This window comes from Rhinopithecus roxellana, chromosome 11, assembly GCF_007565055.1.
Source record: "Rhinopithecus roxellana isolate Shanxi Qingling chromosome 11, ASM756505v1, whole genome shotgun sequence".
NCBI lineage: Eukaryota > Metazoa > Chordata > Mammalia > Primates > Cercopithecidae > Rhinopithecus > Rhinopithecus roxellana.
The window spans coordinates 1,847,946-1,920,034 of NC_044559.1; the positions used below are offsets into that span (position 1 = coordinate 1,847,946).

Sequence of the window (72,089 nt, forward strand, 5' to 3'; positions counted from 1 at the left end):
ATGGAGGCGAAACAGAGAAACAGAGAATTCCAGCTCACTCTGTGGGATGTCTGGGTCTGATAGAAACATGACAGCAGCTTTATTATTATTATTATTACGATTATTTTGAGAGATGCTCTTGTTGCCCAGGCTGAAGTGCAGTAGCACGATCTCAGCTCACTGCCAACTTCTGCCTCCCGGGTTCAAGAGATCCTCCTGCCTCAGCCTCCCAAGTGGCTGGGATTACAGGCACATGGCACCATGCCTTGCTAATTTTTGTATTTTTGGTAGAGAACGGGTTTCACCATGTTGGCCAGGCTGGTCTTGAACTCCTGACCTCAGGTGATGCGCCCGCCTTGGCCTCCCAAAGGGCTGGGATTACAGGCGTGAGCCACTGTGCCTGGCCTGCAGCAGATTAATTTTACAGTGTCCTTTTTTTCCTTCTGGAAACTATATGGAGCAACAACAAGACTGAGGAGGAGGAGGAGGAAGAAAAAGCCTATTATCAACACACACAGCAAACAACTTCAGAAAAATTAGGAAGCTGGGAAGCCACATAAACCCAAAAGCAGGTGACACCAGCAGAACCAACCCAGGAAGCCAGGGAAGTGCAGAAAAACAGGGCATGGGGGGTGACCCTGGGGGGGATCTTCATTGCTGCCAGCAACACACACTCCCAGGAGGAGAGGACCCTCAGAGTGAGAACGGAGACCTGCGGAAGTGAAGAATGAAGGAGCAGGTGCTGCCCGGGGAAGTCCAGGGGTGTGGAATCTGATAGCATCCCTTCCCAAGAGAGGCAGGAACACTTGGGAAGGCAGGGCTGAGTCCCTGGAGGCTGTATCCAGGAAAGGAGGCTGGCAGTAGAAACTTCCTGAAGCCAAGTGGGTTCTGAGAGGCAGAGGGGCAGTGCTACAGAGGTGAGGCTGACGCTTCTGTGCAGGAAGGGCAGGCTCCTGAGGAAGGGAGCCCCGAATGCTCTCCACTAGATTCCCAGGGAGCTCCACTCCCTCCACAGGGACCTCGAACTGACATCTGGGAAATGCCATTCATATTGGAACCTCCGACACACTGCCGTGAATGTGAGGGTTTTGTGACTGATGGGGTAGGTTTCTCTTCCAACTCAATAGTATAATTTCCATTTATTCCTCCCCCAGCCTCCCTGAACGTTCACCTCTTAGATAACCACAGTACGGCGGTCAGAACAAGGAAATCCACATTCTCATATTTAACTAGATTAAAATTATTTCATAAAATAACTGATTCATTTAAATACATTTCAATAATGTTTAAACATATGTAAATTATTTAATTTAAAATGAACATACTAGCTAAATTAAAGACCTTATTGGAGTTTCACCACGTTTTCCACTAATGTCCTTTTTCTGTTCCAAATTCCACCCAGGATCACGGGGTATTTAGTTATTTCTTAGTCTCTTGCCATTTTGTAGGACTGCAGTGACAGTCCCTCAGTCTTTCCTTATCTTTCCTAACCGTGACACTTTGAACCAGTACTGATCAGTATTTGTCAAATGTTCCTCGATTTGGGTTTGTCTGATGTATTTCCATGACTGGACTGAAGTTATGCACTTTTGGCCATTACAGTACAAAAATGATGTGGAATCCTTCCCCGTGCATTCCATCAGAGTTATGGCACTGATAGTTCTTCTTACTGATGATGTTGAACTTGTTCATTTGGTTCAGGTTTCTGCTTGAACAGGGACCTGGGAGGCAGAGCCTGCAGGGAGCCGAGATCACATGACTGCACTCCAGCCTGGGCTACAGAGAGAGACTCCACCTCAAAAAAAAAGATACATTTTCTGTTATTTGGGTAGTATATTTACTCATACTAGCTCACTAACTAAACAGAGCTGCAGATCCATTCTTATTCCAGCACATTCTTTTTACAACACTTAAGATGACTAAATGTAACATGAAATGGGGAAGATTTAAAAAAAGATGCCTTTGACTTCAGCATGAAACAGATATAAGGGTATGATGAAAATACAACCTCAATAAAAGTGCCACTTACCGTAAATGAGTATAACTGTTCACCAAATATGCTCAAAGATCCATCTGCATCTCTATAAAATAAGAGTGTGCATTACTTCAAAAACTGTTAATATCTTAGTATAATACCTGTTCAGTAAAATAATGCCTCCTGTGTGCTTTGGTGTTTACCAAAGCAGTTTTTACGAAATCTTCTCCTGGATCCTGACTTGCAGAGGGTTTCCCTGACTTCTTCTTTCTCAGCATTTCATGTCCTGTGCTGTGAAGTCTTTTATATGATAACCAGTGAGAAGTGCCCATAAGTATTGACTCTCCCTAACAGGCGATGGTAATAAACCAAATATATTTTCAGTCTTCTAACCACACACTGAAACACAAGAATGTTTTACAAAGCAGTAGTGATGACTTTAATAAACGTAAACGTGATTCAGATTTCCTAGCTTCCTTTCTCTTTAGTTCTCTGTAGTATACTCTCGTGATGTATTTATGTATTTTCTGTTGTTTGAATTAAAAACTCATCTGCATTTTTAAGAGGCCAGTCTTTGATGAACTTTAAACTTTGTAAAAACTAACGCATTGTGCCTGTGTGATAAACCAGTGGTTCTCCAAATGTGCTCTGTGGACCTCTCGGGATCCCCAAGACCCTTTCCAGAAGGCCTAAGAGGCCAACTGTTCTTTTTTTTTGAGACCGAGTTTCACTCTTGTTGCCCATGCCGGATTGCAATTGCGCGATCTTGGCTCATAGCAATCTTTGCCTCCCGGGTTCAAGTGATCCTCCTACCTCAGCCTCCCGAGTAGCTGGAATTACAGGTGCCCACCACCACACCTGGCTAAATTTTGTAGTTTTAGTAGAGATATGGTTTCACCATGTTGGCCAGGCTGGTATTGAACTCCTGACCTCAGGTGATCCACTCACCTCGGCCTCCCAAAGTGCTGAGATTACAGGACTGAGCCACTGTGCCTGGCCAACACTGTTCTGATTCATACGAATTAAACCTGAGAAAGCTGATTAAAAATTTTAAAAATTTGTAAAAGTAATACAACGTCATTGCCTGCTTTTTCGTTGACACTTGCCATGATTGTATAAAAGTAAAAATGGGTAAAACTGCTGGTTTCTCAGCATAAATCAAGGCAGTGGTACCAATTACATTATTCACTCTATTCTTCACTATCCCCTGCAGTTTAAAAAGGTAGCCTGAATTACTTAAGAATGTCTTTGATGAAGCAGTAAAAATTAATGTTATTAAATCTTGACATGTCTCCTTAATATTCTGAATAAGTGAAAAGTTAACAAGAAGCGCTTCTGCTGACTGCAGTATGGTTGTTGTTGTTTTTTAGTTTTTCTTTTTTTTTTAAATAATTCGTGATTTAATTGTGAACTGAACAACCAATTTTTTCACAGAACATCGTTTTTATTTAAAAGTACACTGGGCCAGCGCAGTGGCTCATGCCTGTAAATCTCAGCACTTTGGGAGGCCAAAGCTGGCAGATGGCTTGAGCTCCTTCAGCAGTTCAAGACCAGCCTAGGCAACGTAACGAAACCCTGTCTCTACCAAAAATACAAGAAAATTAGCCTGGCGTGGTGCCACACATCTGTGGTCCCAGCTACACAGGAGCCTGAGGTGAGAGGATTGCTTGAGCTGAGATGATGCCAAAGCACTCCAGCCAAGTGACACAGTGAGACTCAGTCTAAAAAAAGAAGTACAACTTTCATTCCCAAAAACAAATGAAGTGAGAGGTTGTCCCTTCAAGGAAAATAAGTATTTCTTCCCAACGATAAAATGTAAGCTTTCCTGAGGACTTTGAAAAACTTCTTCCTGCTACTGTAGGCTTGACAGCTTTTCAATACTTAAAGGTGTTTTAAAGTAAGATTGGTGGTTAAACTAAAAGTGATTTTTGACATAATAAAACATAAACCAATATATTCCAAGTAACTAATGCATAACATTATAAATGCAAGTATGGGAGGAAAGATCCATTTACTGTGCAACAAAGATCAATGAGTACTGATGGAATACATTTATTAATATGTAAAATGCCACTGTAACTAATTTAAGAAACTAGCACTTGTGAAGTTTTGATTTAGTATTAAAGAATACCCACAACTGTCTGAAAACTTTAAAAATACACCTTTTACCAACTACATATTTGTATGAGGTTAGGTCATCTTACTGATTCTTTTTTTCTTTTTTTGAGACGGAGTCCCTCTGTCACTCAGCCTGGAGTGCAATGGGGAGATCTCGGCTCATTGCAACCTCTGCCTCCCAGGTTCAAGTGATTCTCCGGTCTCAGCCTCCCAAGTAGCTGGGACTACAGGCATGCACCACCACGCCCAGTCATTTTTTGTACTTTCAGTAGAGGCGGGTTTCACCATGTTAGTGGGGGTGCTCTCAAACTCCTGACCTCAAGTGATCCACCCACCTCGGCCTCCCAAAGTGCTGGGATTACAGGTGTGAACCACTGCGCCCGGCCATCTTATTGCTTTTTTTTTTTTTTTTATTTGAGACGGAGTCTTGCTCTGTCACCCAGGCTGGAGTGCAGTGATGCAATCTCAGCTCACTGCAAACTCCGCCTCCCAGGTTCAAGCTGTTCTCCTGCCTCTGCCTCCAGAATAGCTGGGACTACAGGTACATGCCACCACGCTTGGCTAAGTTTTTGTATTTTTAGTAGAGACGGGGTTTCACCATGTTACCCAGGATGGTCTCCATCTCCTGACCTTGTGATCTGCCCAAAGTGCTGGGATTACAGGCATGAGCCACTGTGCCCAGCCTCTTATTGCTTTTTAAAAGCAAATTGCAAAGAAAGATCTAGAGAATCCAGTTGTCTCCTATTAAGCTCAATATGAGAGACTTCAAATACTATAAATACATGACACACTTTTTACTCAACTTTTTATTGTAGAAAAGTTATTTTTCAGTGAAAAATTCTGTTAAAAATACTGTTCTCAAGGAATATTTTCTGGTATTACAACCTGGGTCATGGGTTACTACTGACATCTAGTTGTAGCGGCCATGAAAGCTGCTAAACTCTCTGCAATGCACAGGACAGTCCTCACAACAAAGCGTTATCTAGCTCATAATATCAGCAGTGGTAAGGCTGTGAAATCTAAACTAAAAATAGAGTTTGAAAAAAAATCTCAATTTTCTATTTCTACCACAGTCAATATCAATATAATCAACATAAACACATACTCTTTGAGATGCTCAATCATTTAAGAATTAAGAGTCTTAAGGAACAAAGAAAACACAAATAATTTGCTTCGATATTTTAGCAGGCACAATACAGCTTATGATGTCTACAGCTGTGACCTAACACTGAGCTTGACATCTTGCAAAGTAATTAGCTAGAATAACAAGACAGGTTTCTAAAAAGCTCACCTTTGCATGATATCATGATGTATCTCCAAGGTCACTCTGTGGAAGGAAAAACAATTCATAACAATAGATGCTATCATTTGTGAGGCCTGAAGACATTTTTTAAAAGGGGGGCTCTCTCCTAGCAGCCCTGAAATTCAAATCTTCTAGTTCGAACAGTACCATAAGGGCACTTTGTTTTCATTTCTTGGTTTTTCACAAAAATATGAGAACCAAAATGCGAGGCAATATGCTAAGAAGACGTGTTTCTGTTGATGATTATAATATATAAATAATAACAGATTTCCCTGTTATATGCTCTTCTACCCACAACACCTTTCGTCTCATGTGATTTATTTTATGTGTTTATTTATTTTTTGGTCCAGAGTCTCACTCTGTTGCTCAGACTGGAGTGCAGTAGTGTAATCTTGGCTCACCACAACCTCCATCTCCCAGGTTCAAGCGATTCTCATGCCTCAGCCTCTCAAGTAGCTGGGACTACAGCTTTGCACCACTATGCCCAGGTAACTTTTTTGTTTTGTTTTGTTTTTGGGATGGAGTTTCACTCTTGTTGCCCAAGCTTGAGTGCAATGGTGCGATCTTGGCTCACCACAACCTCTGCCTCCCAGATTCAAGCCATTCTCCTGCCTCAGCCTCCCGAGTAGCTGGGATTACAGGCATGAGCCACCACACCCAGCTAATTTTGTAGAATGAGGCTCAAAACAGCTGAGAGAAGGCAAATCTCAATTTTAGTTACTAGGTCTACACAATATTAGCACTTTTTAAAAAGCCTGTAACATTAGCATGTAAGATGGATATGTCTATAGTGCTTCAAGTAGTTTTCATTTCTGAAATAATTTTTAAAATCACGGAATTTAAAGTTACATGCTGGAAAGGAACAATGACCTTACATGACATTTAATTCAACACTCATTTTACAGATCAGGGAAACAAACCTTAAAACTGACTTGCCCAAGGTCCCACCAAGTAGGAGCAGTTTCTCGTCCTAAACTCTAAACCGTGGCTCTCAAACTTTGCTGCACATTAAAATCACGAGAAGCTTTAATAATGGCCTCATTTTCAACACGAGACATTTTAATGTAATGAGTGTTGGGTATGACTCTGGGCATCAAGGTCGTTGGTAAAAGTTTCCCAGGTGATTTCAATGTGCAGCAAAGTTTGGAATGATTGAGCTGGGCTGAAAATCGGAATCTTCTGGGATACCTTTCTTCACATAAAGATGCCTCACATCCATCCCTATTTTCCTAAAAGGCTTCTCAGTGCCTAGAGATAGAGGGAAAGTGGAGATGGGAAGATACATGTGTTTGCAGACCTGTATTTTAAAAAAAACCTTGCATAAGTGATCTCAGTGAGTTCTACCTATCCCACTGACAACACTGCACTACTGACTCATGATAAACATTTTTCAGAATCTTTTCTTGAAGCCAATTTGTCCTATTAATTTGCTCAATAAACCTTTATTTCACCAATAGTTAATATACCAAATAATTATTTCTCAAACTTGCTGATGGCAAATTAAAACTTACTTTACTTTCAAAAGTAGACTTCCAAAAAGTAGAATAAGGAGGAAAAAAGCATGAAATTTGTTTGAGCAAGATTAATCTTCAAAGCTACTTTTGAATTGTATGCTAACACATGAAAATCTTTTGAACTCAAAGAAGCCAGGGACTCTAGTCGGAGTAGTTTTGGTGTATGTGTGCTCGAAGATTTGAGAGATTTTGCTGACTACAGACATTTAGTGATTACTCAATAGGTCCCAAAGCTCAGGACTTGAGACAGAGTTTGAGTCCAGTTTTTGCTGAAACACAATTTCATCACGACTATTTTTAAAAGGGAGAGAGGAAAGTGATATTATTATGAGTGTAAACTTGCCATTTTTAATTGAAGTAAAAGTTACTGACAATTGAATTAGCTAAAAAGGCTAGTGCATCTGAAACAAAATTGTTTATAAGCTAGTTATGTTATGTTTACAGAATGAAAAGTAAAATTAAAGACATTAATATTCTAAATTAGCACTTTCCAAACTGTGTTCTAAAAATCAACACTCATAACCCAAGGAGGTGATAATGATGTACACTGGACAAACCCAGTGGAGCTGGTGGTGGTGTTGGTTGTTGTTCCTTTTAAAATAAACTTCATCTCAGGGTGCTCTCAAAGCGCATCTTTGTGGCCCACGAGGTGCTCATGCACAATGGGAGAAATTCAAATGCAGATACACTGTGGTGTCAGAAGAGGAAAAGCTGTTCCTTCTTCCAAGGCTACTGTCCAAAGTAGTACACACTGATTTAGGCCTATAATGCACTGAACAACTAAGTTTTCATGAAAAACATTCAATAAAGGGAACCTATCCTTCTCACTGCATTCAACATTGTCGTAAGGCATAAAGGCATCAAAAAAATACACTTTTTCTGGGACTGTTTCTTTGCTAACTGATTTTTCCTTCCACCATGACATGTAAGATTAAAAGAGAAATTGATACTTAATATATACTTAATATATAGAATGTGGATGTCAATATATAGTTGACTCCAATTTCTCAAACTGATTGCTGAAGAGGATAACCAAACGGCTGAAATAATTTTAGAATAAAGGGATCTATCCCTTGGCAGTATAGTTGTACTCACGATATTATTGTCATTGTAAGATAAGGCTGGCTGGCTGTGTTGTCATCAAGGAGTATTGTTGAACATGAGCTGTATTGTTGACTGAAACGCACAGTAGATACCTGAAGGGGAAGGGAAGTGTAAGTTAAACTTATCAAAGTGTATTTTTTCTTGTTTAAAATGTCAAATGACAAAGCACTAAGATATTTCTTACACTCCATGAACTGCCTGAGTGCGGTATCATGTGCACTCTACGGAAAACACATTGGAGGCTCTTAACTTCCAGAGACGATGTTTAAGATACGGGTCATAAAATGCTGCCCTTAATATGGTATCTGTCATCAAACCTAACAAGGATTTTATGAATTCCCTTTAAAAATCATGAGAAAAGTTTAAAATAAGATTTCACTGTTTTTTTCTACAGCAATATAAAGCACCCAAGAATTTCTATTTCTATGATTAATTTACTATGATAAAATGCAACGTATTAAATAATACTGGTACAAGAGCATTTTACTGCAGTGACTACAAGACTAATGCATTTACTAAATTACTCATCCTAAATGTATTATTTCAGGCGATATTGTGACAAAACAAGTGTTTCAGATTCAGAGGCTCTGTGTGCCAGGGCTGCTAGGCCACCAACAAGCGAGGAAGCCATAGGTTTCTCTAGTCCTATTTTCTTATGTGGAGGATAAAAACAGTATCACTTCAATATTCTCTCACACCCTGAAAACAGATGACAACTTAAAACATCTTTTGCTTCATGTTTAAATAAGATTGCCATGACATGCCTCAAATGAGACTGAGAATACTTTCTGTTCATTTCAAAACTTGATCAATTTCATTCTATAAATCATCTGACCTGCACCTAGCCATTTTCCTGCTCTACTCCTGCTCTCTGCCTAGAATACTCCTTTTCTCTTTCCTTGCTTCAGCAAGCTTGACTCCACCTACCCTCTTGGATCTCTTTTTCGGCAGCCACTCAAAAAATGTTTTTTCTACCCTAATTAGACGAATTCACAAGATACGAATTCTTGCAGAGTATTCCCCTCATGAGAAAGTATGCCTCTCCATAAGAGTAAGGGAAGGCCCTTCTCTTCCTACCTCCAGCTGCTGAGCACAGAATTTTGAGTAAATCCAAAACTTCGACAAGTGTTTGACAATTCAGTTATAATTTAGAAGATAAGTCTTACTACATTTAATTACAGCAAAAACATTACTAACAGTTTACTGTTTATAGGTATTATTTAAGGTAGTCACAAAATAGAAATGAATAATCTAATGACAGTCAGCATAAATCAAGTATGAAATTTTATGATCTTTAACAAGAAATGGAAGGGGTTACTTAGTAGTTTTAAGGGTTAATAACAAAAACTAGAAAATAATTGTACCTAGTAATTTAGTAAGTCAAAACCAAAGCCTTACCATCAAAGGTCCAGTACCCGTTGGACACTGATGCCCACCCACTGACTTCTTCTGCTGTGCTGCCTCTCATTTTAACCCATTAAAAATATTAAAGTTGTTTTCCTTGTAGAGGTCTTCATCTCCTTGGTTAGGTCTATTCCTAAGTATTTTATTTTATTTTATTTTATTTATTTTATTTTATTATTTTATTTTATTTTATTTTATTTTTGCAGCTATCATAAAAGGCGTTGAGTTCTTGGTTTGATTCTAAGGTTGGTCACTGTTGGAGTATAACTGAGTTACTGATTTGTGTACATTAATTTTGTCTCCTGAATTCATTTATCAGTTCTAGGAGCTTTTTGGAGGAGTCTTTAGGGTTTCCTAGGCATACAATCATGTCATCAGCAAACACAACAGTTTGACTTCCTCTTTACTGATCCGGATGCCTTTTATTGCTTTCTCTTGTGTGATTGCTCTGGCCAGGCCTTCCAGTACTATGCTGAATAGAAGTGGTGAGAGTGGGCATCCTTGTCTTGTTCCAGTTCTCAGGGGGAATGCTTTCAACTTTTCCCCATTCAGTATTATGTTGGCTGTGGGTTATTACATTGAGGTATGATCCATGTACACCGATTTTGCTGAGGGTTTTAATCATAAAAGGATGCTGCATTCTGTCAGATGCTTTTTCTGTGTCTACTGAGATGATCATGTGATTTTTTTGTTTTTAATTCTGTTTATGTGGTGTATCACATTTATTGACTTGTGTATGTTAATCCATCCCTGCATCCCTGGTATGAAACCCATGTGATCATGGTGGATTATCTTTTCTTCGAGATGGAGTCTTGCTCTGTCACCCAGGCTGGAGTGCAGTGGGGTGATCTTGGCTTACTGCAACCTCCGCCTCCCAGGTTCAAGTAATTATCCTGCCTCAGCCTCCTGAGTAGCTGGGACTATAGGCATGCGTCACCACACCCAGCCAATTTTTGTATTTTTAGTAGAGACAGGGTTTCACCTTGTTGGCCAGGCTGGTCTTGAACTCCTGACCTGGTGATCAGCCTGCTTTGGCCTCCCAAAGTGCTGGGATCATAGGCGTGAGCCACTGTGCCCAGCTGAATTATCTTTTTGATACGCCATTGGGAACTACAAAACATTGCTGAATGAAATCATGGACACAAACAAATGGAAAAGACATCCCATGCTCATGAATGGGTAGAATTAATATTGTGAAAATGACCATACTGCCAAAAGCAATCTACAAATTCAATGTAATTTCCATCAAAATACCACCATCCTTCTTCACAGAACTAGAAAAAACAATCCTAAAATTCATATGGGACCAAACAAGAACCCGCATAGCCAAAACAAAACTAAGCATAAACAAATCTGGAGGCATCACATTACTTATTTCACACTATACTAGAAGGCCATAGTCACCAAAATAGCATGGTAGTGGTACAAAAATAGGCACATACACCAATCAACAGAATAGAGAACCCAGAAATAAACTCAAATACCTATAGCCAACTGATTTTCAACAAAGCCAAGTAAAACACAAGGTGAAGAAAGTAAACCCTATTCAACAAGTGGTGCTAGGATAATTGGCAAGCCACACGCAGGAGAATGAAACTGGATCCTCAATTCTCACCTTACACAAAAATCAACTCAAGATGGATCAAGGACATACATCTATGACCTGAAATCATAAAAATTCTAGAAGATAACATTGGAAAAACCCATCTAGACACTGGCTTAGGCAAAGACTTCATGACCAAGAACACAAAAGCAAATGCAACAAAAACAAACAGGTGAGACTTAACTAAAGAGCTTCTGCATAGAAAAAGGAGTAAACGGACAACCCACAGAGTGGGAGGAAATCTTCACAGTCTACATATCTGACAAAGGGCTATTATCCAGAATCTATGAGGAACTCAAACAAATTACAACTACAAAAACATGGAACCAGCCCAAATACCCATCAATCAATGAGTGGATAAAGAAACTGTGATATATATACACATATATTTTTGAGGAATACCACTCAGCCATAATAGGGAATAAATTAATGGCATTCCCAGCAACGTGGATGGAAGTAAAGACTATTATTCCAAGTGAAGTAACTCAGCATGGAAAACCAAACATCGTATGTTCTCATCCATATGTGGGAGCTAAGCTATGAGGATGCAAAGCCATAAGAATGATACGATGGACTTTGAGGACTCAAGGGAAAGGCTGGGAGGAGGGTGAGGTAAAAAAGACTACAAACTGGGTTCAGTGGATACCGCTCAGATGATGGGTGCACCAAAATCTCACAAATCATCACTAAAGAACTTAGTCATGTAACCAAATACCACCTGTTCCCCCAAAACCCTATGGAATAAATAAATAAAGTACAGCATTTTTCTCAGCAAACATAAATAAAATAAAACAAAGCTAAAGTTCACATTTTTTGCTCTCCTTTTGGGCAGGACAAATTTTAGATATGTTTTTAAAGAATTAATAACTTTTTTCCTTTTTCTGAGACAGGGTCTCCCTTTGTTGCCCAGGCTGGAGTGCAGTGGTACAATTACAGTTAACTGCAGCCTCAAACTCCTGAGCTTAAGTGATCCTCTGCCTCAGCCTCCTGAGTAGGTAAAACGAAAGGCACATGCCACCAGGCCTGGCTAATTTGTTATTTAACCTTTGTGTAGACGTGAGGTCTTGTTATGTTGACCAGGCTAAAAATGAACAAATCTTAATTAACTTAAATATTTCTAACACTTTGGGCCTTCACAAAAACAGCTCCCTCTCTATTGTGAAGTGAAGGGAAGTATATGGCAGTGGATAAAGTTTGAATGAAAATATTAAACAAGGCCTTAGGAGAAAAATGTAATATGCTTATTATACATACATTAATTTAAAAAATTCTCTGGATTAATATCATTAATTATACTCAAATTAGACTTTGATTTAAGCATAGGTCCTAAATTTGGATTAAATATAATAGATTGACCACAAATTTATTTCCCCTCCCACCGCAAGTCTCATTAGTCATAAAATAAAGGTTACACACATGACCAGGAGAGGAGGTTGACAGATAATTTTTAATAAATGCTGAGACATAAAAAGTAGATAAAGGAGTGGTAAATAACACGGAAGTGCAACTTTGGTGCCTACAGAAAGAGACTGGAACGAAGTGAGCCAGTTTGTCTTGCAGAACTAAAGGCAGGCTGTGAACTTACAGGCAAATGGCACTTTGGAAAGTAGGGTAAGATGTAAAACAAAAGCCAGTAAGGTCAGTTGAAAATCTCTAACCAGAGTCCCAAGTCCACCTGTCCTTCCATCTGACAAGAAACTTAGATGTGTGTTCTCTGGATATATCAAACTCGAGAATTTCTGTCTCAGAGATACCATGGCTTAAACCTGAGATATAAAGAAAACTGTACACCAAAAATGGAACTCCAACTTCCTTCGCTAACTCTGCTTTTGGAAAGCAAGTGGCCATGCTTTTACTTCCCAGGCAGAAAACTGGGAGATCCTTCTCAGAAGAAACTGAAATGTCTCCAATAAAGATCCCCAGACAATACACTGAGGTCCCCCAAATGAAAAGCTAGTTTGGCTTCCAAAACCTCACAGTGAGCGCTACCAGTTAACAGAAGTCCTGCTTCCAAATAAAGCAGGCCAGGGACCACCACACATTGGAGGGAAGCCTCCAACAACAGAAATCAAAGCAACAGAAAAAAGGAATTCATGGGAGCAGTCAAAACCAGGAGCAAAACTAAAAAAAAAAAAAAAAATCTTAAAACACTCTCAAAAATATAAAATTCAATAGAAACAGTAGAGGATAAAGTCACAGAATATCCCAGAACTAGAATAAAAGGACAAACTGAAAAAAATAGAAGGGGAAAAATTAAAAACCAATGCAGGTGTACTGGTCTAAGCAGCCTAGCATCTGAATAACGAGACTATCAGTAAAAAAGTAACAGAGAAAATTAAAAAAAAAAAAATTCTCAAGAAGAGATAGTCTCAGGTTTAGTAGCCTCAATAAAATGAAAAGATCCCCACCAAGCTGTTATTATAAAATTTCAGAACCTCAGAGAGAGACAAGATGCTAAAAAGCTTCCACAGCTACCTAAAACCTGGGTGTAAATAGTGTATCACACACTGGCAATAGATTCAAGAACAACACTGTAATGACAGCAAAACTGCAAAATGTCTTCAGAACCATAAAATTTAGATTCAACCTAGACGTGGTCCTTTCTATCAAAGAGGAGGGATTTTAAGAATGGCCAGCTCTCTAAATATCTCCACCCAGGAAAATGTGTTCAAGTACAACTAGAGAGGATTACCGGACAGAAGGAAACACAGAATCTAGGACTCAGGTGATCCCACACAAGACAGCAGTTATGTGAGATCCCAAAAGACTTTAAGGAGATAGCACAGAAAAGCAGACATCGAGCATATCTAGGGAAAGCCACTCCATACTGAACTAGGATGACAAAAGGCCAAAGAAAGTTGCTCCTCCAACACACACACAAAAGGAACAGATGTGTTTTCGCAGACAGAAAGTATCTTTGAAAGACATGTGATAAATGCTACAACACTTGGGGGAAAACAGCTATTAGAAAATAAGCAAAGGAATATAGTCAGAAAATTAGCTTCATGCTAAAAAATAATGGATGTGAAAGCAAACAGACCACCCAGAGGCTCCTTACTATATTTGGATGGATAAAGTAACATCGGCTAGGAAAAAAGAGAAGACCCAGGAGAATTGCAGAAGTGCTCAGATTTCAGAACTGTTTCAGAGACAGGATGAAGGATACGTAATGCGGAGGCACAGTGAAAACACCACATGACTTAGCAGTGAATAATGTTTGCAGAGTCACAATCATGTAAATATTACTGATTTAATGAAAAAGTGTGCTACTATTGGAAGAAACAGAAGGAGGAACATAAGACCATGGTGTAGCGAGGAAGGTATGCTTTCACCTGCTGTGATAGAAAGTCAGTAGACTGCACTAGCAATTAACTTAGCTCTTCTATTTTTGTTATTGCATTAAAAATAAGATTAAATATTTCAGGCAGATTTTTTTTTGTTTTGTTTTGAAACAGAGTTTCACTCTCTCACCCAGGCTGGAGTGCAGTGGTGTGATCTCAGCTCACTGCAACCTCCACCTCCTGGGTTCAAGTGATTTTCCTGCCTCAGCCTCCTGAGTAGCTGAGATTCCAGGCATGAGCCACCACGCCCGGCTAATCTCGTATTTTTAGTAGAGATAGAATTTCACCATGTTGGTCAGGGCTGTTTCCAACTCCTGACCTCAGATGATCCACTCGCCTCGGCCTCCTAAAGTGCTGGGATTACAGGCATGAGCCAGGATGCCCAGCCTTAAGGCAGATGTTTTTACCACAACCAGACTATTGAAATTCAACTTAAATATCAGAAATCCTTAAAAGGACACACTAAGCTAAAGACTTTTCTGGATACCTTTAATACTTAGGAAAATAGAAGAGTTTTAGAAAATCCACAGAAAGGGGTCCATGCTATCGCCACTGGGTCCACATTGTAATTTAAAGAAATCAAGAGAGACACACTTTTATGTCAAACTATCAATTTCTTAACTATTTGACTGTTTACTTACGTGGTTTGTACAGTTGCTTCTTCTTATTTCTATAACTAAGAATAAAAAAGAACAACTGGTCACTTCTGATACAAATGCCATAAAATAAAAGTAGTTCTTAACATCTTACTGATTACTCCTATGTAAAATGAGACAAAATTCCATTTAAAAAATTATTTTCAATAATTTATAACTTAACTTATCTGGCACGATTAATTTCATAAAGTTTCTATTATATACAAATGAAAGTTTCTATTTCATAAAGTTTATATTACATAAAAATGAAAAAATCCTCATGTACAAAAGAAAAGGGCAAAAAAATTAGGCCAGATGAAAAATTTAGCTAATAAAAAAGTTTAACTGTTGCATATATGAGCCATGATCCATTAGTATTCTCTTACTCTGCATTTACACATAGCTTACTTTAATTATCAGAAGCTAAGAGCTAACAGCTCTAAGAACTGCTTCCTGACCAGGCATCTATCTCTAGATGCAACAGAATCCCTGTAAGCATCTTGAACCACACTTAGTGGTTACCTACTAATATGTCACTAAGAGCAAAACAAAACATGGGTCTTTACACAACTGGAAAGTAATCTCATGTTAACATGTGACCCTTAATGTTGAAGAGAGAGCCTAGTGGGAGGTGTTTGGGTAATGGCGGTGGATTCCCTATAAATGGATTGGTCCCATTCCCACGGTAATAAGCAAATTCTCATTATGGTAGTTTAAAAGAGTGTGGTACCAGCCAGGTGCGGTTGCTCAAGCCTGTAATTCCAGCACTTTGGGAGGCTGAAGCGGGTAGACCACCTGAGGTCAGGAGTTTGAGACCAGCCTGGTCAACATGGTAAAACCCCGTCGCTACCAAAAATACAAAAACTAGCCAGGTGTTGTGGCACCCGCCTATAGTCCCACCTACTCAGGAGGCTAAGGCAGGAGAATTACTTGAACCTGGGAGGCGGAGGTTGTAGTGAGCCGAGATCACGCCATTGCACTCCAGCCTGGGCAACGGCGAGAGACTCCATAAAAAAAAGAAAAAGAAAAAAAAAAAAAAAGAGTGTGCTACCTTCCCCCTCCCCTCTCTCCTCCCACTTTCACCACTTCTTCTACCATGATTGTAAGCTTGCTGAGGCCTTTACCAGCAGCAGATGTTGAAGCCATGTTTGTACAGCCTGAAGATCTATGAGCCGATTAAACCTCTTTTTGTTATAAATTACCCAGCCTTAGGTATCTCTTTACAGTAATGTAAAAAAAGAACACAAATTCTAACCAGAAATAACTGATTCACAATCGGCAAAGTCTACCCAAACTATAAAAACAAAGGTTACAAACTCCCATGTTTCACTGTGCTGCGTTACTTCACATATTATTATAGAACCCTCACTTGTATTCTTGCTGTTTAAGTCAACTGGAAAACTTGGCTGTGTATGGTTTTTTAGCAAATAAATGAGGATTTAGCATAATATTAAGGAAAATAAGCAGGGGTAGGGCATGTTTAAATTGATATTACATCAAATGAAAAGGTTAATAACTTAAAGTTTTGAGTAGTATGAACTTGGATGTGGTAAATGAATGTGGTCAGAGGACTGTGTGAGAGGAGGCCCAAATCACAGATTCAATCCCCGATGATAAACAGCTATGTTTTTTAATTTGTTTAAATGAAAACCAAGCTGAAGCCTAAGTTCTATCATTCATCTTTAAAATGTACTCTTTGGAGCAAGGGAAAAGGGACCAAGAATTATGAATAAAGAGAAATCCATGACTCCTCCATCACATGACAAATTGTGTTGATAAAAAGATGGCAAAATGTATAAACAAAAAGTTTACATGTTTTCACTAAAACAATAACAACTAAAGGAAAGTATATCACATGTTAAAATAAGACAAGTGAATATGTGAACAGCTGAAAAATTTAAACCAATATGAGTTTTTCTAAATACTTCCTATATTACACCTGATCAAACAAGAGTTTGTACTGTTTCTCTTGGTGGAAAAAACAACGTTGTCTCACCATCTGTTTGAGAGTTCCTCTGGAATATTGTGCTTGCCTCTGGATTGGCAGGAGGGTTAAACTCCAAAGCTATATGTATAGAGGGAGAAAAGAAAAAAAGAGGTAATCATTTATAAAAATTTATCAATTCGTTTATTCAACTGCTGCATTTAGGCTATTTCACTACATCTATTTGTATTCTTATCCATCGAAATGAATGTATAGACATAAGATAGAGCCAGGCAAGACCGCACATGCTTGTAGTCCCAGCTACTCAGGAGGCTGAGATGGGAAAATCACTTGAACCCAGGTCAGGAATTTGAGGCCAGCATGTGTAACATAGTGACACCCTCCTTTATTTAAAAAAAAAAAAAATGAACAGATAAATGTCAGTTTTGAGTTGTGTAAAATCAACTTTGCATAAAATAAATCAAGATATCAGTAAGTTTTAAAAGACAGGTCTATTTTATAGGCAAAATATAAGATGTATTCTAGAGGTTTTTTTAATTTTTAAAAGTAAATTCAGCATATCTGTCACTTCCATGTCATTCTGAGGACATAGAACCTCAGTTTTGTTGAGTAGCTGTCTTCCATAGTCATGTGATATCTGTAAGTCTTCATTTCTTCATTAGCAATACATAGGGAGATACATAGACCTTATCTGTATTGGAAAGGGCCAAGTGAGACATACATAAACTGTGTTGTAATCCTAAAGAATGACAATAAAGAGTCATTTTGGGGCTCTCATCCAACACTACCCATCTACTAACTGGTGTGTAACATCACTCAGAGGCTTTCCTTACATCACTGAACAGAGTATAAGTTTACACAAGTACTTACATGCTTTGTGTATAAAGGTATAATCAATGAATTCACATATTGGTTTATTCTAAAGCAATCCTTAAATATCTTGAAAAGTGAGGATAGTACTTATAAGTCACAAAGTCACACTCATCAGGTGTCATAATTATCCTACCTCTTAAAAAATTAAGAGCCCAACCGACGTTTAAATAGAAGAGCTACAAGACATTTCCTCTACAGTAATGAAATCTCTGGCATTTAAATGAAAAAAATAAGCCAACTGGATTTCATATCTTTATGATGCAATGCTTTCTATTTTGAACATTTTAGTTTTTATTCAGGAATCATATTATTACCCAGAATTACTTTTACTTAGATTCATCTCTTTGCAAGATTTTAGAGGCAAACCAACTAATTGTTTTCTCTTTTCCACCGCCTCCATCCCCCACCTCTCCCAGCAATGTAGAGACTTAAAAATCTCCAACTTTCTTCCTTTTTTTTTTTTTCTGTGAGACGATGTCTCGCTCTGTCACCCAGGCTGGAGTGCGTTGGTGCGATCTCTGCTCACTGCAACCTCTGCCTCCCGGGTTCAAGCAATTCTCCTGCCTCAGCCTCATTAGTAGGAGGAACTACAGGCATGCACCACTACACCCAGCTAATTTTTGTATTTTTTTAGTAGAGATGGGGTTTCACCATGTTGGCCAGGCTGGTCTCGAACTCCTGACCTCAGGTGATCCGCCCGCCTCGGCCTCCCAAAGTGCTGGGATTACAGCCGTGAGCCACCATGCCTGGCCAAAACTCTGACTTTCTTATCTTTCAACAAGATGCTATTGTCAGGAGGGGAAAGGACAAAGGGGGAGCCACAGCAACAAACACTCTTACAGGGAAGGTCTGACATTTTAACCTGCAATCTTTATATTACATATTAAAAGTCTACACTGACGTTCCATGTTTTGATAGTTTTGACCATGAACCAATCCCCATCTCTCTTGTAGAATAAGGAGGTAAATAAAGTCTGTTAAGTCACCAGAATAAATCTGGAGACACATTTTGTGTTAAAGTAAGAATTTTAAAGTAATCAGAGCCTCATGGGTAAACTCCTTTGACAAACCACTCTACCACCACACAACCATTTTTCTGCAGTCCTGGCCGTGACGTTTCACACTTTTCACAATTATTTTAAGCACCCTCCTTTTATTTCCTCCTCCTGTGTTCAAATTACAGTTAGAAGAAACTAAGCAGCTTCTATCAAGGTGATTTAAAGCAGCCCATTAAGAATACCATATAGCCTCTCCCATGGCAACCTCCATTCTGATTTTAAATAAGAAATCCCCAAATATCTGAATATGAATTGTCCTGAGATTTAGCTACTTTAACAAAGGAAACAATTAGGCACTTACCTGGTTCCTTCACTTAGGTACCATCTGGACAGGTACAAAGAAAAAATAAGATGGCTGCTGGAAAGTTGGGATATTTGAGTTTTTATTGAGAAAAGGAAGAGAATAGTCCAAAGAAGCCTCAACAAAGTCCCACAGGATAATACACAGAGCTACAGACAATGTTGTCTCACCATCTGTTTGACAGTTCCCATGGAATATTGTGCTTGCCTCTGGATTGGCAGAAGGGTTAAACTCCAAAGCTAAATGTATAGAGGGAGAAAAGAAAAAAGATGTAATCATTTATAAAAATTTATCAACTCATTTATTTGACTGCTGCTTATTCAACAGGAAGAGCCATAAATAAATGGTCCCATGGCAGCCTGGGAGAATGAGACGAGAGAGCAAGAACTGGGCGATTGGGAGGGGAGGCGAAAAGAAACTGACTGGACTCGGTGGGGAAAGATTAAGGGGTGGGAATGCAAGGCAGAGCCAGCTTTTGTTCCTGGCCAGCCCTGGGAAAGCTGGCTACAGGCAGAAAGGAACTCAAAGTGGGCAATGCCTCCCAGGGGACCTTGGGGACAGCAGCAGCCAGAGGCAAGCCGAGGGCAGATGGCACCCGTCACCTCCTTACCTTCAGGCATCTCCCGGTCATGGACGTGGTGCATGTGGAGGTCCTCACCAACCTCAACAGTCACCTCAGCAGGCTGCACAGCAGCAGCCATAGGCGCTCCTGCCATCCCGTCCCCAGCTGCTGCCTCATAGATGTCAGACTCAGAGGGACACACTGACCCCTGCGGCTGGTCAAACTCGGGGCTGTCCTTGGGGCACACACAACAGGTCAGTATGTTCCCCATGGGGCACCTCTACTCCTGTCTGCCACGACCTGTGCCTCTGCTCACAACTTTAGCCACGCACTCCTGCTGCCCAAGGCTGAGGCTATGCTGCACTTGCAGAGATGGTCTTGCCCGCTGCTCGCCTGACTACCTCACAACCTGGTCCTGGCCCCGGCTGGGGCTGCGGGCCAAGGCCCGTGCCCTGCTGAATCCCTTGAGCTGACTTGTCTGGGAGGGTGAAGACCTGCCAGCTTATTCAATAGGTTGTGAACCCAACAAGCGCTGAGAGACACAACTGCCTGAAGAGAGAACAGAGGGAGCTCTTCCTCCTTCTGTAATCACCTACAGACTGAAGCCCACTGGCCCAGGTGGGAGCACAGGCATGTGGCACACAATGCCCCACCCCACACTTCACAATGCCCTGACAGCTCACAGTGCCCCACCCTGGTTGCCGCCCCCTCCGCAACAGCTCAGAATGCCCCTGCCTGGGCTGCCCCGCCCTGTGGCTTATGATGCTGCTGCTCTCCTGGCCCCTCCTGCAGTGCCAGGTGGACTAAGGTTTTCATTCATCACCAGCTTCCTGAGCTTTTTAGTCCTAAGAAAAGCACAGGGTAGTTCATTACTTGAAGCCATCTTCCTCTATGAGTTCTACACAAAGCCTCAGTAGAGTGGGTCCCATTAGCAACCAAGTTGAACAACTTTTATTTGCTGACTGAATGTAGATACACCTGAATTGTTGACTGCTTTTGTAACAAAACACTCCTCCCCTGTCTTCCAATGAGTGGTCATTTTTGTCTACAACTTGACCACAGCAATCCCTGGGGCCCTAGCTTACTCTCAATAAAGAGTTATGGCTGTGTGTCTTGAATGACACCTTAGGATCCATCCTGTCTCCACCTCCTTCTCCATAAAATAGAAACCTAACATGTCCCTCCAAGCTTTGAAAGGCTAAAACTTACCAACTCTGTTTTCTCCCCGCTATTTCCTCCTTCCATGGCAAGTACTTTCAGATTTTCTTTCTTTTACTAACAAAGCACTAAGCATGATTTTGTCATACAAAATCGAGAGCCATAAAGTGGGTTACCACAGTCCTAATTCAATAAAGATGAATACTTGACATGTGGCAAGTAGTGTGTGCCTGACAGTGTCCCTACTGTTATGCTCATTTAACCCTCAGAAACAATCTCATTTTATGAAGGAGTTGAGATGGAGAAGGTAACCTCCCCAAGGTCACATGACTGCTAAGGGTGGGGCCACAATTTGATCACAGGTAGTCTGAATTCCCCAATTTCTCAAGCATGATTATCAGAAATTATATCAGTCTGTTTTCACACTGATATAAAGAAATACCTGAGGCTGGGTAATTTATAAAGGAAAGAGGTTTAATTGACTCACAGTTTCACATGGCTGGAGGGGCTCAGGAAACTTACAATCATGGCAGAAGGGGAACCAGGTCTGACTAACATGGTGACTGCACCGAATGTGAACATGTGAAGGAGCAACTGTCAAACATGTATAAAACCATCAGATCTCAGCTGGGTACGGTGGCTCACACCTGTAACCCTAGCACTTTGGGAGGCCAAGGCAGGTGGATCAACTGAGGTCAGGAGTTCGAGACCAGCCTAGCTAACGTAGTGAAATCCCATCTCTACTAAAAATACTAAAATTAGCTGGGTGTGGTGATGCATGCCTGTATTCCCAGCTACTCAGGAGGCTGAGGCAGAAGAATCACTGGAACCCAGGAGGCAGAGGCTGCAGTCAGCCAAGATCATGCCATGGCACTCCAGCCTGCGCAACAGAGCAAGACTCCATCCCAAAAAAAAACAAACCAAAACACTGTTAAGATCTCATGAGGACTCACTGAATATCACAAGAACAGCATCAGGAAAACTGCCCCAATGATCCAATCACCTCCCCCCAAGCCCCTCCCTCAACACATGAGGATTATGGGGATTACAATTCATGATGAGATTTGGGTGGGGACATGGCCAAACCATATCAGAAAGTACGGGTAGGAGTCAAGCTTGGACGGGAAGTGGCACTGTAGATTATTATTATTTTTTGAGATGAAGTTTTGCTCTTCTTGCCCAATGAAATTGTTTCTCTAGTTTCATTTTCAGATTATATCTTGCAGATGTATAGAAATACAATTGATAAATGATTCTGGCTATTAACCTTTTATGCTTCAACCTTGCTGAACACATTTTTTTTTTTTTTTTTTTTGTAACGGAGTTTCACTCTTGTTGCACAGGCTGGAGTGCAATGGAGCAATCTTGGATCATCACAACCTCCGCCTCGTGGGCTCAAGTGATTCTCCTGCCTCAGCCTCCCAAGTAACTGGGATTACAGGCATATGCCACTATGCCCGGCTAATTTTGCATTTTTAGTAGAGACAGGGTTTCTCCATGTTGGTCAGGCTGGTCTCGAACTCCAAACCTCAGGAGATCTGCCCACCTCAGCCTCCCAAAGTGCTGGGACTACAGGCATGAGCCACTGCGCCCAGCCAGATTAGTATATTTTTAAAACAACATTTTTTTTTTTTTTTTAGACAGAGTCTCACTCTGCTGCGCAGGCAGTGACACAATCCTGGCTCACTGCAATTTCTGCCTCCCGGGCTCAAGTGATTCTCATTCAAGTGCCTCAGCTTCCCAAGTAGCTGGGATTACAGGAGCCCGCCACCATGCTCAGCTAACGTCCGTATTTTTAGTAGAGATGGGTTTCACCACGTTGGTCAGGCTGATAGTGAACTCCTGACCTCAGGTGATCCAGCTGCCTTGGCCTCCCAAAGTGCTGGGATTACAGGCATGAGCCACCACTCCCAGACAGAAGAACATTTTTTTAATACGGATTTTAAAATGCCTCCCCTTCATTCAACATTGATTAAGTCCCTTCTACATGCCAGGCACTGTATGTGTGAAATAGTCCCAACTCTCAATGAGTGTAGGCAAATACACAAACAAAGGCTTAAGGAGTTCCATTTTCTGAGACCACACTGCTGGACAGTATATGAACCTGGGATGCAAACCCACCTCTATTTGACTTCAAATTTGATGCTGGGGTGGTTTTAATTTTATTCTGGGAATTTCAGTCATTGAACCATAAAAAGGTGAAAAGTCTCTGTGACTTGTGTGTGTAGCAGTCTGTATAATAAGGAAGAACTGAAGGAAGGTACCAGACCAATTAAGAGACTTTATCTAAAGGCAGAGTAATGCTAAGGGCAGTGGCAGTGACAAAAGTGGAGGAAAAAGTCTGTGATCATTTGGGAGACAGAATAGGAAGTGCTTGGTCATGAGATGTGAAAGAAAAGGGGAAGCAGAGGAAAAAGAGACCTGCTCAGGTTCTGCTGGTGAAGACTCGGTACATAGTGGTGCCTTCCTCCTGGCAGAGAATGTAGGAGGAGAAATGGGTAAGGAGGAAAAGATAGTTTTTTACTCTCAGTGTCACATTAAAATGGAACCCTCTAATCAAAAGTGAATATAGGCCTGGGCGCGGTGCCTCACGCCTGTAATCCCAGCACTTTGGGAGGCTGAGGTGGGTGGATCATCTGAGGTCAGGAGTTGGATACCAGCCCAGCCAACATGGTGAAACCCCATCTCTACTAAAAAAGTACAAAAATCAGTTGGGCGTGGTGGTGGGTGCCTTGGGAGGCTGAGGCAGGAAAATCACTTGAATTTGGGAGTTGAAGGTTGGAATGAGCAGAGATCCACCACTGCACTCCAGCCCGGGTGACAGAGTGAGACTTAATCTCAAAAAAAAAAAAAAAGAAAAAAAGTTGAATATAAATTTCTGTAGTCTAAGTCCATTTGTGACATTCCAACACGTTTTCAAAAGTAACACACATACTAAACCAAGCCATCAAGAGTAACTGGGGAAATTTCCTAAAATTTACATGCTAACAATATCACCATTTTTCATTTATTACTTTCACTGAGCAACTTTGAATCTATGGTTACAGCAAATGAGGCATCTTGTGTAAAATAAAGCTAATACATGAAACAAAACATTTAAAATTCTATTGTTCTCAGAGAATGGAGGAAGCAACTGAAGCCATGGGTGTGGGGGTGATTGGCTTGAGAAGTTGTGTACAGTAAGGAGAAGTGGGAAGAAAGAAGATCTGGAGAATAGGGCGATTTACACGGCATTAAGTGAAGCCTGCAGAAGTGAGCACTGGGAGTCAAGAGACCTGCGTACGAATCAGGAATGGCTGCTCCTGTGAGTTGTTAGAAAGGAGATGATGCCTTCTTTTCATTTCTATAACAGCAGCACCTAGCACAGTGCCTGTTCAATTAGGTACTCAGCATGTATTATCCCAATGCACAGAGTCAAATTTTGCCAAGGGGGCAGGAAAGCTACAAATCAGCTATGGCAACTTAGTGATTGGTCTTGTGTGTGTGAGTGAGCTGGGTGTCAGGCACTGGGTAAAGTAGTGAACTGGAGGTGAGAAAACAATGACATAAACTCAGGGCTTCTCTTCCCAAGTACTTGGCTGAGAAGGGAGATGTAGTAGTAGTTAAAGGGAGATACATAGTAAAGAAAGCCATTTATTCCAAGATTCAACAAAAGCGTGAGTATACTTCCATGTTAAAGGGAGACAGTCAACACAGAACACCCATTTTTGAGGTCAGAAGAGAAAGAAGAACGAATGCACAAGGGCCCCAAAAGGCACACGTGCATGCAATCCAATCAGGGACAGATTAGCTTTGTATGCCTACAAAAGCAAGAAAGGAGAAAGGACCATGTGACTCTAGGGATATTTCTGGTAGAGGAAAGGTTTAGGAAAAGATCTTTTGATGACCTTTATTTTAACAGACTTAAAAAAAAAAAAAAACTACTGTGGAAAAAAGGATATTACGTACAGAAAAGTCTACACTTCTTGATACAACTAACTAAAAAAAAGCCTGATACACTAAACAAAATCCAAATAATGTCTTCCCTAAAAGTGGGCAACTTGAAAAGCAATTTGAGCAAAAATCAAGGAGTTCAATTACAAATAAGCATATCAACAAAGTGAAAGATGGGTTTAATTTTTTCCACAAAAAGTTAAAAGAAATAACAGCAACTTTAGAGGAAGAGGAAAAAATTATTAATAAGAAAATTATATGCAATTGCAAAATGTGTGAATATTTACAAACTCTAACATATAACTACAAAACAGACCAGAAGAATCAGTATCATAGGAAGCAAAGGGTCATTTCAAAAATCAGAGAAGGAGGAATGATTCATATTTAATTTAATTCTGTGGAAAATATTTAAGTAATATTTGAGGACAAAAATCGGTGATATGTTGAAATGTGGGAAACCATAGTGGAAGGAAAAAGAATTCAAGAAAGCTCAGTTTCGGTAACCAATATCTAGTAAAATCTTCAGGATCTAGAGGTTACAATCTGCGTTAATAGTGTCTGAAGACCTGGAAATGTCATTAGATACCATTTTGGACAATTCTTGTAGACTTGAGATGATGTCTACTTAAAGTTACAAAATAGTGCCTGTATTTCTGTATTCATTACAGAAAACAATTGGATATGGAAAGGAAACTAGCATGCTGTGCCACAATGTCTAAAGAAAATTAGGGAAATTTCAGCTTAAAGCAAGAATAATCACAATAAAATTTTACAATCCTTTGTAAGCATATATTAAAAACATACAGAAGTTTGTAATGATCTTTTCTTAAGCTAAGAGAACAGAAAAAATGAGAAAAATTAAATTATAAAATGAACCTTTGGTTTAGAGGTAAGAAACCTTTTATGACAGTCGGGAGATCAGGGTTGCACAGTGTATTATGTGAATGTTGTGACTCATTGGTTTCATCTTGGATATCATAACATTTTGTAAAAGTGGTTTTTCATGAGAATTTTTTTAGGTGCCCTATAAAGTCCTGTCCCATGAGAAGCAAATAATAATCTTCCATATTCTTAAGATATCTTAATGGCATCTTTTACAGTCTTCCATTGTTTAGTTTAGGTAAACCTGGGAATCACGTTTGGGTATCGACTCATTCGAGTTCTTTACCCATCCCCATCATAAGTCAGGAAGGTCTTGGATATTTTCTGCTCTAGCAATTAATTCATCATTAATCCTGGAGTTATTTGCAATTCCAGTCATTTGTCCTACTTCACTTCCTGTAAGCATGATGAATTTAACCACCATTAACTCCTAAACCATATTAAATTTGTACATCTGATTTGACTTTGTGACCAAAGGTTCTATGTATATCCTGTAATTCTTGCCTAGTATGAAACTTACTTTCAGTAGAGATTGTATTTCTGCACTCATGCACCTATGCCACTTGCACTGTTATTGCTGGTAGGGCTTTCCAGGGGTCATGATAACCTCCTAGGTTCTCTAGAAGAGGGACATATTCTTCAGGATGACGTTGTAATATTTTGTTAGCTAAAATCGTCTATCTAAATGGATAGTTCCTAATGTCTTGAGTAATAAATCTGGTACTTTTTATTTTTCTTCGCTCTTCGAGTTGATGTGGCCAATTCCTGAGGTTGGATAATCAGGCCAGTATCAGACTGGTCTTTGCCAGAACTTTTTGCCCAATACATTTCCCTACTGCTTTCTACAGGTCATTGGATGTTAATATGGGTTCTGGAATGCAATTTTTAAAAATGTCTTGTGAATGACTTGCAACATGGTCATTTAATTTTCAAATATAATTTGCAAGTGAAATGTGTAGGACTCCAATAAGGCACAATGACCTAGATCCTGGGTATGATCCCCTCCAAAGAGGCAAATAGTGAATTGAGCAAGCTCACTCTTGTCTGCTTACACCAGTCACTTCTGAACTGCTCAATCGCAGGCAGGGGGAATGACCTCTGGTTGGCAGATGTCCACTCACTATGACCCTGGATTGGACATATAGTTACCTTGAGTCAGGTCACTCATGTGTATTGGACTGTACCTTGGAGATACACTCATTAGTGACTGTTAAGGTACCTGAGTTATTAGGTGCTTGTAGACTATGCCCACTGACATGTGCATTAGGCACAAAAGCTCCCTAGCTGTGCTGACACTGACTGAAGCTGTGAGGTTTCACAATGACATGTCAGCCAAATACAGATGCTCAGATTTACCATTTATCAAGAGGTCTTCACACTATCAATTATACAATTATCATTCTACACACAGGAGTGACAAAGGGAATAAAAAACCACAGCCATGGCTCGGAAGACCAGTGAACCTCCAGAAGAGTCCAGTGAGTCCAGAAGCCCTTTGGATGCTGGTCAGAGGCTCCTTTTGGGCAGAGATCACAGCAGTAGCCAACAGATCTGGAGAAGTCCTTAGAGTTCTCATGGACAAAGCTTCTGAAGGCAACTTACACAAGACCTTGTCTTTGCTGGTTTTATGATCCTCTGCAGATGGCTCTATTCTCATTATCTCAGCCACCTTTCACTTCCTATCAGTTCATTTCAGGTCTCTCATCATCCCAGGCAGCAGTAGTTGTTATCACTTGAGTTCATTCATATATGTTTAACTCTTCGGGGATGGGGGGACAACTTCACTGTGGACTTAATTCTACTGGAGATGAGTGACCACATTTTAAGACAACAGGATCACAAATTATCATATACCATCAGGGCAGACAATCGCTACCACCTGGGGCTGAAAGCAGGTAACTCCATTTATTCTGAAAACATTCTGTCTTGATTATGGTGCCAGTTGCTGCGAGGGACTTTCCTTTCCACCACCTGTTTTTCACAAGGTTTGAGTCTGAACTGCGAATAGTCTACTGATTTCTGGGTGAAGGGACTGACTGCACCATCCTAGCCTGTCAGAAAACTTGCCCCAGTACTTCCACTTTAAGAGTTTTCCACCTTGTCCAGAACTACAGTCCATTAATCCCCTCATTTTCTCTCTTAAGAGAATAAACAGGCCGGACATTGTGGCTCACACTTGTAATCCCAGCACTTTTGGTGGCCAAGGCAGGCAGATCATTTGAGGTCAGGAGTTCGAGACCAGCTTCACCTACATAGTGAAACCTCATCTCTACTAAAAAAGAAAAAACAAAAAAATTAGCCAGGCGTGGTGGTGGGCACCTATAATCCCAGCTACTCGGGAGGCTGAGGCAGGAGAATCGCTTGAACCCAGGAGGCAGAGGTTGCAGTGAGCCACGATAGTGCCACAGTGCTCCAGCCTGGGTGATAGAGCGACACTCTCTCTCAAAAAAAAAAAAAAAGAAAAGAAAAGAAAAAAAAGAGAGAATAAACAACACATCTCATGTACATACCCACACCACTTTTACCCCAAATACCAAACACGAAAAAATCTGTCTCCTTCTACCTAAGCAATTTTAGATAGTCACTTTCTCATAATTAGCTTAAGCTCCCTGACTTGCTGCTCATCCTTTCTGTGGCAAAATCTCATCCCTGGATGAGTCCCATTTTGTGTTTACTCAATGACACCACTCAGCTGAACCAGAAAAAAATATCAAAAAGTGGTCAGAGATATCATCATACATTCAATTTACTTACACAAAAAATTGGCGCTAAATGTTTCCAGAAATCAGTAAAAGTTTTGTTTCTCCGGTGACATAATTTCTTCAGAAACCCAACATGTATAACCTATCTATGTTCTTCTAACGTTTATTCAACTTCTCTCATCTGACGTCTTGCCAAATCATTCAAGGAGAAAATATATCCCATTAGGCAAGAGCCGACCATATTCCCATCACCTGAGAAAAGCATATGCAGAGGATGCACCCACCTCCCCTTTCTCTGCTCATTATGTCAGAAAGAGTATCCCTCCTTTTGTCACAAGGCAAATCTGAGATAAAAGATTTAGATGGCCTGTAATTCCGGCACTTGGGGAGACCAATGCAGGCAGATTATTTGAGTCTAAGAGTTCAAAAGAAGCCGAAGCAACTTAGGGAAACTCCATCTCTCAAACAAATACAATTAGCCTAGCATGGTGGTGTGGTGGCACGTGCCTATAGTCCCAGTTACTCAGGGTGGGGAGCACTGAGGTGGGAGGATCACCTGAGCCTGGAAGGTTGTGGCTGCAGTGAGCCGTGATCACACCACTGCACTCTAGCCAGGGCAACAGAGTTCTAAACGGATCTTCTCTATTAAAAATAACCAAACAGGTGGCCATGAGGCTGAGGTGGCTGCAGTACACTCAATTCCTCCTTAAACAAACCAAAACTTGACTCAGTGTAAATATTAAAAGGAAACTTAAGCTTAACCAATCAGAAACCACCAACTAACATCTAACTAGAGACTTTCCACTGTAATGTTGCAAATGAGGCCACTGCTCCATTTTAACCAATCAAGTATTTCCTTTTTCTTCCACATTCACCATATAAAATTCTCCCCCCACCATCCCTAAGCCTCTCTGTAGGACCTCTGAGCTGCTTGCAGTCTGGGGCTGCCTAGTTTATAAATTTCTGGATGCTCAAATATATTTTCTAATGTTTCAAAGTGTCTCTGGTGTAGGAGGTTGTTCGTGGAGTGACCTGAGAGTGTACAGGAATTGAGGGCATATGAGATCTCTGGACTCTGCACCCCATTTTTCTGTACACTCAAAATCACTCTAAAATAATATCTTTAAAAATCTATAACTATCATGTAGCCCTTTTCAAGTCTCCAATTGGTTGGAGCCAGTTCTATTAAAGCTCAGAAAACACTGGTTAATAAGCTAGTTCTGATCCAACTGGCAAGAAGAGGCAGGAAAGCCCCAGGCCAGAGGAGTATATTGCACATGCATGCACCAGGAAACTGGAGGAAGCTTGGAGGCCCTTTAGCCTGGTCCTGAGCCTGCTGAAACTGCAGTTACAGGCACAGATGCCTGGGACACCAATCTGAATCTGCCAACATCCAAGGCCACATGAACACAAATGCACAGTCTCCTCTGCCATTGGTAGCTAAGGATGTTAGGCCATAATTGGACTAGGATAGATGAACTGAGAACAATAGACTCTGTAGGCTTTTGTTGTCTCTTCCCACCCCCAAGCAACAAGTGATGAACACACACACACACACACACACACACACACACACACACACACACAGACACACACCCCACAGTGACTAACAGGCTCTCCCTCCAGGGGGGTTAGTGAGGGGATGGACTAGGGTGTGCTAAAGAACTCCACTTGGGCTCTGCACACCAGGGAAAATGACCATAAAACATCTCATCTTCACTGCTCAGAGGAGGTTAGATCTGCTGTGAACTAGAAAGCCATGTGGGGGCAGCTGAAGAGCCATCAAATAGGAGAAACCTGACAGCCATGTGTTCCACAAGCCTCTGGTCCTTGTTCAGGCAGCAGGCACTGTGAGATGTGGCTCCTTGACCCCTTCCAGCAACCATCTTGACTACATGCTGCAGGGAAAGACACTGAAGCCCAAGAATGGGGTCTTGCTCACCACAGGATGACGGCTCAGTGCAGAACCGAGCTATGGCCCAGGAGGCAGAAGGTGGGGATGACCCAGGATGAGCTGGGGATCCAACTGAACATGCACTTACTAAGAAGCTGTGGGCTGCCAAGATGCCTTGGGACCCCAGTCTGGGTCTAGAACTGCAGTAAAACAGGCCACTGGAAAAAGTTCTTGGGAAGCTAACCCACTTTTGCTATCATCCACAGGCAAACAAACCAACCCCCGCCACTTCTCACTCCCTGTGAAAGCCACCTGCCCCTCTGATCGACCACAGCACAATGGTGTCACTCCCTAAGGCACAGGTAGACAAGGCATCCAGCCATGCACACTCCAGGGCCCACACATATCCAGCATACACTGGTTCTTGTTGAGACTCCACTCTTCCAACTACAGACAAAAGCTCCCCAACTCTCCTCAGCCACTCCCAACTGGAGGTCCTGAAAACTTTCATGCACGCCGCTATGGTCTAAGCCACTTGTGGCAGTTTTGATTTTCATTTTCCTGATAATCAGTGATGCTGAGCACCTTTCCATATGCCCTTTCACCAGTTGGATGTCTTCTTTGGCTAAACGTCTACTCAAATCCATTGCCCCTCTATAAATCTGCTTTTTTGGGGGCTTCTTGATGTTTTTCTCTTCTTTTTTTTTCCTATTCATTTATACAAGTTCCTTAGGTATTTTGGATATTTGTTAAAATGATTTTCAGTTCCACTGCCCAATTATAAATCTGCTCTTTTGTTTTTTTTCTTTTCTCTTTGAGACAGAGTTTCACTCTTGTTGCCCAGGCTGGAGTGCAATGGTGCAATCTTGGCTCACAGCAACCTCCACCTCCCAGGTTCAAGCGATTCTCCTGTCTCAGCCTCCCGAGTAGCTGCGATTACAGGCATGGGCCAACATGCCCTGCTAATTTTTGTATTTTTAATAGAGACAGGGTTTCTCCATGTTGGTCAGGCTGGTCTCGAACTCCCGGCCTCAGGTGATCCACCCACCTCAGCCTCCCAAAGTGCTGGGATTACAGGCGTGAGCCACTGTGCCTGGCCAATTATCCCTTTGTGTGTGTGTGTGTGTGTGTGTGTGTGTGTGTATGTGTGTGTGTGTGTGTGTGTGTGTGTGTGTGTTTTGGGTGGGGGGGGAAGAACAGAGTCTTGTTCTTTCTGTCACCCAGGCTGGAGTGCACTGGTATGATCTCGGCTCACGGCAGCCTCCGCCTCCTAGGTTCCAGCGATTCTCCTGACTCAGCCTCCCGGGTAGCTAAAATTACAGGTGCATAACAGATGCCCAGCTAATTTTTGTATTTTTAGTAGAGATGAGGTTTCACCATCTTGGCCATGCTGGTCTCAAACTCCTGACCTCAGGTGATCCACTCGCCTCAGCCTCCCAAAGTGTTGGGATTACAGGCGGGAGCCATCACTCCTGGCCCCTTTTTGTGTTTTAACATCAGTCAACACTCGTATTTTAAAATAATAACAATGAATGGCGGTACCTTAGAACAAGGGAATTATACCTCTTCCTCTTGTCCTGATCCTAGTGCAGACATTTTGTCTATAAAATGTTATTCACAGATGAATTCATGAGAACATTACTGTGAATTTTAAATCCATATACAAGTCTATGCTCATTCATGAATATTTCAATAAAATAAAACTAATAGCAAAAAAGAATTCCAGGATTGAAGCAGTTTCAGGAAAAAGGAGTTGGCAGTATGAAGTAAAATAGTAAAAAACTTTTTTTAAACAAAATGGGTATATTTTTGTCTATGACTTTTTTGAAAATAAATTTAACACACACACATACACATATAAAGCAATAGAAGTGGCATTGTTTTCATACAAGTCTAGAATATTAAAATATATGTATAATGTGGTCAGCAAAATAATTGCCCCCTAAAGATGTCCACAGATTCCTAGAACCTTACATGAAAACGGTACATCATGCATGTGATTAAGGTAAAGACCTTGACATGAGGAGACTACCCTGGTGCTATGGAATGAACATTGTGTTCCATCAATGTTCATGTGCTAAAATCCTAACCCTCAAGGTGATGGTATTAGGAGGTTAAGCCTTACAGGAGACTGCCCTCATGACTGGGATTAGCACCCTTATTAAAGGCACAAGGGAGCTTGTTTGTTCCTCTCATCATGTGAAGACACAGCAAGAAGGAAGCCTCCATGAGAAAGCAGACCTTCTCCAGACACCAAAACTGCAGGCACCTTGATCTTGCACTTCAGAGCCTCCAGGACTGTGAGAAACAAAGTTCTGTTGTTTATAAGCTGCCTGGTCTAGTGCATTTCCTTGTAGCAGCCTGTATGGATTAGCACAGTGGCCTCATGTGGATGATGACGGCATCTCCATTCAGGAATAAGTAAGCACATGAGTCCTTAACAGTGGAAGGAAGGGGGAAGGAAAGAGCCACAGAGACATGTGGCCATAGAAGAAGGGCCTATGGGATGCAAGGTTGCTAATGGTGAGAGTGGAGAAGAGCCCAAAGCCAAAAAACGCAGGCAGACTCCAGAATGTGGAAAAGGCCAGAAAAAAAGATCCCCTAGAGCCTCTAGAGATGAAGGTAGCCTTTCCACCACCTAGATTTTAGCCCAGGGAGATCCACATCAGACTCTGACATACAGGAGTGTAATAAATTTGTTTTATGTCCTGACATGGTGGTTTGTTGTAGCAGCAATGGACTACACACACACACACAAACACTCCCCCCTACACACACAGAACTACATACATCCTGCCCTTCAAAACTGAAGCAGATAAACTATACGTTAGCATTAACTTAGCTGGGTGTGGTGGTGCACGCCTGTAGTCCCAGGTACTCAGGAGGCTGAGAAGGAGGATCACTTGAGCCCAGGAGTTTAAGACCAGCCTGGGCAACACACTGAGGCCACATTTCAAAAACAAACAAAAAACACAACAAATCTTTGATTAAACTCATTTCCCAAATTTGAAGAGGAGACAATTATTAGATAAAGAGGAAAAAAGAGAAAGGCAGAGCTGCTGACTTCTGTGGTGGAAGCACAGGCACAGGCCCAAACACACTCCTGTCCTCCTGGCTTTCCTGTCCCTTCTCATAAGGAACATCTGAACCTCTCAAACTGAAGCATGGATCACAGACCCATACTCAGAACTTAATGCAGTTTTGTTCTACGATTTTTTATACATCTGTGTCCTTGTTTCTGCCTCCTGTTCCCAACTCCCTTACTCTAGTTAGAGAAAAAAAAGGCTATTACCAAATATGAGTACATCCTCGTGTACTAATGCCAACTGATCACCAGCTGGTTTTCTTCTTTTACAAAGTCATAAATCTTTAGGCTTTAACACAACTTCCAAGCAATAGAATGTTATTTTCCAGTTCATTAACACAAGTTCTATATTTAAAATGAAGACTTCACAAGCTGATTTAAATAACATATTAACCAAAATAGACTGGCCATGGTTCAAACTGACATTTTAATTAAATGTGATGATAGGTTGAGTAACCTAGCAGTACCTAACATGACTTTTGGTTATGGCTTTTTCCATATTATGTTTAGGCTGAGGCATCCCTAAATGATTGAATTGTAATTCCCCTTCTTAAACATGAGATTTATCTTTAAAAAACAATTTATTTTCTTAAAATTTCAAGCTAATTCTATAGTTCACGCATACATATCTCACTAGATATCAGCTGTATGTGTACACATATACATATAAGTATTTGTATACACACATATTACAAAATTTTTAAAAAACTTACTAGTAGGGCATAACCATGAAGAAAAAGAGGCTTCATGTACTGTGATAGAAACATAATTGCAGGACAAACACCAGGCTGCTGTGAGGGCGGTATTTACCGTTGCTGCTGTAAGACTTGGAAAAAAATTGGATAGTGGATATTTAATCCCCATAACAGAAAATTTAGGGTGCAGAAAACTTCCCCCACAATTTTTACAGAGAATATCAACAGAAAGGCATTCAATGCAGGGAATACACAGTGTTACAGTATACAAAAATAAGCAGGTGGATGGTTTAGATTTATGAGACAAGAGACAGAAATAGTAGATGATGTCATAATTCTTTTATGGAGTTATGAAAATTCTTCATTTTATATATGGTCAGATGCTTTCAAATGTCAACCAGAAAAATATTTAAAGGAAGAATCAAATCTAAGACATGGAGAGATCTTTATGAAAATGACTTTCAGGCCAGGCATGGTGACTCACACCTGTAATCTCAGCACTTTGGGAGGCCGAGGCGGGCAGATCACGTCAGGGGATTGAGACCATCCTGGCCAACATGGTGAAACCCCGTTTCTACTAAAATACAAAAAATTAGCTGGGAGCAGTGGTGTGTGCCTGTAGTCCCAGCTACTCGGGAGGCTGAAATAAGAGAATCACTTGACCCAGGAGGCAGAGGTTGCAGTAAGCCGAGATAGTGCCACTGCGCTCCTGCCTGGTGACAGAGCGAGACTCCATCTCAAAAAAAAAAAAAAAAAATTATCTTCATTCTGAGAAGGTATAATCATTTCATCAACACATTCTTGAGCACAACTATGCACACATGCACTTCTGCATTCACAAGCCATGCTGCGTGCACACACTGATGCCCCTAGATTCCTTTTTTGAAGAGATGGTGTCTTGGTCTGTCACCCAGGCTGGAGAGCAGTGTTAGGATCACAGTTCACTGCAGCCTCAAACTCCTGGGTTCAAGCGATCCTCCTACCTCAGGCTCCTGAGTAGCCTGACTACAGGAAGGAGCCACCATGCCCAGCCAATGTTTTCATTTTTTTGTAGAGATGAAATCTTGCTATGTTGCCCAGGCTGGTCTTGAACTCCTAGCCTCAAGGAATCCTCCTGCCTTGCCATCCCAATGTGCTGAGATTATAGGTGTGAACCACTGTGCCCAGCCACTGGATTCTTTATTAAGAAGAAAACTTGTTTGCTGACATGTAGGCAATGAATTGATAAATAGTAGTTCATAAATTAATAATTTACAAATCAATATAAATGAGTTAACACAAAAACAACAGTGCAAACTAATAAACAGTTTACGACTTCAAGTTTCTTTTTTTTCCTTTACAAGGTAGTTCTGACAGAGGCTACTACTTGTCCATTCCATGGAAAAATCAGATGGGGTTAAAATGTCAGAGGTACATTTATTAATACCTTGCTGCCTTTTGTGTAGCTTCCTCTCAGTACTTCACCAGTTGGGATTGACACCTCTCCAGCTAGGTTCAGGAGCCAGACAGGAGCACACAGAACTGGGAATCCAAAGCTATGTCTGACACTAAAATCAATGAAAACAGCGGGATCGGGTTCCAAGATGGCAGAATAGGAACAGCTCCAGGCTACAGCTTCCAACGTGAGCAATGCAGAAGACGGGTGATTTCTGCATTTCCAACTGAGGTACCGAGTTCATCTCACTGGGGCATGTTGGACAGTGGGTGCAGCCCACTGAGTGAGAGCCAAAGCAGGACGAGGCATTGCCTCACCTGGGAAGTAGAAGGGGTAAGGGAATTCCCTTTCCTAGCCAAGGGAGACCGTGACACACAGCACATGGAAAATTGGGTCACTCCCACCCTAATACTATGCTTTTCCAAGCGTCTTAGCAAATGGCACACCAGGAGATTATATCCCATGCCTGGTTCGGAGGGTCCCACGTCCATGGAGCCTCCCTCATTGCTAGCACAGCAGTCTGAGATCTAACTGCAAGGCGGCAGCAAGGCTGGGAGAAGGGGTGCCCACCATTGCTGAGGCTTGAGTAGGTAAACAAAGTGGCCGGGAAGCTAGATCTGGGGGAAGCCCACCGGCGCTCAAGGAGGCCTGCCTGCCTCTGTAGACTCCACCTCTGGGAACAGAGCATAGCCAAACAAAAGGCAGCAGAAACCTCTGCAGATTTAAAGGTCCCTGCCTGACAGCTTTTAAGGGAGTAGTGCTTCTCCCAGCATGGAGTTGGAGATCTGAGAACAGACAGACTGCCTCCTCAGGTGGATCCCTGACCCGTGAGTAGCCTAACTACGAGGCACCCCCCAGTAGGGGGAGACTGACACCTCACAGGGCCGGGTACCCCTCTGAGATGAAGATTCCAGAGGAATGATCAGGGAGCAACATTTGCTGTTCAGCAATATTCACTCTTCTGCAGTCTCTGCTGCTGATACCCAGGCAAACAGGGTATGCAGTGACCTCCAGCAAACTCCAACAGACCTGCAGCTGAGGGTCCTGTCGGAAAACTAACAAACAGAAAGGACATCCACACCAAAACCCCATCTGTATGCCACCATCATCAAAGACCAAAGGTAGATAAAACCACAAAGATGGGGAAAAAACAGAGCAGAAAAGCTGAAAATTCTAAAAATCAGAGTGCCTCTCCCCCTCCAAAGGAACGCAGCTCCTCGCCAGCAACGGAACAAAGCTGGACGGAGAATGACTTTGACGAGCTGACAGAAGAAGGCTTCAGACGATCGAACTTCTCTGAGCTAAAGGAGGAAGTTCGAACCCATCGCAAAGAAGCTAAAAACCTTGAAAAAAGATTAGACGAATGGCTAAATAGAATAACCAATGTAGAGAAGTCCTTAAATGACCCGATAAGAGTTGAAAACCACGGCATGAGAACTACGTGACAAATGCACAAGCTTCAGTAACAGATTCAATCAACTGGAAAAAACGCTACCAGTGATTGAAGATCAAGTGAATGAAATGAAGTGAGAAGAGAAGTTTAAAGAAACAAGAGTAAAAAGAAACGAACAAAGCCTCCAAGAAATATGGGACTATGTGAAAAGACCAAATCTACATCTGATTGGTGTACCTGTAAGTGATGGGGAAAATGGAACCAAGTTGGAAAACACTCTGCAGGATATTATCCAGGAGAACTTCCCCAACGTAGCAAGGCAGGCCAACATTCAAATTCAGGAAATACAGAGAACGCCACAAAGATACTCCTTGAGAAGAGCAACTTCAAGACACGTAATTCTCAGATTCACCAAAATTGAAATGAAGGAAAAAATGTTAAGAGCAGCCAGAGAGAAAGGTCGGATTACTCACAAAGGGAAGCCCATCAGACTAACAGCAGATCTCTCGGCAGAAACTCTATAAGCCAGAAGAGAGTGGGGGCCAATATTCAATATTCTTAAAGAAAAGAATTTTCAACCCAGAATTTCATATCCAGCCAAACTAAGCTTTATAAGTGGAGGAGAAATAAAATCCTGAGAGATTTTGTCACCACCAGGCCTGCCCTACAAGAGCTCCTGAAGGAAGCACTAAACATGGAAAGGAACAACTGGTACCAGACACTGAAAAAACAAGCCAAAATGTAAAGACCATCGATGCTAGGAAGAAACTGCATCAACTAACGAGCAAAATAACCAGCTAACAACATAATGAGAGGATCAAATTAACACATAACAATATTAACCTTAAATGTAAATGGGTTAAATGCTCCAATTAAAAGACACAGACTGGCAAATTGGATAAAGATTCAAGACCCATCAGTGTGCTGTATTCAAGAGACCCATCCCACGTGCAGAGACACACATATGCTCAAAATAAAGGGATGGAGGAAGATCTATCAAGCAAATGGAAAATAAAAAAAAGGCAGGGGTTGCAATCCTAGTCTCTGATAAAACACACTTTAAACCAACAAAGATAAAAAGAGACAAAGAAGGCCATTACATAATGGTAAAGGGATCAATTCAACAAGAAGAGCTAGCTATCCTAAATATATATGCACCCAATACAGGAGCACCCAGATTCATAAAGCAAGTCCTTAGAGACTTACAAAGAGACTTAGACTTCCATGCAATAATAATGGGAGACTTTAATACCCCACTGTCAACATTAGACAGATAAACAAGATAGAAAGTTAACAAGGATATCCAGGAATTGAACTCAGCTCTGCACCAAGCAGACCTAATAGACATCTACAGAACTCTCCACCCCAAATCAACAGAATATGCATGCTTCTCAGCACCACATCGCACTTATTCCAAAATTGACCACATACTTGGAAGTAATGCACTCCTCAGAAGAAGTAAAAGAACAGAAATTATAACAAACTGTCTCTCAGAAGACAGTGCAATCAAACTAGAACTCAGGATTAAGAACCTCATTTAAAACCGCTCAACTACATGGAAACTGAACAACCTGCTCCTGAACGACTACTGGGTACATAACGAAATGAATACAGAAATAAAGATGTTCTTTGAAACCAATGAGAGCAAAGATACAACATACCAGAATCTCTGATACACATTTAAAGCAGTGTGTAGAGGGAAATTTATAGCAGTAAATGGCCAAAAGAGAAAGGAGGAAAGATCTAAAATTGACACCCTAACATCACAATTAAAAGAACTAGAGAAGCAAGAGCAAACACATTCCAAAGCTAGCAGGAGGCAAGAAATAACTAAGATCAGAGCAGAACTAAAGGAGATAGAGACACAAAAAACCCTTCAAGAAATCAATGAATCCAGGAGCTGATTTTTTGAAAAGATCAACAAAATTGATAGACCGCTAGCAAGACTAATAAAGAAGAAAAGAGAGAAGAATCAAATAGATGCAATAAAAAAATGATAAAGGGGTATCACCACTGACCCCACAGAAATACAAACTACCATCAGAGAATACTATAAACACTTCTACCCAAATAAACTAGAAAACCTAGAAGAAATGGATAAATACCTGGACACATACACTCTCCCAAGACTAAACCAGGAAGAAGCTGAATCCCTGAATAGAGCAATAACAGGCTCTGAAATACAGGCAATAATTAATAGCTTACCAACCAAAAAAAGTCCAGGACCAGATGGATTCACAGCTGAATTCTACTCCAGAGGAGGAGCTGGTACCATTGCTTCTGAAACTATTCCAATTGATAGAAAAAGAGGATTCTCCCTAACTGCTTTTATGAGGCCAACATCATCCTGCTACCAAAGCCTGGCAGAGACACAACAAAGAAAGAGAATTTTAGACAAATATCCCTGATGAACATTGATGCAAAAATCCTCAATAAAATACTGGCAAATTGAATCCAGAAGCACATCAAAAACCTTATCCACCATGATCAAGTGGGCTTCATCCCTGAGATGCAAGGCTGGTTCAACATATGCAAATCAATAAACCTAATCCAGCATATAAACAGAACCAAAGACAAAAACCACATGATTATCTCAATAGATGCAGAAAAGGCCTTTGACAAAATTCAACAGCCCTTCATGCTAAAAACTCTCAATAAATTCAGTACTGATGGAACATATCTCAAAATAATAAGAGCTATTTATGACAAACCCACAGGCAATATCATACTGAATGGGCAAAAACTGGAAGCATTCCCTTTGTAAACTGGCACAAGACAGGGATGCCCTCTCTCACCACTCCTATTCAACATAGTGTTGGAAGTTCTGGCCAGGGCAATCAGGCAGGAGAAAGAAATAAAGGGTATTCAATCAGGAAAAGAGGAAGTCAAGTTGTCCCTGTTTGCAGATGACATGATTGTATATTTAGAAAACCCCATCGTCTCAGCCCAAAATCTCCTTAAGCTGATAAGCAACTTCAGCAAAGTCTCAGGATACAAAATCAATGTACAAAAATCATAAGCATTCTTATACACCAATAGCAGACAAACAGAGAGCCAAATCATGAATGAACTCCCATTCACAACTGCTTCAAATAGAATAAAATACCTAGGAATCCAACTTACAAGGGATGTGAAGGACCTCTTCAAGGAGAACTACAAACCACTGCTCAATGAAATAAAAGAGGACACAAACAAATGGAAGAACATTCCATGCTCATGGATAGGAAGAATCAGTATCATGAAAACGGCCATATTGCCCAAGGTAATTTATAGATTCAATGCCATCCCCACCAAGCTACCAATGAGTTTCTTCACAGAATTGGAAATAACTACTTTAAAGTTCATCATGGAAACAAAAAAGACCCCACATTGCCAAGACAATCCTAAGTCAAAAGAACAAAGCTGGAGGCATCATGCTACCTGACTTCAAACTATACTACAAGGCTACAGTAACCAAAACAGCACGGTACTGGTACCAAAACAGAGATATAGACCAATGGAACAGAACACAGCCCTCAGAAATAATACCACCACACATCTACAACCATTTGATCTTTGACAAACCTGAGAAAAACATGAAATGGGGAAAGGATTCCCTATTTAACAAATGGTGCTTGGAAAACTGGCTAGCCATATGTAGAAGGCTAAAAATGGATCCCTTCCTTACACCTTATACAAAAATTAATTCAATATGGATTAGAGACTTAAATGTTAGACCTAAAACCATAAAAACCCTAGAAGAAAACCTAGGCAATACCATTCAGGACATAGGCATGGGCAAGGACTTCATGTCTAAAACACCAAAAAACAATGGCAACAAAAGCCAAAATTGACAAATCAGATCTAATTAAACTAAAGAGCTTCTGCACAGCAAAAGAAACTACCATCAGAGTGAATAGGCAACCCACATAATGGGAGAAAATTTTTAGTTGGGCAGTGGGGAAATCTTATGAGTGGAAAGAATGAATCTGGAAAACTGTTCTTTCCTAAGAGTTCAGCAGGATTTGGACGGTAGAGAGCTTTGTGTACAAGGGTTCCAGTTCCACATAGTTCAGGTTTAATTTCAAAGGCAACTTCTAGTGCAACCTGTGATTCACCCTGTCGTAAAGTGCCATCTGTAAAGGGTCTGGAGATAACCCACAGGCAGCACTGTGAACCCCTGACAGCAAGCCTTCCCAGATAAATACCAGGTCAGTGTCTACAGCTGATGACACAGAGCAGAATATCTGAAAAATAATACTTCTTTGGCCAATGGACTGCCAGTCACTATTATTTCATGTAAAATATTATATTACATATATGTAATTTTTTAAATTGCAGTGTTCCACATTGAGGCAATTAAATATAAACACCAGATGTTTATTCAGTTTAAAGGCAACTTAGAAATACTGACCCAGATAGAAAGATGCTTTAGCCCCAAGTCAGGTGTTTGGAAATTGTCACAACTAAACCAACAAAGGGATCTTGAGGCATAATAAGTGTTCATACATTTTCAGCTATACCTCTGCTTGTCTTGAATATGAAAACCTAAGCTACAGTTATGCCCAGCACAGAATGTATTATGTTTTACATCACTGAGCCTTAGTTTACAAATGGTAAAAAAAAAAAAAATTGGGAAGCTAAACTGTGAAGTTTCCTTAAGGAGCTGTTACATCCAACAGACTCATGAAAATCTTTTCCAAGTGTCCCTGGTACATAGCTCCTCCCCACTGATGAGTTCAATGGGGAGAAGCTATGCACATGTCTCAACTTTCATATGCTCAATGGCAATAAAGGATTCCCAGGGTAAAGTAGGGGATATCAATAACATAGCACACTGAAAAGACTGTAATGTTACTTCAGAGTGTTGCAAAATAAAGATCACAGATGAAAGTTTTAGTTCATTGAAGCATGTAATCATGTATATTTCATTAGTGTGTTTTAAAGTCTTATACTGCTTACATTCTCATGTGGGAAAATATATCGTTTGTGCTTTGTGGATGAAATGTGAACAGGCAAAACTAAAAATAATTTTACAACCCAAATCACCAGATGTTAATGGCTGGTAATTCAACCGGAAACCTGAAAGATAACATCGATTTCATTTTGATACCAAATATCAGTGACAAGGAAAATTTTATTTGTGGTATTCAAGTGTAGCCCTCTGGAACAAATGACTTGGGTGACAGGCAGCATGCCCACTGCTGAACTGCCACAGCCTGACAGCCTGTCTTATCTGCCAAACTGCTCATTAGATTTAGTAATCTTCACCTGTGCCTCCAGTTTATATTTCAGCAAGTAATACGCATCAGTCTGCTTTTATCATCTTCTGCAGTGAGCTTCCAACACTCCTTCAGCAGTACGGTGCCCCTGCATCTGCAATCCTCCAAACTCACCTTATATGTCATTATTTTCAACTGTTAATTCACCTTCCAGCTTTAGAGGCCAGTTTAGCTTAAATAAAGCAAAAATACAAGACAGAGAATACGCAAGGTAAGTCCTGCATTGTAAATATTAAATAGGCTGACCAATCATTTAATTTTTTAACATTAAAAAAGAATACCTTAACCATACTAATTTAATATTTAAATACGGATTTCAGAGTGTATTTTGGCATGGGGCACAGGGGACAATAAAGTAGAGGATTCCTCTTCCAATTGTCTCTGACCTTTGTTACAGGTCAGAGAGTTCTCCAATCTATAAATAAACAACAGAGATAACGTGGCAACCAGGACACAGAGACATACTAGAGTACTGCTCAGCTCTCTGCCTAGGACTGATCCTACTGATTCCTGACAATGAGCGCTGTGAAATTTAGAGGCAGATCAATACACATACACACAAACACAAACACACAAAAGAGATACTTCATGGGCAAAAAGCACCAAAGATTTAAAACAAAATGTCTGAAAGACCATAAAACAACTTCTGATGAAATGCTGTTTTCATTTTGCAGAAGTAAAATATTCACCACCAACCCTCCAATTAGCTTAAAAATTACAATAAGAACATTAATTTTGGATTCCATCTCCAATTCATACCTTATCAATATGTAATAATCACACTGTATCAACAACAAAGCTGGATAGACTTTATACGCCGAATATAACTTGTACAGTAAGAAGGTAATTTTTTGAAATAGTGAGAATACAACATTTGTATGCCATGCTCTACTTCACAAGTTAAAAGAAAATATAATCATTTCTATTTTTAAAATACATTGAAATAAAATACAGAAAAGAGGATTCTAATACCAGTTAACATTAAGAGAATATATCTCCAAACCAAAGATCTTGGATCTTCTAGAAAGAAAAAAAAATCAACCTGTATATACTTGGGTAAGAAAAAAAAAAATTAAGAGACTAAGAAAGGAGAGAGGATGTTAGCTTACAATCATCTCCAAAAATGGCTTTCCAATGCATTCAACCAGTTTTCAAGTCCATTTGTTTTTCCTCCTCTGACATCAACAGCCTAAATTACCAAGGAAATGCAAAATAATTCAATTTGTGCATTAATCAGCCAACCTAGAAATGGCAATATAGTCAATGAAAATACAAAGAAATAGAAAATGTCAAGGAATTGTTTAACATGTTTAAGATGACATAGCGCAGGGAAAAAGTGATCTGATAAACAATGGAAGAGTTAATAAGCAAACTCAGGCATGGTTCCCTAATGCCACACTTCAAAAGAACTTATAGAGAGAATAAAGGAATAATCCTTTTAAAAAAACATCTAATTTTAGAAAAAAATTGCTCAATAGGGAAGTTAGTGTTTTGTAGATCTTTTGGAAAGCTGATTAATTTCTAAGCTAAAAACACATGATCCTTAAGAGAAATGGCTGAGTCCAGGCCCAAGGCAGGAAGAGGGCAAAATGAGCCTGGATCCTTTTGTTCTGTCAGAAAGTAAGAAATGCTCAAAGACTAACAGAGACAGTTGACAGGACACAGGAGACAGGCTGAAGCCTCCCACGGCCAAATCTGGGACAGCATAGGCATCAGAAAGAACAATGATGGTGATGGAAAATAACTCATGGAATAAAACGCAAGTGCATTAGTCAGAGGTGATACCGAAATAAAGAGGAGAAGTGAAAGCTCTTTGTTAAAGATGCCAGCTAACAAATGTATGAGGAATGACAGAGGAAGAACATTCATTTTAAGTCACCAGTGCCATAACTGATAGAGAAGATCATCAGGAGGTTAAAATCACTGAATGAAAGAAAACTATACGAAGCTATTTAACATAGCACGATATATAAATGTATGAAAACATAAATTAGAAAAAACAAAAAAATCGTACCATAAAAGATACGTTAGAATATAATGGATAAGTTAGAATACAGGAATAATAGGCCACCATAGTGGCTCACATCTGTAATCTCAGGACTTTGGGAGGCCAAGGTGGGAAGATTGCTTGAGCCCAGGAGTTCGAGACCAGCCTGGGCAACATAGTGAGAACTCATCCCTAGAACAAAATTTAAAAAATTAGCCGGGAGTGGTGGTGTACTCCTGTAGTCCCAGCTACTTGCGGGGTAGAAGTGGGAGGATCACTTGAGCCTGGGAGTTCAAGGCTGCAGTGAGCCAAGATCACGCCACTGCACTCCAGCCTGGGAGACATAGTGAGACCTTATCTCAAAACAAAAACAAAAACAAAAAAACCACAATTACAAAAAACACCAGTAACAACAAAATGATGACTACATAAAGACTGTATAGAAAAAAAAAATGCTCAGAATATAGAAATAAAATTATGTATTTTACCTGTAACTGTATTAGAAGAGAGTATTCTTATAGAAAAAGGATGACCAGATAGATATGCAAAAATGAAAATAGCTAGTAACACTCGTTATCTCAGGCACTGAGGTAGGTAGTTTATGCACATTGTAACAAATTACATACTAGATTATCTCAAAATTTTCAGATAAATTTTACTGGGAGTCACAAATCAATACAACAAAACCAATGTTTTACAAACATCCACTAAGTATAAAGGTATATAAATTCCGAACCCAGGCTGAAAAATAATTCACATAAGCCATACATCAGTGGAAACCTACCCATGGGAGATAATACAACATAATCTAAATAAAACTTTCAGAGACAAGGCATGTGGCTTCTGGACAGCCACAAACTCCCTGACTCTGCTCTAGTGTTTTGGCCACCAAAAGAAAGCCAAGTGGCCTCAGGTCTCTTAAAAAACAAGAAAGCAACCTATGGAAGATGGCGTGGTATTTGAGGAACATTTGGGGTCTGTTGAAAAATGTATCCTGCATTTTATTTCTAGAAAAGCCTCCCTCATAATGTCAGGTAAGTGAAGAGTCCTCAGAGACACATGCACACACAAAGAAAAACAAAACAACACAGAATGAATCCCACCAAAATGTGTTATGATGGCAGAATTACAGGTGATATAATCTTCTGAAATATATCTTTTTATTAAAAATAGAAAAAAAGCAGACTTCCCCTTGATTATCTATAGCCTCTGACCCAAGTGGCTTGGAATCAGAAAACAGCATCACCCGACTTGAAGCCATGTTGGCATCAATGGTGGAGTGAGTGGAGATGAGACTCTGGACCAGCTCATGGGTGGGCTCCACCTCGTCAAGACCACCAAGAAAGGGCACATGAGGAAAGCCCAAAGATCCTGGAGAGACACTGGTTTCACTCAGTTTTCAAAATTAACTTAGACACATTTCCTGAGAATCTCTCTTAATGCCAATGCCTCAAAAACCAGAGAAGAAAATCCTTACAACAAAGCTTGAAATGGATCCCCATATCCATTAAACTTTTCCAAAGCTCAGTAAATATATAACCTGATAACCTAAACATCTAGCTAGAAAAATCTCAGTTCCAGTGCTACAACAGTGCTAGCTTTTCTTTTCTTTTTTTTTTTTTTCAGTGCTAGCTTTTCTAACATTTTAAAATAACCCTGATTTTAACCCAACAAAATTCCACTTGAGAACTAAGAAATAAACATTGGAAATCCGCTTTAAAATAAAGAATGAGGAGACCATTGTGAATGAGAAAAAGAAAAAGACCAACGAGAGCTGGCAAGCACACTGGTTTTGTAGAAACGGAGATAAGCCGTGAAGGTTCCACACAGGCAGGAGGGCCCGCGCCAGGACCACAGATCAAGGAGGCATGGAGGAATGGAGGACAGGACGCTTCTGCTTGGTACAATGAAAAAAAGGTATTCTTTTTATTCTACATATTTACAATATGCATTTGGGCCTTTATTATAAGTACAAGAGAAAAATCTTAATAAATAAAAGCTGAGTACATTACCTTTTTGATTAAAAAATAGACTCGGAAAGAATAATGAGAGTTCAGAGCAACGACCCCCGTCTCACCTGTGCCTGAAAACCGTGGCTGCCACCAAGGTCAACAAAGACAGCGTCTTTGTCATACAGCACACGCCCAACTCCAGAAAGAGGCGCATAAACCAGCTGCTCCTTCTTATTTAAACAGCGCTTCTTTCGTTGCTCAGGAAGAGCACAAGGGTCTGGGGAACCGATGTCACTCATGGCAAAATCTTCTACCCCTGGAAGACAGGACCCAAAAAGCCAGCTTCAGCTGACAGGAAGTCAGTAAGTATCTACTGCTGACTGGGGGGTTAACAATGATCCACAGTTCAAGGGCTTAACCCATGACCCTAAAGAAGGGCATCATGCCACACTGGAACGGTGGCCCTCTAGCTACAAGAGGTCAGAGAAGAGGGGATTCGGTAACACCTTTGCAGGCCTACACATAGCTGGCTTACTTTTGAAACCTCCAGCAAGGCCATCTTCCCTTGTTTGGTCATTTTTCACTTTTCCTGAGAAATGAAGCCATCCCAAGAATCCTACGTGTAATTCTAATATGTTCTACAACAAGAGAATACCTGGCATATGAATTTGGCTTTTATTTTTCAAGTGTGCTCCTCTTACATAACCATAAAGTGACACCTGCTGGTCACATTTGATGTTTGTTCAGATATCCTCTGGGTTTGTCAAATCTTCCATCCTAGAAAAATAAACTCAATCATACAGCAGAAATGAATACCAAAGTTCCTATACCTCCTTTCATGTGTCAGTGACTCATCACACTCTTGTCCACTAAGCACGCCGTTTAGAAAACTAGAAAATACAGAAATAAGGAAGCACCGTTCACTATCCAGCAGAAGACAGGGGGCAGGCACACAATTGTGTCTCTAGGCTGAAAGTGACATTCAGTAAGACATCAGACAGGGACATTCATTCCGTAAGACGTCAGACAGGGAGATGATGTCCACCTGGGGTCCGGGAGGAGTGAAGAACATATTCAGAAAATCCCTTTCTGGAAGAGAGTGAGCCTGTGCTCTGGGATTTTTACTGCGGCTTGGATTCTGGCAGGTGGAGAAAGGGTATTCCAGGCTGAGAAAACCACAGCACAAAGAAGAGCACAAAGGAAGGAAACTGAAGGCACACACGAGGACTCAAGCACCCGGGCACGAAAGCAGCATCACTGAAAACTGAGGCTGAACGTAGGATGGGGCCACATCCTGTAGCCTTAAATGCTTCCAAGTCCTCCCATTTTCCTAAACATGTCATAATTAATTTACTCCCAAAGGCACAGCGTCTTTGAGCAATGATATAAATAGACATTTTCCATCAACTACACTTCTACCCCCACTATTCAAACAGGCACAAAATAAATCCTATCACTGTTCTTTTTCTAGCCTTTTTAGCTTTGAAATATATGGCCCAGGAAGAAAAAATTTACAATCACTTTTTACCTGTCTGCCAGGATATAAGGGTGAGAAGTTTGCCATGTGAGAAGCCTAAACTTCATAACTGTAATAAAACGGCCCAGATTATGGATTTCTTGGTTTTGATATTCTCCATGCAGCATTCCAGAAAGGCAGAACAGCTTGGCACCCTAAACATTAAAGGAAAATTAAAAATTAAATTTCAATTAAATTCTCGTCAATATTGCAACAGAATAAAAGCTCTAAACAAGAAGCAATCCTAAGAAGGGAGACTTCCAGCAAAGCCACTGTCCTCAGGCTTCCGGAGCCTTGCTGGCTTCTTTCAGGACTTATTAGAACCCCACAGAGGCAGACTGCTCTGCAGCCAAGCAGGGGCATCCATCTAAGTATGGTGAGAGGGAGGTGAGGCCTCTGAGCACAGAGACAGTTCTGTGGCTGATGGACCAGAGCAGTACGGAAAGGAAGGGGCAGTGCCTGGTCCTGTAACTGGGAGAAACTTCTGATGTACTCTATTAAGTCCCCACCCCCAAACACCCAGACATTGCCTGGTGCAGCACGTACAGAGACAAATGAGATACACCAAGAGGCCCAGAATATGCACTCTCTTGAGGGAAACCTTCCAGAGACTGTGAACGCATACACTAAGGGAATTCAGGAGGCAAATCCTAGAGACGTTTAGTAAGGTCTCTTCAGTCTTTCTGTTTGTTTGTTTGAGAAGGAGTCTCACTCTGTCACCCAGGCTGGAGTGCAGTGGCGCAATCTCAGCTCACTGCACCCTCTGCCTCCCAGCTTCAAGCAATTCTCACGTCTCAGCCTCCTGAGTAGCTGGGATTACAGGCGCGCACCACCACACCCAACTAATTTTTGCATTTTTAGTAGAGACGGGGTTTGGCCATATTGCCCTGAGCTTGAAACTCCTGGCCTCAAGCGATCTGCCCGAGTCTGCTTCCCAAAGTGCTGGGATTATAGGAATGAGCCATTGTGCCCGGCCTCTTCGGTCTATTTTAAAAGGATTATACCGTTAGCATCTAAAAATTGTTTCTCTTCCTACTGGGTAAACTTCTGTCCAGAACCTGTGTTTTAATCGCTTCTTTGTCTTCTTCAGTTTCTCACTATGCTTGAAGGAGTCGAGGTGGGTGAGAACTCCCATAATTTTAGGAAAGCCATGTACTTGACAGATGTTTAGAAACTTAAACATTTCCATTTCAAACCCAAAGCTGGCATCTATAAGCATCACTACCTATAAACAGAACACATCATTTCTCAAAGAAACTACCAAAGCAGACCACCTACAATAGGGGTTGGCAACTGGCCCACGTGCCACATCCACCCATCACCTGTGTTTGTAACTAAAGTTTTATTGGAACACAGCCACATTAATTCATTTACATATTGTCTATGGCTGCCTGTGCACTACAACTGCAGAGCTAAGTAGCTGCAAAAGATATGATCCACAAAACCAAAAATATTTACTATCTGGCCCTCGAAATTTTTTGAGAAGTCCCACTGCAGACTAAATCAAATGACTACACAGGCATCACCCAGAGGAACCACCACCCTCTGACTTGCTCTAAAGGGCAACCATAAGACAATGCCCACTAGGATATAAACTTGCATTTTAAGAATTCTAATGCATGAGAAGTAATGCAGAAAAGGCTGGGTCTAACCTGGCCCTTACCTAAGAAATCCTAATTTAAAGAAATGAAGTTTTCTATAATATACTTTTAAGCCAAATAACAGGTCTCTGACATCCAAAGAATGGGAAGAAAATGATAATCAATGAAATACATTAAATAGGTACAGAAAACCAACCTCTTCTTTCAATCTCCTCACGCACACACACACACACACATAAAATCTGTTTTTTGCTGGGAAGTATGCAGTGGAAACCTCTATCTTGTACGTTAATTTGTATAACTCAATTGCTCAGAAACTTTTTAAAATAGCTACCAGTTTAGAATTAAGTCAAAAAACAGTAAAATTATGATGAATGGTAGTGTATAAGAAAATATAAGCAGATAACACCAATTTTTAAAATTTAAGACGTTTCAAAGATGCAAAATAATTTCAGAATTGATTCCTGGAAACTTCTAGTTTAATATTAAAGATAGTTCTGTTCTTACCTTTCCATGGATAACTGAAAATAACACAAAATGGAAAACAGAAATGCCCACCTTTTATTAAACTAGGAAACATTCAAAACCCGAAACCACAGAATATATGAAGTTGGGCTTGTAGGAAAGCACAACTGCCACTGCAGACTGAGGCAGCAAGCAGAGGTCTCCAGCAACACTGGACCAGCTCGAAGAACAGGTGGAAAATCCTCACACCACATCTGATGCCACAGAGTGTCAAGGGGCAAGCAGCTGGTTGTAAGGTCAGGAAGAACAGGGAGCAAACAGTCCCTCAGCTGCCAATCTTTGTCATCTAAGCCAATGTTACTCCCCTAATCCACACACGAATGTACACACCCAAATCCACGTACTGTGTGTGCCTTTGCCGTAGTCAGGAGGCTCTGACAACCCAGAGCAGAGCAATCAACATAAGCTAGGCTAAATAAATTATGGTGCATCCACAGAATGGAATATTATATTAAAAAGGAAGAGGCAGAGCTACAGTACTTACTGATTATATGCCTCCAAGATATATTACACGAAAAAAATCAAAGCACAGAAGAGTGTGTAAAATAAGCTACCATTTGTGTTTTTAAAGGGTGGCATGTGTGTTTATATGTATCTGGAAGGATACTGCTCTGCATGGACCTGAGAGACCAGCGGTTAGAGCAAGGAAAGAGAAAATGCGCATTGTGTGTACCCTGCATTAGTTAGAGTATTTTACCAAATATGTGTGCTCCTTTCGAAAATCTGAAAAAGATTTACATAGGCATCTCCCTCAGTGATGGTTAAGAGGCTGGGAAGGGGAGCAGGGAGGGAAGGACACAGAGGGAAAGGTTAAGAGGTACAAAAATACAGTTAGATAGAATAAATTCTAGTGTCCAACAGCACAATAGGGCGACTATAATTTATTATATAATTCAGAATAACTACAAGAATGAAATTAGAATGTTCCTAATGCAAAGAAATGATAAATGTTTGAAGTGATGGATATCCAAATTACCCTGATTTGATCATCACACATTGTATGCTTCTATCAAAATACTACACGTACCCCATAAATATGCACAACTATTATGCATCCATAATAACTAAAAATAAAAAAAGTAAAGGCATCTCTTAACATGTATGTCTTTAAAATTAGAAACTTGCTACATTTTAAATAAAAGAGAAACAAATGACTTCTGTGAACTATTTCAATCTTTTCAAGTATACAAGATTTAGTAATCTCTATACAACTTTACATTAATTACACTTATTTTTACTAATAGTAGCATTACATGTTCAAAATTTGACTGTTATTTAGTTTTCTGACATTACAATGGCACAACTTTAAAATCTGTATTACTTTTTCCTTTATATTTTAGGAGTCTTCTTGGGCCAGAATATAAAATAAGTAGCTCTAGAAAAAACTAAATAAAAATGAAAAAAACAGGGTATCTGTCGCCCCACACTTCCTAATCAATATGGCTTATTTTTTGCTACTTTTTTTTTTTTTGAGACAGAATTTCACTCTTGTTGCCCAGGCTGGAGTGCAATGGCATGATCTCGGCTTACCACAACCTCCGCCTCCTGGGTTGAAGTGATTCTCCTGCCGCAGCCTCCTAAGTAACTGGGATTATAGGCATGCGCCACCTCACCTGACTAATTTTGTTTTTTTAGTAGAGGCGGGATTTCTGCATGTTGGTCAGGCTGGTCTCGATCTCCTGACCTCAGGTGATCTGCCCACTTCAGTCTCTCAAAGTGCTGGGATGTAGTTACAGGCGTGAGGCACTGCATCTGGCCTTTTTTTTCTTTTTTTTTGCTAATTTTTATTTTATTTTTGCTATAAGATAGTTAATAGAATATCAGAAATAGTGAACATTATCATTTCCATAAATGCAAGAGCGTGTACATTTTCCACACACTGAGTACTGTCTACATTTTCTATTGATAAACTCTGACCTCTTCTTCAGGCAATTCATGTACTTACTTTAGCGTTATCATTAAGGATGAAGGTTCCAGAACCATCAGGAACAAGGGTCCCATCTTCACACAAATTACTTAACTGCTGGGAGGCTCTATTTCATCTTATGTAAACTACAGATAATACCTACTCACCTCAAGGGTGTACCAAGGGTTTATGTAAGCTAAATTTGTAGAAAGCAGTTAGCACAGTGCCAGGAAGGGTCCAAGAAGAAATGGTACTTACTATGATATATTTGTACATATATATGTATGCATGTTAATGAGCTCTTATTAGCTGTGTTCATTAAAGGTTTGCTCCATCCTGTGACTTGCTTTTAGATTTTGGAATACATTTCATTGTGCACATTCCATCTGTATTATTAATATAACAACATTTATTACTATTACTATTATCATCACCAATTCAGTCACATCTACTGTATCCCTGATGATGACCATTCTTCCTTTAATAATCATAAAACTCTCTTCCCTTCATCACAGGGTAAATAACCTATCACAATGCTGTAAGTCTCCATCAGCACCCCAGGCTGCCCCTGCTGACTAACCAGATCTGCTACTTTAGCCAGATCAATCATCATGTTAATGTCACACCCACATTCAATAATGGTGAAGTCTGTATTTTTTACCTATAAGTGAAAATATGAAAATTTTACTTTAAAAAGACCCTGAAAAAACTCTAACCATCAACTCTTAATTTTCATTTTTTAATTGCATCCAGTAAAACACCATATACGTTTACAGGAGTGCACCTGAAGTTCATTTTTATAGGCAAAAACTGGTAAAATAAATTCCATCCTGTTTTTCTTCCTGTGTTCTAAATTTAGATAATATCAAAAGTCTACCCAGATGAATAAAAGTGCTCAAACAGGGAAAATTCTGACTAGACAGGCTCCATGATAACCATGATCTTGCTGTTCAGCTGCGGGCCAATGTCTTCACCTCTATCAAAATTTCCTGTATTCCCACTATCACTAAAAACATCCTCAAACACAATGCAACAGAATACTTATAACGATAATTATTTCTAAATTAAGGTAATAAGAAAATGGTCAAGAAAATATGGGCTGGGCACAGTGGCTCAGGCCTGTAGTCCTAGCACCTTGAGAGACCAGGGCAGGTGGATCCCTTGAGCTCAGTTTTGAGACCAGCCTGGACCACATGTGTAAATCCCATCTTTAGAAAAACATAAAAATTTTTTAAAAAGGAAAAAAAAGATAAATTAGCCAGGCATGGTGGCATACACTACTCAGGAGGCTAAGGTAGGAGGATTCCTCGAGCCTGGGAGGTTGAGGCTGCAGTGAGCTATAATCACACCACTGCATTCCAGCCTGTGCCAGAGTAAGACTCTGTCTCAAAAAAAGGAAAAGAAAATATGGATGCTCCAAAGATAAAGAAAAGCCTCAATCCAACTATATTACTGCTATAACAAGAGATTTCAGAGTGTGCATTGCCATTCTACCACTGGAAGTTTGTTTCATCTTCCCTCAAACTTGGAAAGGTCACCATCTTCCAAAGCTGACAAATTCTCACAGGAAAAAGAGAAAACATGCACTTCCACCAGCATGTGGCTTCATAAGGGCAAGCATGTGCACCTGGCACATAGGAGGTACGTGCTATCTGCTAAATGATGTGTTCACAGTGACCAGGCCTGCTAGGCCCTTCCAAGGAACATGCATGGCAAAGCCATAGAGCAGTCACGATAAGATATGTATCCTTATCTCTGGGAACTTACCCTTTTCTGAAGTTATAGCCAACTTAGTAAAAGTGTAAGAGAGGTAACATGATATGACAATATTTAACATGTTCCACTCAAGAAAACAACAAACACACGCATGTCCCTCAGATGACAACAACCACACCAACTCTGTGTCTGCGGCAGCATCTTCTACCTGACACGATCGTCACAGGGCCTCTGATCTCGGTGAACTTCTGCGGGTGAAGTTCCCAATGAGGCATTGTATCAAAGTGCTCTCTCCAACTATGGAGGCCCCGTCACCACTGCCACTATTGGTAGGGGCTCTAGTGGAGTTCAATCAACCACTGGCATATGATGCTTTCTTGTCTTCAAATCCTGAGTCCTATTTATTAAAAAAAAAAAAAAGTAAACTCACTTTCAAAATAGAGTAAAAGGTATCAACCTTGTAAGTAGACTTTTTTTTAGTATACTTTCAGATATAGAGTATAACAGACAATACAAAATTATAAGTAACTTATCAATTATTAACTTAACTTCTGACCCCATCCAAATCAATTGCTGTTCAATAAAGATGTAACAAGATGACTTCAATAGTATAGAGTTGAAAATTAAACACTCCTTAAATCTGACTGTTTTACGAGTGATTTTAATAATTTTTTAAAAACCAAAAGGTAAATACCAAGGCAGTGCATCATAACAGATAAGAGCAGAGGCTCTGGAGTTAAATTTGGCTCTCCTACTTACTGGTTATATGATTGGAGGTAACATGTTTTCTTGACCTCAGTTTTCTTGTCCATAAAATGAGGGCAAGAATGATTCCTACTCTGGTGAGGCTGCTGGAAGCATTTAGTTGAATAACGTCTAAAGTACACTGCTAAGAATATCACAAGGACTCACTAAATAAAGCTATGTTAGTATTACATATTGTAATTTTTGTATTTTATATTACAACTTTGTAAAACATATCCAGAGGGAAGAAGCACACTTATCACCATAGAAACAGTTTAAAGTTTAGGAAGAAACAAATTCTATAAATTCTTGTATCTTGGGAAAGAAACACCAACCAGTGTGCAGATGCTGGAGGCAAGGCAGCTTCTATGGCAAAGTTTCTCACGTTTTGGTAAAAGCCACACAGCATGCATCTCCATGTCCTTTGGAGCTGAACTAGACTTGTGAATCCAAATGTCACCTGTAAGAGGCTCCTACTATTTAAAAAGAATCAATGGAAGAACCAACAGACTGTAGCTAAACATACCTGTGAAAGGATTGAGCCACCCCCACAGCAGACTGAACTGCAAAAGCTTTGGGATTTCTCTTCCCGGAATCTTCGTCTCCTAGCAGGAGATCCTGCAGATGCCGCTTCTTTTTCTTTGCAGCTTTGGGTCCACTGTTTTTCTTTCTTTCTTTCTTTTTTTTTTTGAGACGATGTCTCTCGCTCTGTCGCCCAGGCTGGAGTGCAGTGGCCGGATCTCAGCTCACTGCAAGCTCCGCCTCCCGGGTTCACGCCATTCTCCTGCCTCAGCCTCCGGAGTAGCTGGCACTACAGGCGCCCACCTCGCCCGGCTAGTTTTTTGTATTTTTTAGTAGAGACGGGGTGTCACCGTGTTAGCCAGGATGGTCTCGATCTCCTGACCTCGTGATCCGCCCGTCTCGGCCTCCCAAACTGCTGGGATTACAGGCTTGAGCCACCGCGTCCGGCCTGGGTCCACTGTTTTTCTGTGTTTCTTCTGGTCCTCAGTCTCCATAGTGGCTATTTACCAACAACAAGTAACTCTAACCTACAAGGAAGAAGGTTGGGGTAAGGAGGTGGGAGAAGCATTTTACAAGCCAGGCAATACCCAGGGAAAACCATTAAATTTCATTTATTTCTTTATGAAGAGATGATGTATTTGTTCTCTGAACAAGGGTACAAACTGCTTAACCATCCCCAATTTCATTTCTCTGTTACGCTATAAATTAGATGAATTACCTCTAAGGTTACATTTTATGGTTGTTACTTTTTATTCATCTCAAGTGTCACCATCAGCAGTATCTATTTCTACAAGGATGAAAATATTCCATATCTGTACTTTTCAGCCATTTAGCCATTAGCCACATGTGATTACTTAAAATGTACTTAAACTGAAAAACTGAATTTTTAATTAATTTCATTCTAACTCTAAAGAGTTACATGTGGCTACCATCTGGACAGCTCAGACCTAGATATCAACTGGACTAATGAAGTGGTTTCCTAACTTAAACTAAAACTTAAATTTTAATAAAAATTTTAAAACGTTTTTATGAATTTCCACTATGATCCCAGTATTACTTTTAGTACCTGTTGACTCTGTAAAACTCCTAAATTACAGCTCATCTACATACAGTTGAAAAATAGCAGTATCTGTATGTTTGAGATATGACTAGTTCTAGATGACACCTGGAGACCCCATGGACTTACAGAGACCCTTCCAGTGATTTCTAAGGTACCTGGGAATCTGTGGCCAATAAATTGGTAATCACTGAATTAGTGAGTTTTTTTAGGATATCGGGCTGCATAAAATCTGACAGCTTGATTGAGAAAAAGCGGGCAGGGTGCCATTTCATTCAAGTAAGGTCTTGTATTCATTCCGTTTAATAAATGTTTGTGTCTGTCTATGATGTGCTAGCCACTGTGCCAGTAAATGGATATAGCTATGATCTGACTTGCAGAGGAAATCCAAACTAGTATCTTCCCTGCCATGCAACAAGGGCTACATTGCAAGGCTGCACAGGGTGCTACTGGAGCACAGAGGTGAGTCAGAGGCTTCCCACAGACACACATACGAGCGGAAACAGAAAGTCTTCATATATCACCATAATGTCAAGGAATACTGGCCGGGAGTTAGGAGAGCTGGGCACTAGGAACGCTTTGAAACTGAATAGCTGTGTGATTTCAGAGGTTATGTTGCTTCTCTACTATGTTTTAGTGCCGAACTTACACTGTTTCTCTCCCTTCTCTTCTTGGTGGGAAAAGCACAATTTGGGGTCAACAGATTCGGCTCAGGTCTAAGTCGCCTGCGGAGGCCACGTCGCCAGGAAACGACGTCTCCCCAACACCTTCCCTCCCAGTCCGGGCTCTCAGCAGGGATTCATCCCGTCACTCTCCCAACGACCCCCGGGCACACCTCCGGCAGATGCTTCTCGGGAGCAAAGATGAGCCGGAGGACCGGGGGAGGGCCTTTCCATGTGCAGGACTCGCGATCTTCCCAGTGCCCCAGAGCCAAGGACCCCACGGCCGTCTACCCCAGCCCGCGGCACCGAACCTGCTCACAACTACAACTCCTTAGGTCCCCCCCCCTTGAAAACTGCCGGAAACGGAAATTCACCCTCGCGCCGACTCACCGGAGGGAAACAAAAAGGCAGAGAAAAAGAGACCGCCGCCTGGACCACTTTCAGGGGTGAGCAGGAAGAAAGACTAGTCGACAGCTGAGTGCGGACGCCGGCGCAGTCTGCGCAGTGCGTTCCACCGGCTCCCTCCCGATTCAGCACCACCCCGCTCTCCGAATCCGCAGCCTCAACTCCTGCAGTGGGACTCCGGAACCGCGTGCACCGCGCTCTCACGAGTCCTCGCCGAAAGCCAGGGCAGCTGTGCGGCCTGGCGCTGGTTACTTGATGCCGTGCAAAAGCCAGAAGGAGACATATTTGGTTCTGGCCGCCCCGCAGTCACTGTACCCGGGGCGAATGGACTATGGCTGGATTGGGAGTCCACTTCTTCCCCTGTAAAGATGACAGACGAGGGGGATCTCGCGTTCTGGGGGTGCCCTATAGCCCTCTTTTGGCCGGAATTGGTGGCTCACGCCTGTAATCCCAGCCCTTTGGGAGGCCAAGGCGGGAGGATCGCTTAAGCCCTAGGGTTCAAGACCAGCCTGGGCAACATAGGGTGACCCCGTTTTGCGGGGGAAAAAAAAAAGCCGGGCACGGTGGCTCACGCCTGTAATCTCAGCACTTTGGGAGTCTAAGGCGGGAGGATTGCTTGAGCCCAGGAGTTCAAGACCAACGTGGGCAACATAGGGAGGCTATGTCTCTCAAAAAAAAAAAAAAAAAAAAAGTCATCAGCGTCGTGGCGGGCGCCTGTGGTCCCTGTGGTCCCAGCTACTCTAGAGGCTGAGGCAGAAAGATCGCTTGAGCCTGGGAGGCGGAGGTTGCAGTGAGCTGAGATCCAGCCACTGGACTCCAGCCTGGGCGACAGAGCAAGACACTGTCTCAAAGAAAAATAAATAAAATAAGGCCCTCTTTTTCCAGGACCAACAGACTCTGAGGGCAGGGACAAACGGACCCAGCCTAAACTTCCTCGCTTTCCCTGCTTCCAGGAAAGGGGCTTTCCCTGACGGAATGTCATTTTCTTCCTGCACGGCTTGCCATTTTCTTCCTGCACGGCTTTGCCTCCCAGGGATCAGCCCATTGCCACCTGAGGAAATGCTCTGGAGCCCATCTAACCCCCAGCCCAGCTCCTTGGGACGCCTACAGAGCGTACGTTGTCAGAGGATGCATCTTCCTCTAGTCTTGGAGAGTTTCTTTTCAATATGATCCCACCGGTGCACTCAAGGCTCAATTCTACACCAAAAAACTAGGCCCACTCCTGTCACTGACATCCCCAGGCTTCAGGTCCTGTCACAGGGACCTTGATTTCGCCCCCAGCAGCCCCCAGGTATTCACTCTGCATAGACTATATTCTGGGTACTAGACTAGGGAGGCTACCCACGTGGCACATGCTTCCCTTATCCCTGAAGAGCTTAGGATGTAACTTCTTCACACTAGGCCTCTTACTTCTTGGAGATGTCAGTGTCCGGGTAGATAATCCTTCTAACATCCTTTTGGTCTCATGAAGCCTACTCTTGTCCTCTGCCCTACCTCAGCTTCCCCCTCCCTCCATGATCAGACCTTAGACTTTGTCAGGTCCAAGGACTGCAATCCTCACAGTATCCCACTCTGACCACCACCTCCTGTCTAGAGCAATGGAGAGACTTTGAAGGTGAAAGCCGTCTTTGTTACTGGTTCTCCTATGCTCCCTCGCCTGGCTCCTGCAGGTGGTTGACTTCTCCAGGGACACAATGACCAGTGCCCAGCAGGTCCCACTCCTCCCACCAGCTCCAGGCAGTTTTGTTATAGAGTAACTCTTCTGAGACACCGCTCCTTTCCCCAGCACCTAAGGAAGTATTTCTAGTAAGTTCCAGTAGTATAGCACCGGTGACTCCCCTGACATGCAGAGGGCCGTGCCTGGGTTCCTCTGATGAGGTGCAGAGGCAGGGCACTAAGAGGGGAGGACTCTCCTGAGTTCTCTACCTCAGCCCTAGACTAGTGGCTGCTACTCCTATACTTCCTACTAGTCTGTGCCTGGTTACTCTTCTTCCGTGTTGCAATGAACAATTCCATATGTACACTTGTCCTGTTCAAATGATTGTGTGGCTTCTCTTTCCTAATAGAACTCTGACCAATACACTATCATTTGCCAACAAATCCCAAAGTTTTATCAGTGACTCAGACCTCTAACCTGAACTCCAGCTGCCTCCATGACATATCCATTTGGATGTTTAATAGACATTTCCAAAGTGATATGACCAACAGAACTCAGGATCTTCCCTCTCAAACCAACTGCTCAGCAGTCTTATGATCTCAGTTGATGGCAATTCAGAACTGAATTGCAGGACACCCAGTTTGTATCTGCAGAGAACTGGAGAACTGCTTAGTGTGGAAAATCCACACATTTGGTGTCAGAAGTGTGTGAGTAGAAACAGTTTTCCTTTTATGTCTGTTGGATGGAGAATGATGAACCTAGCAGGGCACAGAAAGCTAGGCAGCAGTGAAACTGAGAATGAAGTTATAGTTAATAGCAGAGAATGAAAAAGAAAAGACAGATAAAACGTTTTGAAGAAAGCACAGTAATGTATTCCCAACAGGATTTACGGGATGAAGGAGAGAAGAGGCAATGATAACTACAAAATTTCTAGCCTGAGAGACTGGTAGAAAAAAATGGTGGTATCAGGGACAGATGGGGTTATTAAGAAAAAGGATTGGATTTTTAAAATGAAGATCTGGTGTAAAATTATCCTCAGGAAAATTGGAAATCCAGGCACGTACTTCTCTCCATCATGCCCTTACATAGTGCAGTCCCTCTGCCTGTCCAGGCCTCACCTCCCCCTCCCTAGGACTCCTCTCACTCTCTTAAGACCCATCTCAAATATCACCTAGACTTATATGAAACTGGATAGCTGAGGTTTCGAACCTTTATCCCTTTAACCTTTTTTATAACAAGTTACTGTTATCTTTTGCTAAATCTAACTTTATATTCACCATTTTAACTAGCATCATTTCCGTTTCCAAGACCTGTTTTGTGTGAAAGTGCAGCTAAGTTTACAGTCAATCAAGATCAGAATAAAAGAATCTACCAAAAAAATTAACAAGATCCCCTTTTAATGCATAATCTTCCATACATCAGGCTGTAAATTAAATACCTAACATAAAACAAAGCTGTATGTTTTCTGGATATGTACCTACATAACTGTAGGGAACATGATTTGGGAGGATATACACTTAGAGAAGACTGGGGTCACATGTGGTAGTCAAGGGAGTCTTCAGCTTTCTTTTTGATAGAAATATATATATATGTATTATAATTTTAAATTTTTAATGAAAAAAAGTATTTTTCCTTTTTTTTCCTTGATCTGTCAACAGGTTATATTTTTCCAATATCAGCTAAACATTTGCTTCCCAGAAAGCTTAGTTATCTTTTCAGAATTTATTCAGGTTAAAATAAAAGATTTAGACAATGAATTAAAAATCTAAGATGGTATTTGCCTACTTTATACAGAACAGTACCTTGATGCTGCTAAAGCAATTCAAGTATAATTTTTCTTTTCTTTTCTTTTTTTTTTTTTGAGACAGAGTCTCAAAGCTCCAGTGCTGGTGGACCATGCCTGAAATGCGAAGAGCTCCCCAGGGGCAGCCTCCAGGGCCACACACCAGCCTCACACTCCTTCCACACTGCATCTTCCCCCAGGACCACACACCAGCCTCACATTTCTTCCACACTGCATCTTCCCCAGGCCCACAGAAACAACTCACATGGCTTTGCCAGCATGTGTGTGCACAGGCAGGTTTTGCTTATCTTGTCCTGCCAGCCTGCATGTATGTGTACACCCGGCCGTGCAACTGCTGCAGCAGGAGTGCAGTCTGCTCCACTCTCCCCTCTGACCACCAAGCATCAGAGCCTTGGCAGGCACAGAGCCAGCCAGCCCAACCCCATCCCTGCCAGTGCCCATACATTTGCCAGCACTGCCCCAAGTGAAACTAGGCATGGAGAACAGCAGACTCTCCCCAATGCTGAGCGCTCCCCAGCACCCTGCTCCCATGTCAACACCACTACTGGTGCAACCACATGCAGTCACCAGCAGGGGCCCCCACCATGCAAGCTGTATTCCCTTTGCCACTGTGGTAAATGCTGGCACAGAGGCAGGCACACCAGCATCCACTAGCACCCTACTGCAGCCGTGCTGCTGCTGCCACTGCTGCTGGCACATGCAAATGAGGATGGATTCCACTGTCTCTGTACTACTAAATGCTTTGGCTGACACCACCAATTAGAGTGTAGTGACCAGCCATCTGAGAGCATCTTGGCTTACCCAGTGCAGTGGATTCTTAACCTCGAGGAGACAGAACAAAGTTGGGACTCAACACAAGTCCTCCAGAGTTAGAGCATGCAGTCCAGGAGTTGGGAGCTGAGTCCTGGCCGTCTCAAATCTTCCAGAAATGAAGCCAGTTGACTGAATCCACCTTATATAACAGTGAAACCCTCAAGGTCATCAAATAGGATAGAAGGAAAAACCCCATCCAAAGGTCAGCAACTTCAAAGATTGAAGAAACATAACACTGCAAAGATAAAAAAGAACCAGTGCAAGAACTCTGATAACTCAAAAAACCAGAGTGCCATCGTTCCTCCAAACAGCTGCACCACTTCTCCAGCAAGGGGTCTGAACCAGGCTGAGATGGCTGAAATGACAGAAATAGAATTCAGAATATGGATAGGAATGAAGATCATCAAGATGCAGGAGTATATTGAAAGCCAATCTAAGGAAGCTAAGAATCATGATAACAATGCAGAAACCAACAGACAAAATAGCCAGTACAGAAAAGAATGTAACCAACTTGATAGAGCTAAAAAACACACTACAATAATTTGATTAATAGCAGAATAGACCAAGTGGAAGAAAGTATCTCAGGGTTTGAAGACTGGCTTTCTGAAAGAAGACAGGCAGACATGAATGAAGAAAATAAAATACCAAGAAGGAACAAAACCTCTGAGAAATATGGGATTATGTAAAGAGACCAGATCTATGACTCATTGGTGTCCCTGAAAGAGATGGAGAGAGTATAAGCAACTTGGGAAATATATTCCAGGATATCATTTATGAGAACTTCCCTGACCTAGCTAGAGAGACTGACATTCAAATTCAGAAAATGCAGATAATCCTAGTAAGATAGTTCACAAGAAGATCATCCCCAAGACACAAACACATTAGATTCTCCAAGGTCAAAATGAAAAAAATATATATATATTAAAGGCAGCTAGAGAGAAAGGTCAGGTCACTTACAAAAGGAACCCCATCAGGCTAACAGTGAAACTTTCAGTGGAACCCCTATAAGCCAGGAGAGATTGGCAGCCTACCTTCAACATTCTTAATAAAAAGAAATTCCAACCGAGAATTTCATATCTGGCCAAATTAAGCTCCATAAGTGAAAGAAGAATAAGATCCTTTTCAGACAAGCAAATGCTGGGAGAATTTGTCATGACAAGACCTACCTTATAAAAGCTCCTGAAGAAAGCACTAAATGTGAAAGGGAAAGACCATACCAGCTACTACAAAAACATACTGAAGTATGCAGACCAGTGATAGTATAAAGCAACCACACAAAGAAGACCACATAATAACCAGCTAACATCATGATGACAAGATCAAATCCACACATATCAATACTAACCTTGAATGTAAATTGGCTAAATGCCCCAATTAAAAGGCACACCATTGCAATCCAGATAAAGAATTAAGACTCATTGGTATGCTGTCTTCAAGAGACTCATCTCACATGCAATGACACTCATAGGATCAAAATAAAGGGATGGAGAAAAATCTACCAAGCAAATAGGAAAACAAAAAAAAATCAGGGGTTACAATCCTAACTTCAGACAAAACAAACTTTACAAACCAACAAAGATAAAAAAAAAAAAACACACAAAGAAGGGCATTACATAACGGTGAAGTGTTCAACTGAACAAGAAAACTTAACTATTCTAAATATTAATACATATGCATCCAAAACAGGAGCACCCAGATTCATAAAGCAAGTTCTTAGAGACTTTCAAAGAGACTTAGACTCCCACACAATAGTAGGGGGAGATTTTAACATCTCACTGACAGTATTAGGTAGATCACTGGGGCAGAAAATTAACAACGATGTTCAGGACTTGAACTCAGCACTGGATCAAATGGACTTGATAGACATCTACAGAACTCCCTTCCCTAAAATAACAAAATATACTTTCTCATCACCACATGGCACATACTCCAAAATCGGTTACAGAATCATACACAAAACACTCCTCAGCAAATGTAAAAGAACTGAAATCATAACAACCAACCTCTCAGCCCATAGTGCAATCAAATTAGAAATCAAGACAAAGAAATTCACTCAAAATCATACGATTACATGGAAATTGAATAACCTTCTCCTAAAAGACTTTTGGGTAAATAATGAACTTACGGCTAAAATTAAGAAGTTCTTTGAAACTAATGACAAAAAAGATAGAACATACCAGAATCTCTGGGACACAACCAAGGTGGTATTAAGATGGAAATTTACAGCACGGAATACCCGCATCAAAAAGTTAGAAATATCTCAATTTAACAACCTAACATCACAACTAAAATAACAAAAGAACCAAGAGAAAACCAGTCCCAAAGCCAGCAGAAGACAATAAATAACCAAAATCAGAGCTGAACTGAAGGAGATTGAAACACAAAAGTATTCGAAAGATCAATGAATCCAGGAATTGGTTTTTTGAAAAATATCAATAAAATAGAAAGACTGCTAGCTAGACTAATAAGAGAGAAAATCCATATAAACACAATCAGAAACAATGGAGAAGATATTACCACTGACTCCAAAGAAATACAAATAACCATCAGAGAATGTTTTGAATACCTCTACGCACACACAAGAAAATCTAGAAGAAATGTATAAATTCCTGGACACATACACCCTCCCAAGACCAAGCCAGGAAAAAACTGAATCCGTGAACAGACCAATAATGAATGAGCTCTGAAATTGAATCAGTAACAAATAGCCTACCAAAAAAAAAAAAAAAAAAAAAAAAAAGCCCAAGTCCAGACAGATTCACAGCTGAATTCTACCAGAAATACAAAGAAGAGCTAGTACTATTCCTGCTGAAACTCTTCCAAAAAATTGAGGAGGAGGGACTCCTTCTCCTTCATAACTCACTCTGTGAAGCCAGCATCATTTGATACCAAAACCTGGCAGAGACACAACAAAGAAAAGGAAACTTCAGACAAATATTCTTGGTGAACATCGATGCAAAAATTCTCAACAAAACTCAGTAAACTGAATCCAGCAGCACATCAAAAAACTTATCCATCACAGTTAAGTAGGCTTTATCCCTGGGATGCAAGGTTAGTTCAACATACACAAATCAATAAATGTGATTTGTCACATAAAGAGAACTAAAGACAAAAACCACATGATTATCTCAATAGATGCAGAAAAGGCTTTTGATAAAAATCAACATCCATTCATGTTAAAAATTCTCAGTCAACTAGGTATTGAAGGAACATACCACAAAATAATAAGAGCCATGTATGACAAACCCACAGTCAACATCATACTGAATGGGCAAAAGCTGGAAGCATTCCCATTGAAAACTGGCACAGTCAAGCATGCCCTCTCTCACCAATTCTATTCAACAAAATATTGGAAGTCTTGGCCAGAGAAATCAAGCAAGAGAAAGAAAGAAAGGGCATAAAAATTGAACAAGAGGAAGTCAAACTATTCCTGTTGGCAGATCATCCTATATCTAGAAAACCCCATAGTCTTGGCCCAAAAGCTCTTTAAGCTGATATGTTCAGCAGGCTCAGGATACAAAATCAATGTACAAAAATCACTAACATTCCTATACACCAACATCAGTGAAGTCAAGAGCCAAATCAGGAATGCAATCCCATTCACAATTGCCACAAAAGAATAAACTACCCAGGAATATAGTTAACCATGGAAGTAAAAGATCTCTACAATGGGAGCTACAAAACACTGCTCTAAAAAATCGAGATGACACAAAAAAATGGAAAAAATTCTACGCTCAAGGACAGGAAGAATCAATATTGTTAAAATGGTCATACTGCCCAAAGTAATTATACCTTTGATGCTATTCCTATTAAACTACCAATGACATTCTTCACAACACTAGAAAAAATTTATCTTAAAATTCACATGGAATGAAAACAAAGAACTTGAATAGACAAGGCAATCCTAAACAAAAACAACAAAGCTGGAGGTATTATGCTACCCTACTTTGAACTATACTACAGGACTCCAGTACCTAAAACAGTATGGTACTGGTACAAAAACAGACACCAATGGAACAGAATAGAGAGCCCAGAAATAAGGACACATGCCTACAACTATCTGATCTTTGATAAAGCTGACAAAAACAAGCAATGGAGAAAGAACTCCCTATTCAATAAATGGTGCTGGGATAACTGGCTAGCTATATGCAGGAGATTGAAGCTGAACCCTTTATTTATGCCATATACAAAAATTAACTCAAGATATATGAAAGACTTGGCCTGATGCAGTGGCTCATGCCCGTAATCCCCACACTTTGGGAGGCCCAAGCAGGCAGATCACCTGAAGTTCAAGACCAGCCTGGGAAACATAGAGAAACCCCAGTCTGTACCAAAAATACAAAAATTAGCTAGGCATGGTGGTGCACACCTGTAGTCCCAGCTACTCAGGAAGCTGAGGCAGGAGAAACAGTTGAACCTAGGAGGCAGAGGTGGCAGTGAGCCGAGATTGAGCCACTACTCTCCAACCTGAGTGACAGAGTGAGACTCCATCACAAAAAAAAGAAAGAAAGAAAGGAAAGAAAGGAAAGAAAGGAAAGGAAGAAAGGAAGGAAGGAAGGAAGGAAGGAAGGAAGGAAGGAAGGAAGGAAGGAAGGAAGGAAGGAAGGAAGGGAGGGAAGAAAGGAAGGAAGGAAGGAGGATTAAAGACTTAAATGTAAAAACTCTGGAAGATGGCTAGGGATGGTGGCTCAAGCCTGTAATCCCTGCAATTTGGGAGGCTGAGGCAGGTGGATCACCTGAGGTCAGGAGTTCAAGACCAGCCTGGCCAACATGGTGAAACCCCGTCTCTACTAAAAATACAAAAAATTAGCCAGGAATGGTGGCAGGTGCCTGTAATCCCAGCTACTCAGGAGGCTGGGGCAGGAGAATCACTTGAACCCAGGAGGCAGAGGTTGCAGCGAGCCCCGGTCACAACACTGCACTCCAGCCTGGATGACAGAACAAAACTCTGTCTGAAAAAAAAAAAAAAAAAAAAAAACCCTGGAAGACAACCTAGGCAATACCACTCTGGATGTAGGAACGAGCCAAGATTTTGTGACAAAGACACCAAAAGAAATTACTACAAAAGCAAAAATTGACAAATGAGATCTAATTAAACTAAGAATGTCTGCACAGTGAAAGAAACTGTCAACAGAATAAACAGACAACAACAGAACAGGAGAAAATTTTTGCAAACTATCCATCCAACAAAGATCTAATATCTAGCATCTATAAGGAATGTACACAAATTTACAAGAAAAAAAGTTCCCATTCAAAAGTAAGCAAAGGACATGAACAGACACTTTTCAAAAGAAGACATATGTGATGGTTAATATGCAGTGTCAACTTAAATGGACTGAAGGATGCAAAGGATTTTTCCTGGGTGTGTCTGTGAGGATGCTGCCAAAGCAGATTAACACTTGAGTCAGTGGACTGGGGGAGGCAGACCCACCCTCAATCTGGGTGGGCACCATCTAAATAGCTGCCAGCGTGGCAAGAATAAAACAGGCAGAAGAACATGGAAGGATTTGACTTGCTGAGTCTTCCAGCCTTCATGTTTCTCCCATGCTAGATGCTTCCTGCCCTCGAACATCAGACTCCAAGTTCTTCAGCTTTTGGACTCTTGGACTTACACCAGTGTTATGCCAGCGTCTCTCGGGTCTTTGGCCACTGCAGACTGAAGGCTGCGCTGTGAGTTTCCTACTGTTGAGGTTTGGGACTCGGACTGATTCTCCACTGCCTTCCTTGCTCCTCAGCTTGCAGACAGCCTATTGTGGGACTTCACCTTGTGATCGCGTGAGTCAATTCTCCTAATAACCTCCTTTTCATATATACATATATCCTGTTAGTTCTGTCCCTCTAGAGTACCCTAATACAACATACATGTGGCCAACAAGCATATAAGAAAAGGATCAACATCATTGATCATTAGAGAAATGCAAATCAAAACCACAATGAGATGCCATCTCACACCAGTCAGAATGGCTATTACAAAAAATAACAGATGAACAAGAAATAACAGATGCTGATGAGGTTGTGGAGAAAAATGAACATTTATGCACTGGGTTTTTTTGTTTGTTTGTTTGTTTGCTTAAGACACAGTCTTGTTCTGTCACCCAGGTTGGGGTGTAGTGGCACAATCTCGGCTCACTGCAACCTCTGCCTCCCTCGTTTAAGCAATTATTTTGCCTCAACCTCCCTAGTAGCTGGGATTACAGATGTATGCCACCATGCCCAGCTAATTTTTGTGTTTTTAGTAGAGACCAGGTTTTGCCACATTGGCCAGTCTGGTCTCAACCTCGGTGATTCCTGACCTCAGTGATCTACCCGCCCCAGCCTCCCAAAGTGCTGGGATTACAGGTGTGAACCACTGCACCTGGCCAGGAAAACTTAAAACACTGTTGATAGGAGTGTAAATTAGTTCATCACAACTTTTTTGGCACTAGGAACCAGTTTCATGGAAGATGATTTTTTTATGTACCAGGGGTGTAGGGGAGATGGTTTTGGGATGATTCAAGCACATTTTATTTATTTATTTATTTATTTATATTATTATTTTTTGAGATGAAATCTCACTCTTGTCACCCAGGCTGCAGTGCAATGGCATGATCTCGGCTCACTGCAATCTCTGCCTCCCAGGTTCAAGTAATTCTCCTGCCTCAGCCTCCCAAGTAACTGGGATTACAGGCATCCGCCACCGTACCTAGCTAAGTTTTGTATTTTTAGTAGAGATGGGGTTTCACCATGTTGGTCAGGCTGGTCTCAAACTCCTGACCTCAGGTGATCCACCTACCTCAGCCTCCCAAAGTGCTGGGATTACCAGCATGAGCAACTGTGCACGGAACAGGCACATTACATTTATTGTGCCCTTTATTTCTATTATTATTACATTGTAATGTGTAATAATTATATGCCTCACCATAATGTAGAATCAGTGGGAGCCCTGAGCTTGTTTCTCTGCAACTAGAGGTCCCATCTGGGAATGATGGGAGACAGTGACAGATGCACACACTGCAGGGGAAGTGCATTAGATCATCAGGCATCAGATTCTCATAAGGAGCATGCAACCTAGACCTCTCACACGTTCAGTTCACAATAAGGTTGGTGCTCCTATGAGAATCTAATGCCACCATTGATCTGACAGCAGGTAAAGCTCAGGCAGTAATGCGAGTGATGGGGAATAGCTATAAATACAGATGAAGCTTTGCTTGCTTGCTCACTACTCCTACTGCTGTGTGGCCCAGTTCCTCACCAGGATCATGAACCTAGTCCATGGCCCACAGGGTTGGGGACCCTTGATCTAATGTGACAATTTTGGAAATCAGATTCTATACCCCCTATTTGTTGTTGCTGTTGTTTCTGCTGTTTGTTATTGTTGTTCAGTGTTTAATGAGCCTTCTGAAATAATTTTGTAGTCTGGGGCTACTCTTCAACTCTCAGCCAGGCAGTTTACATCTCTGCCTTAGCCTTCACTTCCTGCTTGCCCAGAGCTTCAAGGTCAGTCAGAGGTGAAAGCTTTGAGCATTCCCAGGTCTTTACTGAACATGTACACAGCCCTACATTTGGGAGTAGCCCTTTAACTGTTTTTGACAAATGCCCTCAGGGAAAAGGCTTTTGCATTAAGTGAGCTCTTAGGACAAATAAAGACATCCTGGCAATGTGATGTTTCTGAAAACCAGCAGCCAAGTCAAATGACAGTTCTTTGGGAATGAGGCTTGGAAGGAAATCCAGCCCCATTTTGTCTTTCCAGTGGTTGCCAGGCTATTGGTCTTCACTGTAATTGTGGGCTGTTAATTTTCAAGGCTGCAGTGGAGCCAGTGAGGAGGGGATGAGAATAGAACGGGGCAGGTTAAAAATACCATACTGCTTGCTGTTTTTAATGAGATTTTTCATTTTGTTTGTTTCTGTGTGTATATATATACACACACATATATATACATATACATACACACACACACACATGCACACACATAGTAAATGGAAAATAAATCTTGGGGCCCCAAAAATCACTAAGCTAAAGGGAAAAGTCAAGCTGGAACCTGCTTAGGGCAAATCTGCCTCCCATTCTATTCAAAGCCATCCCTCTATTCACTGAGATAAATGCATATCTGATTGCTTCTTTTGGAAAGGCTAATCAGAAACTCAGAAGAATGCAACCATTTATCTCTCACCTACCTGTGACCTGGAAGGCTTCTCACTGCTTGAGCTGTCTGACCTTTCTTGACAGAACCAATGTATATCTTACATATATTGATTGATGTCTCATGTCTCCCTAAAATGTGTAAAACCAAGCTGTGCCCTGATGACCCTGGGCACGTGTCATCAGGACCTCCTGAGGCTGTGTCACAGATGTGCATCCTCAACCTTGGGAAAATAAACTTTCCAAATTAACTGAGACTTTTCTCAGATATTCAAGGCTAACATTTTGGCAATCATGAAGAGATTCTGGGTGGAGGCCCCCCTGAACTTTGACAAATCTCCTATCGGTGCTCAGTACCAGCTTGAACTATCTTTATGGCTCAAACCAACAGGACAATTTGCTGAGGCCTGGAAGCACCCCTTCCAGAGAGTCAATGATCTCTCAAAATTTGATCAAGATCTAAAGTTTATTTTGATGTACAACTCCTTTTTTTGGAGTTTTACTAGCTTCCAACACAAGAAAGGCAAGTTTTTCCTGCTTTGATAATGATGAAATGCAGGTAACTCCTTTATGGAGTTTGATCTTGCTTCCAATGGGGTAGACAAATTTGAGTTTTTTTCTGCTTCTAGGATGGTAGACAGCAGCCTTCAGCCTGAGACCCATCCCTTACCTAAGGATGGGTAATTGAATTGGGATTCGTCTTGGCTAAAGTTAAGATTAAAAACCAGTTGGTTTTAATGTCTCTTTACCATGGGAGCATTCAGTAGTTGGAGAAGTTGTGCCATCTTTGTTTTGCTTAATTGTTTTTGTTGTTGTTGTTGTTGTTTGTTGTTGTTTTGTCTTTTTCCCATTGGGATTGATCAGCTCTATCCAACTTGATCAAACCCAGAGGAAACTTACAAATTATGGGGAACAAGACCTCTGAAGTGGCTAAATTCCTACACTGTGGTGGGGGAGAAAAATGTCCAAAAAAAGGAAAAAAAAAAATAAGAAAAAAAACAGGAAAGATTTTTTATTTTGACTGTTTAGGCGCTTTATTTACATAACAAGGCCACCTTTTGGCTAGCCAGGCCAAACTGAAAGAGCAATAGCTGTCACCCCACACTGCGGTTCCATAGCTAAGGGCTCTGGCTTCTTTTTTTCCGCCATGACAGCTTAGCTGTGGTTCCTAAATCAAGCCATTTCTGGTTTGATACTTGGTACTTCTGAAATAGCAGCAATTTGTTCTAGCTGAATTATGGTAATGAGATTTAAAAAGATTTTTTTAAAGGAGCTCAATGATGAAAAGTCAGCTTAACTAAAAGCTAACTCCAAGATGTGTGCGTGTGTGTGTGTGTTTGTGCATGTGTGTGTGTATGCGTGTGTGTATTTGTATTGAAAAGGCCTTCACATATATTTTTTTTCTCCCAGGACCTTGTCTCACTCTCTCTCTTTTTTAGCTAAATAATTTTTTTTCTCAGTTGACTGAATTCTGGTTTTTTTCCACTTACTTCTGCTGTCTCTCCTTTCTCTTGCACCCTCTGCTGCATTAGGGACCTAAAATATTATAGTTTATAATAACCTGGCTTTCCTTCAAGAAAGCAGAGAAGGCCTCAGACCCCCTTTTGGGGAGAAACTTGTTTTTCCTTATGAAACCCCAAGAGTATAAACAGACAAGTTCATCTCAGCTCTTAAACTGCTTGCTTTTTTATTGTGTTACCTGACTTATTGACTAAAAGAGTTATTGTACCAAAGCCTACCCTGGTTTTTAAGGAAGAGTGTAGTTTAGACACTAGAAGTGTCTTCGTTTAAAAAACTTTTTAAGTGCACTGTGAAAGCATCACATCGTCTAGCCTCAAAATAATTCTCCCTTTTTGGAGACCCAGGATTCAGTGTGGGCTCTGCCCAGAGCTCAGAGACCTAGTCAAAAGATAGGTAGTTCCTATATAAATAAAAATGGTCTCCTCATATAATCCTACAACAGATTTCTTTTTTGTTTTTTTTCTGAGACAGAGTTTTCGCTCTTGTTGCCCAGGCTGGGGTGCAGTGATGCAATCTTGGCTCACTGCAACCTCTGCCTCCCGGATTCAAGTGATTCTTCTGCCTTAGTCTCTCGAGTAGCTGGGACAAAGGCACCCACCACCATGCCCGGCTAATTTTTGTATTTGTTTTGTTTTTCTAAGACTACCAGAGCGGGTACAAAAGAACCAGCGACTAGGCAAGGGTAGGAGCAAAACTGCAAGTTTATTTTGGTCACCTAGCTTCAAGGGAAGAAGGTGGGTAGGGAGAGGTCTGTTGGCCCCCGACAAAAAGGGCCCCCAGAGTCACCCGTACAGCTCTCAGATGGAGTTCCAACAGTCCCGACCGCAGTGGGGAACCGACCGCAGTGGGGAAGCTGGGAAGTCCGCGCATGGCGATCCTCCGGAGCGGCTTTTCTAGGAGTGGGAGGGCGATAGGCGGGGCACGGGCGTGTCCGGGGGCGTTCCGCAGGTGCGACCAGGTAAATCTTGGTCTCTTCAGATTGACATCACCTGGCGCATGCCTAGTTGGTCTGCACCTTCCCGGGTCGCCGGCTGGATTTTCGCGCGCACGGGAAAAGTTGGGGGATGAAGAACCCGGAAGTGCACCATCTTGCCTCCGTTCGTCCAAACAGTCCAACCTTTTATTGATAATAGTGATAAGGGGCGCCGTGGTCTGTCTGGCTACTTCCTGCTGTTAAGGGGCGCTGTTAAGGTCGGGGCCCATGGTTGGCATTTGGACGTACGGATGAAGAATAAAATAAAGCACAGTATTAGTATAGGAACGAGGTATGGAAGCATTTGAGGGTTTGAATGTTAGTGTCTGCTAGGCCTGACTTGCTAACATAATAGCAGCACTCTTCTCTAAGGAAGAGACAAGTGCCTCCTTTTTCAGCTGTAAACAAGCCTAGGGCTTGCCTGTTTTGGGCAGCTACTTAGGCTATTGAGGTAGTT

The 72,089-nt window shown here is 41.2% G+C and overlaps 1 protein-coding gene across 1 annotated transcript; it reads right to left on the minus strand.

Moving 5' to 3' along the window:
* Positions 1-1,308: 1,308 nt before the first annotated feature.
* On the minus strand, positions 1,309-54,758 carry LOC104662613 (arf-GAP with GTPase, ANK repeat and PH domain-containing protein 5-like). The gene is made up of 13 exons (XM_030940111.1): positions 54,626-54,758; positions 53,564-53,752; positions 47,620-47,762; positions 46,747-46,868; positions 46,217-46,407; positions 19,763-19,949; positions 19,323-19,391; positions 16,973-17,041; positions 14,983-15,017; positions 7,985-8,085; positions 5,364-5,399; positions 2,009-2,060; positions 1,309-1,774 (listed from the first exon to the last, which is right to left on the minus strand). The coding sequence occupies exons 4-13, from the start codon at positions 46,751-46,753 to the stop codon at positions 1,646-1,648; spliced, it is 876 nt and encodes a 291-aa protein (XP_030795971.1). The 5' UTR covers positions 46,754-46,868; positions 47,620-47,762; positions 53,564-53,752; positions 54,626-54,758; the 3' UTR covers positions 1,309-1,645.
* Positions 54,759-72,089: the final 17,331 nt, after the last annotated feature.

Coding starts and splice junctions, on each gene's coding strand:
- LOC104662613 (XM_030940111.1), bottom strand. Junction 15,018..16,972: donor GAGGAACTCTCAAACAGATG/GTGAGACAACGT, acceptor TTTTATTCTTAG/TTATAGAAATAAGAAGAAGC. Junction 8,086..14,982: donor GAAGCAACTGTACAAACCAC/GTAAGTAAACAG, acceptor CTTCCCCTTCAG/GTATCTACTGTGCGTTTCAG.